General features: G+C 39.5%; 4 protein-coding genes across 4 annotated transcripts; 1 reads left to right on the top strand and 3 right to left on the bottom strand.

Annotated features, from left to right (window-relative positions):
• The first annotated feature begins 47,620 nt into the window (after positions 1–47,620).
• LOC145045205 ((R)-mandelonitrile lyase-like) lies at positions 47,621–49,785 on the top strand. The gene is made up of 3 exons (XM_078993550.1): positions 47,621–47,855; positions 47,933–49,442; positions 49,539–49,785. The coding sequence occupies exons 1-3, from the start codon at positions 47,765–47,767 to the stop codon at positions 49,588–49,590; spliced, it is 1,653 nt and encodes a 550-aa protein (XP_078849676.1). The 5' UTR covers positions 47,621–47,764; the 3' UTR covers positions 49,591–49,785.
• Positions 49,786–50,129: 344 nt separating this feature from the next.
• On the bottom strand, positions 50,130–51,523 carry LOC145045206 (uncharacterized). Its single transcript, XM_078993551.1, has 6 exons — positions 51,348–51,523; positions 51,226–51,252; positions 51,079–51,141; positions 50,551–50,629; positions 50,418–50,463; positions 50,130–50,319 (listed from the first exon to the last, which is right to left on the bottom strand). The coding sequence occupies exons 1-6, from the start codon at positions 51,384–51,386 to the stop codon at positions 50,310–50,312; spliced, it is 264 nt and encodes an 87-aa protein (XP_078849677.1). The 5' UTR covers positions 51,387–51,523; the 3' UTR covers positions 50,130–50,309.
• Positions 51,524–54,717: 3,194 nt separating this feature from the next.
• Positions 54,718–58,708, bottom strand: LOC145045201 (exocyst complex component EXO84B-like). Its single transcript, XM_078993545.1, has 6 exons — positions 58,245–58,708; positions 57,315–57,412; positions 55,691–57,239; positions 55,421–55,609; positions 55,190–55,326; positions 54,718–55,112 (listed from the first exon to the last, which is right to left on the bottom strand). The coding sequence occupies exons 1-6, from the start codon at positions 58,404–58,406 to the stop codon at positions 54,950–54,952; spliced, it is 2,298 nt and encodes a 765-aa protein (XP_078849671.1). The 5' UTR covers positions 58,407–58,708; the 3' UTR covers positions 54,718–54,949.
• Positions 58,709–58,979: 271 nt separating this feature from the next.
• Positions 58,980–60,374, bottom strand: LOC145045202 (ATP synthase epsilon chain). Its single transcript, XM_078993546.1, has 2 exons — positions 60,068–60,374; positions 58,980–59,216 (listed from the first exon to the last, which is right to left on the bottom strand). The coding sequence occupies exons 1-2, from the start codon at positions 60,249–60,251 to the stop codon at positions 59,188–59,190; spliced, it is 213 nt and encodes a 70-aa protein (XP_078849672.1). The 5' UTR covers positions 60,252–60,374; the 3' UTR covers positions 58,980–59,187.
• Between the last annotated feature and the right edge of the window lie 11,715 nt (positions 60,375–72,089).

The following is a 72,089-nucleotide window of genomic DNA, read 5'->3' as shown; positions in this document are numbered from 1 at the left end:
TTGTGTAAATTTAAGTGTACTACCTAACATATTTTAGACACACTCCTCATGATCATTACTTAGCATTCTAAGTTTAAGTCTACAAATTCCTATTTCTCTTAAACTAATGCTCTGATACCAACTATGACATCCCCAATTTCTCGGCCAGAAAAGACTGATTTGTTTATGCTTTGTTTTATAAATCAGAGTAATCGTTTAAAGAAAACGGTTGCGGAATTTGTTCCCAAAACAAGATATGATAAAAACTTATCAAAATATTTCTTAAAGAGAATGTATTTTAATTAAATAATAAAACCTCAGGATGTCATGTTCCGATACAGACACATATGCATAAACAGAACATACATTCATTTACTTTAGTCATTTACATCTCCTTTAATCTCTCAGTGCAAAGCAGCTTCGTATCGATACATGTGATACAATTAAACTGAGTGGGTCGGGCTTGGGAGCCTGGTGAGCATATAGGGTTTTCAACCCACAATATTATATCATACATATATATATATATATATATATATATATATATATATATATATATATATATTCAATCATCAAACAATCAACCCAATTACCCATCCCCGTTATCTTCTTTTAATCTTCCCTAAAGATATTATCCTAAGGGTCATCTCCTATATCATATTTACGGTTCATCTCCTTACATCTTATATCCTTATATGCTTGTTCCTAAGAACTTTTCCTAAGGATCGTCACCTACATTGCATAGACAATACTAATTCGGGGATCACTCCCTCAATATATGTCTAGTAAGGGTTAGGGTAGTTACAACATCGCTTGAACTCGTAATTCATCACCTACAGGTTATGAACCTACTGGTGTTTCCACGGGGTCATCTAGAATAGTCCGTGGTCTCCATCTATACTCTGGTAGATGACTACATCGCCAAATTGCCACATCGCCGGTCAAGGTTATGGTATCTCCTCTCATCTCACATTACCTATTTATCATCACCTATCTATCATCACCTATTTCTCATCACCTAATTATCATCACCTATTTCTCATCACCTAATTATCATCACCTATTTCTCATCACCTAATTATCATCACACATCATCTAATTCATCTACCCATGTTCTACCCAACATATTTGTAGATATAAAATACATATACATATTAACTCATTTAACACCTATATAAAACATCCATTCCAAACTCATCTCAAATAAACAACAATATATAAACACATAGCACGTATTTTATAGAAAATACTTAATATATATATATATATATATATATATATATATATATATATATATATATATATATATATATATGTTAGAAGAAAGTGATCACATACTCACCCAAAACATATACTTAATACATTCAAACAATACTTGTATTAAAATCGTGTTATGAAAGGGACTATACACTCACGCATGTAAACAACTTTATATTCTACACATAGCACGTATTTCATAGCAAATACTTAATATTTATGTGTTAGAAGAAAGTGACCACACACTCACTTGATCAGAAGATGATCGGACATCACTACGACTAGCAGAAGTAGTATTCTTCAGTAGATTTGGAAGATCTTCACAAAAACTGGGCTCCTCGCGGACAGAGCTTCGGCTCAGGAATAATGCTCTTTGGGATCTTCGGGACTTGCTTCGGGTCTCGGGATGATAACGGGTCTTTGTGGGTACTTCTTTGCACGTAAATCGATGCAATACAGGTGAGAGATGAGAGAATGAGCAACCAAACTCGGCTGGCCCTTCAAATCAATTTATAGGGCAAAACTGGCCCTTGCCACGCCGTGGCACCTTTTTCCATGTCGTGGACTTGGTCGTCACTACATGCGTCATCACAAGTTGCATCTAGGGGACTCCCGGAGGTGTCAGAAGACTGGCCACGTCGTGGTATCTGATAGTTTTGGGGTTTCGCGCCCCGAACTTCAGAAATTCATAACTTTCGCATACGAACTCCATTTTCGACGTTTTTTTATCGACGCGAAGGTGAGATTATGCTCTACAACTCTTGTTTAGACTCAATTGGCTAATTTTGAATTTATTTTTAATATATTATAATTATATTACTTATATATTATTTTTAGTAGGCCGGGACAGGAAAACTCCGTTATAAACTCATAACTCCTTCGTTTGACGTCCGTTTTCGTCCGTCTTTCCGTCGAGGACTACTATCGATGAGATATTTAATTCTAATTTATATTGTTTTGGATAAATATTACTCTAACGTAAATTCACTATTTACGTCGCGCCGTGTCATGTCGGTTCTGTCGCGAAACTTCGACAGGTCATAACTTCTTCGTTATAACTGGGATTTCGACGTTCTTTATATATTCGGAAACCTCAAAACATAAACTACGTATTAGTTAAGATTACTCCTTCTAAATAATCTTTCCTAAAAAAAGTCATTTTGGACGCTCATTGTCCTTAAATTGACTAGCCCAGATCTACGGGTGTTACAATCGGGTTGGAATGCCAACATACTATGGGTCCAATCATCGTCTGGATGGAATACCTTAAGCCCTCAACCATTGGGTTGGAATGCCCAGGCCTATTAGCTTACACACAAAGCAGTAAACCCTCAGCCACTGAACAAACATGTACACATAATACATATAAGCATACTATTAACCAGCCAGCAAACAAATAAATAGATCTTACAGATCACTAATCATTGCATCAGCCCATCTACCAGGATACCAATCTAACAGGTCACTATATCATAACATCATTCTATCTACCAGGATGCCGATATAATAGATCACTATAGTAGAACATCATTCTTTCTACCAGGATACTGATCTAACAGATCTCATCAGTAAAAACATGCATAATAAGATATCTAACCAAGGGCCACCATTGGTGCCTTCGACCCGCAAGTACAGTGAAAAAAATCACCTCACACTGTTGAATCACACTAAAATTCTCTGGCTGCTAGCTCACAAAAATCCCCCACTAACATAAAAAATAATCATCCAAATAATAATCGGATTATAGTCCTTGACCAATAATCCACACTTAGGGTAAATGGCCACTTTACCCTTTTCCTAGATAGGGTAAGATACAGGCCGAAATCTTGATCCAAAAGGCTCAACAATAATAATCACTCAAGGCCCATAATTAGCCCAATTTTCTAAATTGGGCCCAGCTCCTATTTGGGCCTTACTCCATGGTCTAACACTTCCTTTGGCCTAAAATACTAATAATCAGATGGACCAATAAAATCCCAAGCATCCATGCCCAAAAGGTGGCCAAAAGCTTGAAGCCTAAACTCAAAAACCCAACAAGCTGAGTACGCAGGGCGTACCCAGCTGTACGCTCAGCGTACTTTGCATGGACCAGAATTGCACCCTTTGACAACCTACCCCTAGCGTACGCCTTGGTACACCCAACGTATGTGGTGGCCATGCAAAAACTTGATTTAGGACTTATCCTGTTCAGTCCAATGTCCAACTTTCAGATCTAGGCCCATAGAGGTATTCTAAACCATAAAGTTTCCAACTTTATGGTCATGTATGTCTTAATAAGGCCCAACATCAAGATTCTAGCTTGTCTTAACCACTAAAGACCTCATGCACGCACCAAAAGAGCCAAAATAGCATTTTTTATGACTTCCAGCACCTTTTTTCTTCAGAAAGAACATATTATTTGGTCTTACAGTACTCATTAACACCAAGAAAAGGGACTAAGAACATATAGATTTCTCTCATGGAAAGATCTAAAAGAAAACAAGGCAAGATTGAGACTTTATACCTTAAGGAGCTTCTGAAGAAGGTAAGAATCCCATATCCACAAGTTGCTCCTTCACCAAGGATTCTCCAAGGATCTTCTTCTTCCTCTAACACACCAAAAAGTACACACTTGAGCTCAAAAAGGCACACTCAAAGATTAGGGTTTGCAAAAAGTTCCAAGGGAGTGGAGGTTGAAAGGTGGAAAGGAAATGAGCCAATATGATGCTTAAATACCCTTCAAATTCTAAAGTTTAGGGTTTCCTTCTGACGTGAGTACGTTCATCATACACACATGTATGCTTAGCATACACCTCCAGCTCATTTTACCAAAATGCCACTAAGGCTTCAAGGCAATGTTCTGGCACTTAGGGATTAAATTGACTTATAATTTAAACCTAGCGATGAATTTGAAAATACCTGAAATTCGGGGTGTTATAACTCTCCTCCACTTGAACTACACTTCATCCTCGGATTCTGTTGCAGAGAACAACTCTGGATAATGCTCTTGCATCTCAGCCTCTGGCTCCCAGGTCCACTCGGAGCCCCTTCGATGCTGCCACCGTACCTTTATCAAAGGTACTTCCTTGCTACACAAAACCTTTACCTTCCTCTCCAGAATAGCTATAGGCCTTTCGACATATTTTAGGCACTCAATAACCTGAATATCATCTAGGTACATCACTGCATCTTCATCCAATATGTACTTTTGCAACTGCGAAACATGAAAAATGTTGTGAATCTGACTAAGCTCCTCAGGAAGATCCAATATATAAGCCACCTTGCCAACCCTAGCAATAATCTGGAATGGCCCAATATATCGGGGACCTAAGTTCCCCCTATTCATGAAGTGAATCACACCTTTCCAAGGTGAGACTTTCAGTAACACCATATCGCCAACCTGTAATTCCAACTCAGATCGGCGCTGGTTGGCACAGCTCTTCTGCCAACTCTGAGCAGTCTACAATCTCTGTCTGATCTGTTGAATCATCTCCGTAATCTGAAGGACGACCTCAGTCTGCCCCATAACCATGTGGCCAACCTCACCCCAACAAACCGGGGTACGACATCTCCGCCCATACAAGAGCTCAAAAGGCGGAGCACCAATGTTGGAGTAAAAACTGTTATTATAGGAGAACTCTACCAGACGTAAGTATGAGTCCCAACTCCCACCAAAATAGATGACATAGGCACACAACATATCCTCAAGGGTCTGTATTATCCACTCACTCTGGCCGTCGGTTTGTGGATGATAAGTTGTGTTGAAGTGCAACCTCATGCCCAGTTCCTCATGGAACTTCTACCAAAAATGGGAGGTAAATCGAACATCATGGTCTGAAACAATTGAGACCGGAACCCCATAAAGAGCAACGATCTCACGATTATACACATCAGCCAACTTCTTGGCTGAAGAACTATCCCGAAACGCCATGAAGTGGTCACTCTTGGTCAATCGATCCACGATGACCCGAATAGCATCAAAATCTGTTGCCGTCTTCAGCAACTTGGTGATGAAGTCCATCAAAATCTACTCTCATTCCTAGATGGTAACCTCCAGAGGCTATATCTTGCCATGCAACCTCTGATGCTCAGCCTTGACCGTCCTATAGGTCATGCACCTCTCCACATACCAAGCGATCTCGCTTTTCATACACGAACACCAATAGCTCAATATCAAATCTCAATACATCTTGGTGGCCTCAGATGGATAGAAAACCGAGACTTATGAGCCTCCTCCAACATAATCTGTCTGATCCCACCAAACATAATAACCTATACCCAACCACAACGGATCAACAATCCACGACTATCTGGAACAAATTTGGTGATCTCACCCCTGATCCTATCTATCTTCCAGTTCTCTTCTCGGACACCCTCGGCCTGAGCCTCCATAATCAATCCCAAAACCAGAGAATCCACGGATATCCTCAAACAGGATACTCCATCTGAATACCCTACCGACTTTCGGCTCAAAGCAACTGCTACCATATTCGCTTTACCCGGATGGTAAAGGAACTCGCAGTCATAATCCTTGACTACGTCTAGCCACCAACATTGTCTCATGTTTAGGTTCGAAAGATCCATAATATGTCTCAAACTCTTGTGATCTGTGTAGATGGTATATCGGACCCCATAAAGATAATGCCTCCAAATCTTGAGGGCAAAACCCACAACCCCCAACTCAAGATCATGTGTGGGATATCTCATATCGTGTGGCTTTAGCTGCCGTGAAGCATAAGCTATCACTCGTCCTCTCTGCATGAGGACCACCCTCAAACCAGTGATGGATGCATCACAGAAAACCACAAAATCCTCGATTCCCTCGGGGAGGGTCAAAATCGGGGCCTCACATAGTCTCTTTCGAAGGGTCTCAAATTGTGTCTGCTGCTCAAGGCCTCATCGAAAATCCACCCCCTTACTTGTTAGACGAGTGAGGCATACTACAACCTTGGAGAAATCCTGAATGAATCATCGATAGTATTATGCCAATCCTAAGAAACTCTTGATATCTGAGGGAGATTTCGGAACCTCCCACTGCATCACAGTCTCGATCTTGGTCGGATCGACCAATATCCCATCCTAGTTAAATATGTGTCCAAGAAACTGAACCTCTCGTAACCAAAACTCACACTTCAAGAACTTAACATAAAGCCGTTCTCGCCTCAAAAACCCCAAAAGCTCGCGAAGATGCTCCTCATGTTTCTCCTTCGTCTTGGAATATACCAAGATATCATCAATAAATACAATAACTGAATGATCGAGCATCGGCCTACATACACGATTCATCAAATCCATAAATAATGCAGACGCATTGGTGAGCCCAAATGGCATCTCTACGAACTCGTAATGCCCATAACGATTCTGAAATGCAGTTTTTTCCATGTCCTCCTCTCTCACCCTGACCTTATGGTGCCCGAACCTCATATTTATCTTGGAGAACCAAGATGCACCCAGAAACTGATCAAAGATGTCATCAATCTATGGAACGGGATAATGGTTCTTCATCGTTAGCTTTTTCAACTCCCAGTAATCAATACACATTTGTTGTGAACCATCCTTCTTCTTGACGAACAAAATCGGCGCTCCCCAAGGAGAATTACTCGGTCTAATGAACTGCTTGCCTAGAAGCTCCTGCAACTGAGATGACAGATCCTGCATATCAGGCGGTGCCAAGCGATACAACGTCTTAGCAATCGGGATTACACCAGGCATAAGGTCAATCCTGAACTCGACTTGCCTCACTGGAGGCACGCCGGATAACTCCTCTGGAAATACATCATCAAACTCCCTGACAACCGATACCTTTGAAACTGAAACCCGATCCTCAACATGCGTATCCACCACATAAGCCAAATAACCCGCACACTCGTGCTGAATATACTATCAAGCTCTGACTGCAGAAAAAAAACCATGAACCTATCCTGGTGCCCTCTCCATAGATAACCAGTTCTCCTCCAATTGGGGTTCGAACTACTACGCGATGGCCCTCACAATCATTGATAACATTGAAATGGCACAACGAATCCATACCCACAATCATGCAATCATCCCCCATGGGGATAGGGATCAAATCGATCGAATAAGGCACCCTTGAAGATCTCCAGGATAGAACCCTGATATATTGATGATGCAGAAGCTCTGTGTTTGTTGGCGATAGAGACTCACAACGAACACTCTAACTCCCTAATGGGCATATCAAACTACCTACTTAATGATCGAGATACAAAATATCGAATCACACCCAAGTCAAACAACACTAGAGTAGGTAAGGAGTTCACTAGGAACACACCAGTCACAACATTTGGAGTTGCTCTGGCCTCATCGACAGTAAGCTGGAAAATGCGACCTCGAGTCCTAGGGGGTTCCGTCCATGCCCTGAATCCCATATGTGATCCTCAAAGTAGTCGACACCGGACCCTGCGTTGGCCTGGCAGCAAGAAAGAGACACTGGGCCTTTATATTGCCCACCTGATCACAATGATAAAAAAATTCTAACACCAGAAGCTGGAGTCTGCTGCCGACAGTCCCTCACAATGTGGCCCTACTTGCCACATTTGTGGCATCCCAAAGAAGATTGGCATGTTCCATCATGCACCTTACCGCATTTCCTACAAGTACAACCTCTCTGACTCCTCGACCAAGAATCAACGGCCCTAAGCCGCTTCGATGCAGGTTGCGACTGCTCTGGGGTCGATCTCAAATCCCTCATCTGCAAATCAATCTCAAGCTCATGCCTCCTGACGGCCTCCTCCATCTCCAACAATAAACCATAGCATTGAGTAGACACAAACTGTTTGATCTTTATCTTGAGAATGCTCAAGTAATGGGTCATCTGAGCCTGCTCAGATGCAGTAAACTCAGGGCAAAACATAGCCCTCTCCGTAAACATCTTAGTGATCTCTGTGACCTTCTCAAAACCCTACCTCAAATCCAGGTACTACTGGGCCAACCTCTCACGCTCCACCAGTGGCACATATCGAGATGGGAACATCTCATAGAACTGTTCCGAAGACACAAAAGCACTCTGCTCAGCAGAATAAGAACTAGTAGCAAGCCTCTACTAATCCTTCGCTCTTGTCCTCAGGAAATTCAGAGCGCACCTGACCTTCTGGTTAGATGCACACGAACAAGTGAAGAAACACCCCTTCACATCAGATAACCACCTCAAGGCGATGATCGGGTCTTGCACTCCGTCTAAAGTCGGGGGCTTCATATTGTCGAAGTCCTGATACTGAAAAGCCCGACCCGATCCAACCCCTACAGCCGCAACGATTGTAGTGGATATAGCAGCAGTAGCCTCGAATAGAGCATCATTGCACTTATCAAAGTACTCAACCATGGCATTCTTGATAGACCCAAACGTCTCAGGAAACTCTGCTCGGAAGCTAGCAATAACCTCCTCCTGTAGGATCTCCCTGATCCTGTTATCCAACGCAGCTGACTTACCCTGACAGCTAGCTCATGATCCTGAACTAGACCCTGCCTCAACTCAGCGCATAGTCACCATAATGAAAATAAACAAGGAGGATATCAAATAACACGATGGTTGTAAAAATTAGTCTAGGCGGTCGATTAATCGGTGCCTAGGTGCTAGGCAGACTCCAACTGCTTACGAATAGTTGTTATCGGGTAAGCTAGTCGGCCTTGGTCAATATCGGTCAAAGACGGTCCAAATAGGTCCAAATTAGATTAATTCATCCCAACTCGGACCTAACATCAGACCAAAATGACACTAACCCGCCAGCTCAAAGGATCCCCCTTACCCAAAAGATAGTTGGGTCGAGTTTTCTTAACCCACCAAGTACTTGGGTTTGAATTTTTGAAGGAACTAACTCTCCTTTTATAAGATATGTGTGCTTTCATCTATTGTCCCAACAGCGATGTGGGATGCAAATACAAAACTTTCTTCTTCACAACTCCATCGAACGCCCTTTAGACCACCCTTCTTCTTCACTGGAAACACGAAACATCCCTATGACTAGGCCGAGATGAAATTCGTCAGTTCAGAATCCAGGATTAGGTCGAGATGAAACTTCCCCAGAATCTATTGAACACTCACCTTGAAGACGATGATCATCGGCCATAGAAGTGTGATGGTTATTGAGATTTTGTTTAATCATTTATAGTCTAAATTTGATTTCGTTTACATGATTACATCTAATCATTTATTTTTATCTGTAGTTTTAGGCTTTATGGATGCATCGACGACCTGATTCCAACATTGTTTGCCTGTCAGCCTGTTTCATGATATCGTCGATGACCTAATTCACACTTTTTGTAGTCGTTCGACGACCCTCTGCCCCTCACCGCCCTATTGGAAGATGTATTGCCTCATAAGCAAATCTACACAGAGCCCTGTTAGAAAATTTGCTACGAGGGTAAGCCATCTCTTTCAGATTGTTTTTTCAATCTTAGTTTCATGTTTCTTAGTTCTACAATATCGACACATATTGGTTTTATGCACGTATGGTGGTTAAGATGATTAGGAAATCGCTTGATTTGTGTATGAAATCATCTGCCCACCAAGTGTTCGATCAATTGCCCGAGTGAATCTTGTACTCATAATTATCAAATAGTCTTGATTATCAAAGCAAGGTATTGGTATTCATGGGTTCTTGATTAAAACTTTAGCAATAAATATGTATTGGGTTTAACTGTTGTTGTTGGAATATATGTTACACATAACAATGGATTGGTTATGCATACAAACACTGATAGATAAACAAGTAATATGAATTGATTGGTGAAATCATGCCTCACAATAATGGATTATGCATTGCAGAACATAAGAAAGGATTGGTTATAAACTCATAATGAAAGTGTTAATGCTGATAAGGTGCAACAACATGCTCATAATGTAAAATCATGCCTCATAAGAATGGATTCTTCCTATTTTCATTTGATAACTTAGATCCAAATACGGTCGTTGGTTATTTAGATCATTAGATGTGATGTATTAAGGATCAAATGGGGTTTTTTTTTGTAATCATAGTTTGTTGTTATAGTGTTATCTTTATTATATTTTTAATAAGTTTTTTAATTGATATAATGTTATATTTATTAATGTTGTACTTAATGTTATATTCTTTGGATTAACGTTATATTTATTAATTTTTTAATAATTAATGGTCCTCGATTAATCCCCGCCTAGCCGATTAATCCCTTGACCTCAGTCCACCGCCGAGCTACCGTCGATCGATTTCTGTAACCTTGGATGACACACATATCATAACAGGGCAACCAATGCCCAACAAAGCCCTAGGGGTTGTGACTTCCTTGCTACACGTAAGGGTCCTTTGCTTTCAATAGTATGGGCCCATACTACCTTCCACACCTACCCATACTTTTCTTAGAGGATCATCACAACACCCTAACAATACTCACTAGAATAACGATAATTTCAATCCTCACTCCCTAGAAGAAAGGCTAAACATCTCAAAACTGGTTGGCTGACCCCACATAACTCATCCATGAAACTTCCACCAACCCTGCATCACTCGTGTACGTTAGCCATACATAACGTTGGTCTCTATAGAAATTCGAATATCTGGTCCTACCCCAATCCCTTCATCAAATAAAAACAGGAAATAAGGCCAAAACAAACATTCTCAGGCTATAAGATCTTCGTTATGCATGACCATGGTGCATACACTAAGCAACTATAGTAAAGATGTTAATTCCATTAAAAGAAAATCCCTAGGCTATCAGGCATCATATAATCAGGCAACTCTATCATCCAATTCCTGAAGATCTCTAGCCCATCACTAGCATGTTGTTCTAACAAATCACGATATCAAAAAGAATGTGGTATTTTGGGGTATATTTACTGACTCCGGTTGATCAACACCTTGCTTCATCCACGACCATTTTGAAAATTGTTTTGAAAATTTTTGTCCTTAAGTTGAGACTTGATTTACACAAGTGTTTCTCCAATTCAATCAAATCAAGGCTCTGATACCAACTTGTAACATCCATAAAATTTAATAAAAAATAAAACTTTTTAAAAGCAACCAAAAACCATAATTTTTTACATTGTACTTTCAAAACAAGTTTAACATCGTAGTTTTTCTCAAAAAAAAAAAACACAACATGAGGAGGTGCACGATCAAGCCTTTATCTTCCCACGATCATCTGAGGTACCTGAAACATAACCAAAAATATAAACCCATAGCTTATTATGTTCGCCCAAAGTACCAACACAATAAATTACACATATACAATAACAACATACTATTGGTCCAATCAGCCATCGGGTTGAAATACCCCATGCCCTTAACCATCAGGGTGGAATGCCAACATACTATGGGCCCAATCAACCATTAGGTTGGAATACCACATGCCTCTAAACCATCGGGTTGGAATGCCAACATACTATGGGTCCAATCATCCTTGGGATGGAATACCCTAAGCCCTCAACCATTGGGTTGGAATGCCCAAGCCTATTGGCTTACACACAAAGCAGTGAAGCCTCAGCCACCGACCAAACATGTGCACATAATACAGATAAGCATACTATTAACCAGCCAGCAAACAAATAAATAGATCTTACAGATCACTAAGCATAGCATCATGCCATCTACCAGGATACCGATCTAACATGTCACTATATCATAACATCATTCTATCTACCAGGATGCCGATATAATAGATCACTATAGCATAACATCATCCTTTCTACCAAGATACTGATCTAACAGATCTCATCAGTAAAAAACATGCATAATAGGATATCAAACCAAGGGCCGGCATTGGTGCCTTCGACCCAAAAGTACAGTGAGGAAAAACTCACCTTACACTGTTGAATCACACTGAAAGTCTCCGACTGCTAACTCACAAAAATCCCTGCACTAACACAACAAAATAATCATCCAATTAATAATCGGATTGAAATCCTTGACCAATAATCCACACTTAGGGTAAATGGCCACATTACCTTTTTCCAAGATGGGCTAAGACCCAGGCCCAAATCTTGATCCACAAGGCCCAACAATAAATAATCACTCAAGGCCCATAATTAGCCCAAATTTTCAAATTAGGCCCAATTCCTATTTGGGCATTAATCCAAGGTCCAACACTTCTCTAGGCCCAAAATACTCATAATCATATGGACCAATAAGGGCCCAAGCATCCAATCCCAAAAGGTGGCCCAAAACTTGAAAACCCAACAGGTTGCGTACACGGGGGGCACCCAGCTGTACACTCAGCGTACTCTACAAGGACCGGAATCGTGCCATTTAACCACCTACATGCAGAGTATGCCTTGGTACACCCAACATATGCAGTGGCCATGCAAAAACTTGATTAAGGACTTATCCCATTCAGTCTAACGTCCAACTTTCAGATCTAGGCCCATAGAGTTGTTCCAAACCATAAAGTTTCCAACTTTATGGTCATGCATGTCTTAATAAGGCCCAACATCATGATTTTAGCTTGTCTAAACCACTAAAGACCTCATGCATGCACTAAAAGAGCCAAGATACAATTTTTATGACTCATAGCACCTCATTTCTTCAGAAAGGACGGATCATTTGGTCTTAGAGTACCACATACTCATTAACACCAAGAAAAGGGACTAAGAACACATAGATTTCTCTCATGGCAAGATCTAAAAGAAAACAAGGCAAAATTGAAGCTTTATGTTACAACCCATTATTTCAAGTCAATGTAATTAAAACTTATTGTTTTAGGGGGGGGGGGGGGGGATACAACTAAAACACAATAACTCTTGTGTTAATATCTAAATGATCTCAAATATTGTCAATCGTTGTCGTTACTATATATATATATATATATATATATATATATATATATATATATATAGTAACGACAACGATTGACAATATATGAGATCATTTAGATATTAACATATATATATATATATATATATATATATATATATATATATATATAGTAACGACAACGATTGACAATATATGAGATCATTTAGATATTAACACAAGAGTTATTGTGTTTTAGTTGTATCCCCCCCCCCCTAAAACAATAAGTTTTAATTACATTGACTTGAAATAATGGGTTGTAACATAAAGCTTCAATTTTGCCTTGTTTTCTTTTAGATCTTGCCATGAGAGATTCAACAGAATTGGTGGGGGTATAGTTTATGGAACTTACATATCATTTTACCGAGTTCGAGATACAATATGTAAAACAAACATATAAACTATAATAGGTATTGTTTATGGATCATATGCACTATTTTACCAAGTTCAGAATACAATACGAAAAACAAACATATAAACTATAATAGATATAGTTTATGAAATAGACATACAATTATTCATTACAAAGTGACTTTTCATTATTCTACACGTAACCCACAATATAGCTTTGTGAGACATACTTCACATACTAATACAAGTACCAACAAAAGCCCTTAAATTATAACCAGAGTCTCCTGGAGGGAGAGCATGACACTTGTGTATAGATCTATACGGGACTGATGATCCCACACCTAAACTGTTAGCTATAGTTAGGCCGACAGGCCTGGGGTAACAAATGTCGTACCGATTTCGATGCCTGAAGAACGTCGTGTTCATGCAATCTTAGGACATCAAGCATGGTTATAATAACTTACAATTTCGTATTGAAAATACGTTTAGTGTATGAATACGTAAATAACTTCACATAGTTTTATTTAACAATAAAACTTCAATATAATATTTTAAAAAACAGATGGTGGATCCAGGTACATATACTCACAGAGTTGATACAAGTACAACTACAATATACTATTTTCCAATACAGAGAAACTTACATTTCTGGAAATATTCATTTTATGGTTTTATGAAAATTAAAACTATATTATACTATTTCAAAGTACAAAAACTTTTACACGTTCTGGTCTTAGGGTATTAAGACTACAACACATTTACAACAAAAAAATATAGGAATTTCTGGAAGAACACACTTACATTTTCAAGAAAAAAAAGATAGATTTCAATTGCAAACATGCTTATGACCTCACCAACTTAATTGTTGACACTCTTTTCAAAATCACTTGTATTCTTAGGGAATCAGTAGACAGGTACCCACATAGGTTTTGAGAAGATGGAGCTTCATAGAGTCATATCTTTTGGTTTTTGCTATACATTTTGGTGTCAAGTATACATTGATTTGAACACAGATGTAAAAACTATACATCATCAATTGTTGTGATACTATACATGACATCCTCCGTCCCGAACGTTTCCGCCGTTCCGGTTTGGGGGTGTGACAAATTGATATCAGAGCATCGTTTATAGTGAACTAAGTATATCAAACCATACAAAGATATACAACTATAAATACAATGGGGCTGAAACGCTCTAACTAAAACTATACTTTAAAAATACAAGTATTTTATTAAAATATACGAACATGCATACACACTGGAAATAGTATCACAGTAAGAACTAAATAAAAGTATTTAGATAAGTTGGATGTTGTGATTAAGCCTGGACATTTATGAAATCATATATGGGATAAATATAGCCTGATCAACTATATATATTTGAGATATGACCAACATGTATTTAGGAATGATTGTGGTGTTGCACCAAGTCTAAAACTTACCAACTACTACATACAAGAGGAACTCTAGAACCAAACATGAATTTAAAATACTATAGGAGTATTTTATGGCACTATAAAATTAGAACAACAACGTTCAAGCCTTGATAGTTATATAAACTGATAGTCGAGAAAGGCCTTATTACCATAATCAATCATGTGAAAACAAAGAACCCTTACTGGTAGATCTATAATTCCTAAGTGTAAACATAAGAGTTATATATAATTAAGATTTTATAGACTTAGAATTTCTGATTTCGCTTTACTTTCTGTTCCTTGTTTGGTTATGGAATTAGAGTAGGATCATTTATTTGAAGGTCTATTTGGTCTTGGTTATATATAATTTGTATACACTATGTGATTATAGGGGGGACCTGGTATGAGTCACACTATACAAATTCACTAAAAGTGTTGTTATAAATTTCATAAATTGAAATTGTGACTGTTTACTTATTAGTAGACTTCTATTTGTAATTCGCTTAATAGAACACTTTAACAGTCAGGATAAGATGCGTTTAGAACTAAGATATATCTTGTTTAATATCACTTGACTCATAACTACTATAGAGGACTTATCATGACTTCCTCGTTAAATCTTATAGATAAAGATGCTGCCACGTAAATCAAACAGGCGTTTCAATAACAATACACCACCGCCACCACCTCCAAAGTATGATCTTGTTGTTTTCCAAGAAGTAGTAACAGTCGTCGTGGCAGCCGCCATGACGCAAATCAACACAAGTGGTGCTAGTGGGGCGGGTAGTGGTGCCAATAATTCTAACCATGGAGAAAGTCATGGACACCCAAGGGAGTGTTCTTATAAAGACTTCAAGAACGCCAAACCCGAATCCTTTGATGGCACTAGAGGTGTCATTGCTTTAACACACTGGTTCGAGAAGACAGAATCGGTGTTTGAAATATATGCATGCCCTAGAACTAGCAAGTTTAAATCTACGACATGCATGTTTATGGACAAATCCCTCTCTTGGTGGAACGGCTATGTCAAGTCGTTATCCCTCCTAGTAGCCAATGCCATGATTTGGGAAGGCTTAAAGGTCCTAATGCTAGCAGAATACTGCCCGAGGGGCGAAGTGCAAAAGCTTGAACAAGAACTCTAGGGTCTAACAATGAAGGACTCCGACATTGCTGCTTATACTGCCAGATTTAGTGACCTGGATATTCTATGTCCTGGGATGGTCACCACGGAAAGTAAGAAAGTGGAAAGGTATATATGGGGGTTATCTCCTTAGATCCAAGGAAATGTGATAGCTTCAAACCCACTTCCTTTCGATAGTACCAAGGGTCTGGCACAAACACTCTTGGATCATGGAGTTTGTCAAGGCTTCGTGACAGCCATCCCGGAGCAACCCAAAGAAGGTGGTAGCAAAAAGAAATTTTGGAACAAAAGAAAGGTTCAATCGTCGCAAGAGCCCTCAAAGAAATAACAAATTATACTGATCCATGTTGCTACTGTTCCTGATGTTGTTCATGCCACTCCAACACCTCCTAGTCGATATGCTAGAAACCTTCCAAAGTGTACCAGGTGCAACTTCCATCACACGGGAGTTTGCTGAGAAATGCACTGTAAAAACTGCAACAGGAAGGGGAACATCGCTCGTTTCTGTAAGGCGTCGGCATAACCCATCTCCCAAGTTCTCGGTGTGGGAGTAAGTCAGGCTTTTTATGGGTGTGGTGAAATAGGACATGTCAAGAGAGATTCTCCTAAGGCAAAGAATGTTGGAAGTGTAGGAAGGGTATTGGTAATTGGTCATGAAGAAGCGATAACAGACCCAATTGTGGTTACCGGTAAACTTCTGCTCAAAAATTCTTGCGCATGCGTTCTTTTTGATAGTGGTGCGGAGAAAAGCTTCGTGAGCCATAAATTTAAACATCTACTTAAAAAAATCCTCAATTACTAAAAGACACATTCACCGTATAAATGGCAAACGGAAAGACAGAGAGCGCTAACGAGATATACATAAGATGTACCCTCACTATAAACGACTTTTCTTTTCAAATAGACCTTATGTCGGTTTCAATAAAAAGCTTAGACATCATCATCGGCAAGGATTGGTTAAGTCCTCACTGTGCTAATATTCTATGCTACTAAAAGGCCATTCGCCTTAATCTGCCAAGTGGCGAAACCCTCATCATGTACGGTGACAAACCCGGTACAAACCTTCACATCATATCTTGTGTCAAAGCCTAAAAATATCTACGCAAGGAGTACCATGTATTCTTAGTACATGTAGTGAATGAGAAGCAATAAATAAAAGACATCAAGAGCATTCCTGATGTTTGTAACTTTCCCGACGTCTTTCCCGAGGATCTCCCAGGAGTTCCTCCTATTGGGTTTTAAGCACTATAACACTCCTATGGTGCACATGAAACCCTAGATGCTTTAGATCTATGTTTTCTCTAATTATACATGCATTTTCATTTTTCCAAAGAATACATCCTAACTAGCATACAATAGAAGATATGCAATATAAAACTCATAGTTTGATGAATACCTCTTATGTAGTTTGAAGTTCTTGGCCTTGAAGGCTTTAGCACCACAAGTGTGATGCCTCTAATGTGTCACAAACACCAAATGCAAGAGGAGACTTGAGAGAATAAGCTAGTTAGCACAAAATCAATCATCACTCTCTTAGAATGCATGGGGCAAATGATTTTGGCTCTAGGGGGTTCCTTTTATATTGTTACATTGGCTAGGGTTACATCCATGCAAACCCTAATGCACCATGACCTTTCATATTACTTAGGCTCCATGGGTTAAACCTCCATGGACTATCATATTGGTTTAGCTCATCCTAATTAACCATGGATCATTGGCCCACACTATAAGAATCATTGATTTACTTAATCAGTCCCCGTATATATAATTAGTCTCTTTTGATCACTAAATTAATTCCAAATTAATTCTTGATCAATACTAATTAAATAATATCATTTATCAATTAATTTATTATAATTATAATATATTAGTAAATCACAAATATCCTTATTCTCAAAAGTCCATCCTATCAAATTGCACTGGTGAAGGCAACCCAAAAGGACCATGCTACTATCGGGTCAAGTACATCCCAGTTATAGTTATGGGCTTAGACACCTAATCAACAGTCTCCAACTTGGATAAGTCTAATAACTATAACTGCTAATGCAACTTCAGAATCCGACTTACCAATCGTAGCTTTCAAAAGCCGTTGTCAAACTCTGAGCTAGTCACCGATGCGTCCTTTAGATAAGAGATAATATATTTGTCTGATCTTCAAGATATCATGCAAACAAATACATGGAACATAGTCATACTTATTGTCCTGTAGTTTGTTTCCCGATTTCCGATTTGTTTGACATAGAACATAACGGAGCACATCAATTTAGTTCTGACCGGTCCCGACACGTAAGTTCAAACAAATCATCTAGTGTCACAGGTTATCACTTTTAATCCTCTTAGGATAAAAGGAACAGATAAACTTCGACATTATATGCTTGTACTAACTACTCGTTAAATCATGAACAATGACACATTTTATAACATCAATTTACTGATGCATTTTCATATCATCAATGCACAACCAACTCGTAGTCAACATCTCATATATCTTAGTTTGAAGATTATATGATATTATCATCTCTCAATCACTCATGATAAATTCCATGAAGTGATTCATGTGAGCGTGGGTTTAATCCAATACTCAAATCTTATTTCAGGAGCACTCATGAATGGTGTAGCAAACTTTTGCTATTTCTAACACCTTAGACAATCTACAAGACAACTCATGATAGTCTAGCCTCATAACCTACTTCCAAAGTATGATCGACAGTGGATAGTTTGAATAATCATATTATTCTAGAAGTCAAAGCATGCAAAATAGAAACAATAGTAAATAATTGACACAAGAAAGTGACTTTACTTATAAATAAAACACCATTTATTTAATCATCAATTGTCAATTACAATTTAGCAATTACAAGTTTCTAAATATTTATCTAATCACTAAAACTAATATCATCTGTTAGCCCAATGCCCCCATGCATTCTGCAAGTTCCTAACCCTACTTAGTCCCTTCATAAGGGGATCTGTTGGGTTGTCCTCTAAGGATATCCTCTTCACACGAGGTTTCCTTCTTCTACTTGATGTCTTATGAAGTGATACTTTCTGTCGATATGTATGGATCTACCATGATCTCTGGGTTCCTTGTTAAGGCAACCCCCCATCATATCGCATAAAACTTCCATGGGCTCCTTTATGGATGGAACAACTCCAAGGTCTCCGATGAAGTTTTTCAACCATATCGCGTCTTTTGATGCTTCACTCACGGCTGTGTACTCTGATTCGCTCGTTGAATTAGCTATAGTTTCTTGCTTGGAACTCTTCCATGTTACTGCTCCTCCATTTAGGGTAAGCACCCAGCCCGACTGAGAGCACAAATTATCTCTATCGATCTAAAAACTAGTGTCATAATACCCTGTCACTCTTAAGTTATCACTCCCATCGATGGTAAGAACCCAGTCCTTAGTCCTCTTCAGGTACTTACGAATGTTCTTTACTACAGTCTAGTGAGCTTTACCAGGATTCCCTTGATATCTACTGATCATGCTTAAAGCAAAGGCCACATCAGGGAGAGTACAAGTCATAGCATACATGATCGAGCCAACCGCAGAAGCATATCGTACTCGACTAATTTCTACTATCTCAGCCTCTGTACTCGGACTCTGAGTCTTACTCAGTTTGGTATTGCTTTGGATAGGTAATTCACCTTTGTTCGAGTTCTCCATACTAAAAAGTTTCAACACCTTGTCCAAGTAGGTACTTTGACTAAGTTATATTAGTCTTTAACTCCTGTTTCTCAATATCCTTATCCCTAGGATATAGGCAGATTCTCCAAGGTCCCTCATAGCGAAACACTTCCCAAGACAGGACTTAATTTCCCGCAAGGTTAGGATGTCGTTTCCTATGAGAAGTATCTCATCCACATACAACACCAGAAAGCTAACTATACTCCCACTAGCTTTGACATATATGCAGGACTCATCCTTCCTTCACAAAAATCCAAACTATTTGACTTTCTCATCGAAACAAAGATTCCATCTGCGAGATGCCTGTTTCAATCCATAAACAGATTTATCAAGCTTACACACTCTATTAGGGTACTTTAAATTTGCAAAACCCTCTAGCTGACACATGTAAATATCTTCAGTCAACTTTCCATTAAGGAAAGTGGTTTTGACATCCATTTGCCATATTTCATAGTCATGAAATGTAGCTATGGCAAGCATAACCCTTATAGATTTAATCTTCACTACTAATGATAAGGTCTTATCATAGTCAACTCCCTGAGTTTGAGTAAAACCCTTCACAACCATTCGCGCCTTATATATGTGTACTTTCCCATCCATGTCGGTCTTCTTCTTGAAGATCCATTTGCACCCGACTGTCTTATGACCCGGTACATTGTCAACCAAGTTCCAAAATTGATTGTCATACATGGACTGAATCTCGTTGTCCATTGCCTCTTTCCATTTAGCAGACTCGGGGTCTACCATTGCTTCCTTGTAGTCGTTAGGTTCATCCAGATTTATCAATGTACTAGCATTGATAAATGTATCACCTTCAGTTGTTATATGAAAACCATATAGCACAGGTGGAACACTTACTCTACTAGAACGCCTCAGAGGTACGAACTCGTCAATTGGTTCAATCGAAGTTTCCTTATCGGGTTGAGTGCTAGTATTTGAGGATCCTTCATCACTTAACTCTTGAAGCTCTTCAAGGTCAATTTGACTCCCACTATCCTCTTGGCATATATGTTCTTGCTTTAGAAAAACCCCTCTCCTCGCAATGAAGACAACATTGTCACTCGGTCTACAGAAGAGATGTCCAAAGGATTTTTGTGGGTAGCCGATAAAAATACATCGCTCACTACGAGGTTTGAGGTTTTCGTGAGTCTCGTGTCTCACGAAATCCTCGCAACCCCAAACCCTGATGTGATCTAACAAGGGAACCTTCCTTGTCCACATCTCTTGAGGTATTTTGGAAACCTTCTTAGTAGTGATTGGATTAAGGATATGAGCGGCAGTCTCTAAGGCATACCCCGAGAATGAGATGGGTAATGAAGCTCGACCCATCATGGAACAAACCATGTCCAACAAGATTCAATTGCGCCTCTCGGCCACACCATTCAACTGCGGTGTCCTAGGTGGTGTCAACTGTGAACCAATTCTACATTCTGCAAGATAGTCTAGGAACTCGATACTAAGATACTCTCTTCCTCGATCAGATCGCAACATCTTTATCTTCATGCCCAAATGATTCTCCACTTCCTGCTTAAAATCTTTGAACTTTTCAAAGGTAGATATAGCCATATCTGTTGTAATCATCAGTAAAAGTCACATAGAGGTGGTTTGCATACTTTGTGGTGGTCCTAAAGGGTCTACACACATCGGTGTATATGAGGTCCAGTAGACCTTCACCCTTTCACAAGTACCAGTGAAGGGTTGCTTGGTCATCTTTCCAAGCAAACAAGACTCGCAAGTGTCATCCGATTTCAAGTCGAATGACTCCAAGACTCCACTCTTTTGGAGTTGGGATATGCGCTTCTTGGTGACATGTCCAAGACGACAATGTCACAACATTGCCTTATCCAAAACATTGGACAAATCAATATTCAACACATTATTTCCTAGGTTATCTACAACCATCACAGTTTCATATATATATCATTACAAGGTAATTCTACAAAACAAAAAATACCGTTATAATAAGAATTTATACTACCAATTTCATTATTTAAAGAAAAGGTAAAACCTTGTTTATACAAACTATGAAAGGAAATAATATTTCTTTCCATTTCAGATGAGTAACAATAATTATTCAATTCTAATTCTAACCTACTACTAAGCAATAAAGAATAAAATCCAATCTTGGTAACAGGGGACATTTTCCTATTTCCCATGATTAAGTTTAACTTCCCGTGCTCCACATCCCTACTTCCTTTTAGTCCCTGCACATCAGAAAAAATGTGAAATCCACAACCTGTATCAAGGACCCAAGAATTACCATGTAGTGAGTTATTAGAAAGAATAGTGTAAATACCTGTGAAGGTGGGATTTATCTTCCCATCCTTAATGGCCTACAAGTATTTGGGGAAGCTCCGTTTCCAGTGCCCTTTTTCATGACAATGGAAGCACTCTGCATCCTTCGGATTGGTTGAGGGATTAGCAGAATTAACTTTGGTCCCACTTGAAGAGAATCCATCAAGAGACTTTCCCTTGCAGCTCTTAGAAGGAGCCTTCCTCATTTTCCCTTTCCAATGTCCTATTGCCAAAACAGGGGTAGTAGTAGTAGGAGTAGGTACAATCAACTTGCCTTCCAAGTTGCTTTCTGCAGTTCTTAGAAGGCCTTGAAGCTTGCTATGAGTGACCTCCTCCTTGTTCATATGATAGGTCATGCGGAACTGATCATAACAAGAAGGTAAAGAGTGTCGAACGATATCTATGGCCAACTCTTCATCAAAATTGACATTCAATTTAAGCAAGTGATCCACATATCTATGCATCTTTTGCAAGTGGGCCGTGATGGACTCTCCATCCTTCATTTTGGTTGTGATCATAGACGCAATGATCTCATACCTTTACTGCCAAGAAATTTGAAGGTACCATTTCATCAAATCTTGGTGCATTTCGAAGGTCCAAAAGTCCTCATAGGACTTTTGTAGCTCATCAGTCATGGTAGCAATCATAATGCACGACACCTTTGTCACGTCCCTCTCATGAACCCTATATTCCTCGATTTGTTCGGGAGTAGCAGTTTGTTCATCAATCGCCTTGAGCTCTTTATCGGGGACATATTTTTTGTCCTTGTAGAGAAGGGCCATATGAATGTTTCTTATCCAATCATTAAAGTTTGACCCATCGAAGATAGTTCTCCCAACCAAGTTCATGAGGGTGAACGAGCTAGAAGGGTTAGAGCCTGAAGCATTATTTGTGATAGACATCTGTAAAGAAAGAAAAAAAAAGGTTTAGATTAGATGAGAATCCTTAATATAACACCCAAATGAAATATTAAGGCTATGACCCAACACAATATTTTACAATTCGGAATAAGGATGTCGTAATCCAATTGCAAAATATTTGAAGGTAGATAAATGACAATTTACCCATTTCCACCATGAAAAACGAAATTTATTATTAAGTTTTAATTCGATTGAAATTCCTAGATTCCTTTTAGATTCATTGAACTTTTCAATGGCATGTTTAAATCATGATTGTGCCCTTCAAGTTAGTGACTGAGATGTCGAGGATCACAAACAAGGTGTGAATAACCATGCAAATATGCTTGGTACTCTTAATGTTACAAATCACCTAATCAATGTGTCGGCTAACCACACACGCTCCATTGATGTGACAACACTAAATTTTTCCAAATCAATGTAACACTCAAAAGTCAAATACAACGAACTATTTGGAATCAACGGAATTAACCTCAAAAATGAAGTGTTCAAAAATCTAAATTTGGGATGCATCAAATGTTAGATATCATGCCAAGGTTTCCAAAACAATAAAGAACATTCAAAACCGAGTTAAAATGAAAAGATTATGACCACTCAAATATTCACGACATACCCGGTAAAACATTATTAAATGTAAAAAGTGAAATTCCAATAAAATGCATTTTATCCTTAGGTATCTGAACAAAAGTCGTACATTACGTTAAACCATGAACGTACATAAAAAGATCGCCCAAATTGGACCTCGTATGAAGAAGTTACGAATTTTCTAAGTTTCGTAACAGTAGTAGCGAGCTAAAAACTTGAATTGAAGATCGAACGATTTTTAGTCGACGCAACCTAAACAAGAGTTGAAGGTCTCTACAATAGTAGTACAATGGTAAAAAGACAGACGAAAACGGACATCGGATATAGAAGTTATGGATTTTTAACGAAATTATCGTGTCCCGGTCTATTAAATAAAATCTAATTAAAAATGAATTCAAAATTAGCCGACGAAGTCTAAACGAAAGTTGTAGAGTATTTTCTCACCTTCGTGTGGATATAAAGAACGTCAAAAACGGAGCTCGTATGCAAAAGTTACGCATTTTGAAGTTTTCCGCACACACTTCGAAGCTTATCCGAAGGAGTACGCCCAACGTACTCGGAAACTAGGCTCCGGATCGTCCACGTCGACCAAACGCTTCGTTCGAGGATGCGGTAAGCAGTGATGCAAGCAAATGCCCAGCGTAACCTCGGAGTACGCCCAACGTATGAGGTACGCCCCGCGTAAGTCCAAAGTACGCCCAACGTACGAGGGCAGTGGTCCTCACCTATAAATAGGATGCGGGACTTCCGACTTTCTTTGCCCATTTCTCTCTTCTCTCTCACTTTTACTTCCCGTTTAGCATTCCGAGACAACCCCGACGCCCCGGTTTCAAACCTCAGCCCCGAAAAAGGTCTGAAGCCCTGAGATTCCCGAAAATCTCACCACTTTCCGGTCGAGGTGCTGCCCGAGAAAATCTCGTTTTCTTCAAATCACGCACTTTCTCCGGTGAGTTCATACCCCTACTTTTCACGTATTTTCATGTTTTAGGGGGGGGGGATACAAGTACAATACAAGAAAATGTATCGTTTTATATAGATTTAAATACAACTTCTATATTATTATTATTCGATATCAACACTTTACTTTACGTAAAAAGTTAGTATTTCACTGAGTTATTATCACCAAATGGAACACACTTTTGGAAAAACTATATTGGGTATAGTTTGCGAGTTATTCATTCATTCTTACGTAAACATCTTGAAAAACGAAATACTTTCATCTGAAGTGAAATAAAGACTTTCTTTTCGTAAATCTATTTATACTAAGTGTTGTGAGATTATTCAACTTCAACGTACTCTCAAGTATGCATTTTAAGTCCTGTATTATAAACCATAAGCTCTTGGAGAGAGAACGTGATACTTGTGTATAGATCTATATGGGATTGACAATCCCGCACCTAAACTGTTAGCTACAGTTAGACCGGCAGGTCTGGGTGACAAATGTCATAACACTACAACACCTGAAGAATGTTGTTACAGGCAGTCTGTGTCAATAGCATGGTTATTAGACTCACACGGAAGTATAAAAATAAGCTTGATTTACAAGACCCCTGAATGCATTCAGTATTTACATTATTTTGAGTATTAATTCACCTTTATCATTTAGGTACGAAAGATACTAACGCCCTCAAACTTTTGGGACTTTTTCAAACTATATAAGGAAAATATTGGATTTTCTAGAAACTACGTTCATCTATTTTCTTCTCAAAATACATACTTTTTCAGTACGAAAACACTTATGAACTCACCAACTTTATTGTTGACACTTTTTCGAAACTACTTGTATTTCTCAAGGAATCAGTAATACAGGTAACTACCAGCTTTTGAAGAAGGAACGCTAAGACGTCTATTATCAAACATTTTAAATCATCATATTTGTAATATTCTTTTGAAAACATGTATTACGCAACAATGTACGTTTTTGCTATATATATGATGGTTGTGTTACTTTCTTTACGATATTCAATTGTTATGGTACTACGTAAAGTCACCCACCCCCGAATGTTTCCGCCATTCTGGTTTGGGGGTGTGACAATTGATCTATGATTAACACCAAGCTACCCTTTGTCACCCTTACCAGTCCAAGATTAGTGTGTCGGTTAACCACACACGCTCCACTAACGACTCAGCAAGGTGCAAAGTGCAATTTCATGGAATAGCACCATTTTCACATTTTTCCTAAAGTAACTAAGATTGAGAATTTAATAAAAGTTTAGTTACTTTATAATTATCATTATACTTTTAACGATAATTAATGGCATATCCTACCCGTTCGGCTAACAACCCTCCACCAGTCAACGAAGTAGTAGGTGAGAGTGGACACCCATTAAACCACCATTTTATAGGCACTAACCTTATACCCCCCCCCCCCTTATAGACCGACTTCGTGAATGAGGCCTACTAACTGTAAGATTGAATTGTCTTATACATATATATAATTAAACTTATAATATTATAATAGTATAAGGGTTGAATTTTAAACTTTTAAATAAAAAGGTTTAGAATTAAATCTTTCATTAGTGAGACTTTACAAATTCCAAAACTAGAGGGCAAGTTTTGTAACTCTTCAAAACTTTTGGTTTCCATAACTTATGAAAACTTATGAGTTCTAATGTTCATGAATGAGACTCTTCATATAACTTGAGGACAAATTACAAAACTCATTTCAAGAACCATTTTAGATCAATTTTAACTAATCAATATTATCATATAATATACCATTGATCTAATCTAACTCACATAGCAAGGCAATTCATATCAAATAATAAAAATAATAACTTTATTAACTTAAAATTCGACAATTTTCCTTTAATTAGATAAGGATCATCATTACCAGATCAGAAAATACATTTTTTTATGATTACTAAACAGTTTGTGATAATGATCTTAGTCTAATTTTGGCCAAAAACTCGAAATTCTGCAACCTGAAGCCCCTACTCGATGAGTACATGAACTGGACTCGTCAAGTTGCCCTTTACTAAGTAGACTCGTCGAGTCGGTCAGTGGACTCGGCGAATTCCTTAGTCAGAGACTAGAAAATCGACTTTTTCAGCTTTGAAAAATTACCAAGCATCAAATATAACAGAAAATAATCCTAGGCTATGATACCACTGTTGGGTTTTTGCAACATCCCAAATTTTTCAAGACCAAAAATTTCATTTTTTATATAACAATTTAGAAAATCGCTTATGAGAAAATATCATCAAGTCAAGTCATTTCATCAAAACCATAGTCGCATGTCTCAAAGTCATATGATGAAAACAATAACAACATCAGAGTACAATCCCAAGAATGTCATGGTGCGGAAATTTTTTGTGTGATGTGCAACTACCGCATCAGCTCCTTCCCCTTCGCAGAAGAGATACCTGAAACAAAACTGAAAACTGTAAGCACGAAGCTTAGTGAGTTCCCCCATCATACCACATACCACATAAGCCCTATCCCTCGGTATCTTTCAATCAGTATCTAGCTAGCATGACTGGGAGCTAGGCTCCCCTTCAGTATCTTTCAATCGGTAGCCGGGAGCTAACCTCCCCTTTCAGTATCTTACAACTGGTAACCAGGAGCTAACCTCCCCTTTGGTATCTTACAACCGGTAATCGGGAGTTAACATCTCCTTCGGTATCTTTCAACCGTTAACTTGGGACAATTTCACCCCCTACCACTACCACATAATAACATATCATGAACATATAGCTAGGCATACATGGGTGTTGTCTCCCTCTTCGGTATCTCTCTACCGGTAACTGGGGACTATTTCGCCCCTACTACTACTAACACATTTAGCATCCTAGCACATAATCATAAAATATAGCAACATACCACATAATTATCATAAAGACAACCATCTCTACTATAATCTCTTACTAGTGGGTCAGCATTGGTTCCTTAGACCTACTTCTACTGGAAGGTAACTCACCTCAGTGTCGTGAAGTGTCCGAACGGTCCTCGCTACCAGGGTCAACTCCGGTCAAATTCAAAGTCAAGGTCAACACCTTGGGCAAAGTCAACTATTCGTCAAAGTCAACATCTGGTTGAGTCGACCCGCTGAGTTGGTCCACCAACTCGTTGAGTTCCATAACTCAAAGATTCGCAACTTTGCGATCTGAATCATCGAGTTGCCCTCCAACTCGTCGAGTTTATCCTTATGGCAGAATCGGGACTTTCCATTTGAACTCGTCGAGTCCTTCCTTGGACTCGTCGAGTTCATCTTCATGTTGGTTGGGACATTGCCTTGAACTTGTCGAGTTCATCCTTGAACTCATCGAGTCCTTTGATCTTCAACTCCATAATCACGTTCATCTTGTAGAGTCCCCTCCTAGACTCAACCATATTCCTCAAGAACAGAAAATGTTGGGGAACCAATACCTGACTCGCCAAGTCCTATGAGTAACTCGGCGAGTCCCCCAAGGTCCATGTCCTTACACTCAGCTTCATTTGATCTCATTACATTCAAAGTGTGGATCTGACCTCCTAGGGTCGATTTAACATGTAAACTCACGAATTTTACATCCATGTATGGGTCTTGAAGCCTAAAAGGTCCAAAAAAGTCTACAAGATGCATAGGGATCTTATGGAAATAAATTTGGCACCTTTATGCAATGAGAACCCTCCTAGGTTCAAGATTTGAAGTCATCACTCTATATTACGTTCTAAACCCGAAGGTGACTTAGAAATGCCCTAAAAATGACAAGATTCAAGCCCTAAAGAGGATCTAACAAATGAGAAGTCAAGGTTGAAGCTTTTTACCTTGAATGAGCTGGAAATGAAGCAAAACCTTTGGATCTACTTGCTTCTTCTGTAACCCCCAATCTTCCACTTCTTTCTTCAAGCTTCAAACAACCAAAAACACACAAAATTGGCTCAAGGACACTCCAAATGCTTTAGGGTTTCGACTTAGGGCTTTCCTGGACTGTGAGAGATGATGGAGGCTGAAATGGGACAAGTTAAGGTGTTTAAATAGGGTGTAAATCCCAAATATTCTAGTTTCATCGAGGTAGTCCTACTCGTCGAGTCGAGCTCCTGACTTGTCGAGTAGGTTACTTAAAACTCGCATCCAGAATCCAGTCTACTCGACGAGTTGCGCCTCCAACTCATCGAATCCCAGCGTAAAACATGCAATCACTTAATTTTGAAATATGTACCAGGAACCGGGTGTTATAGTTTTAAGCACTATAACACTCATATGGTGCACATGCAACCCTATATGCTTTGGATCTATGTTTTCTCTAACTATACATGCATTTTCATTTTTCCAAATCATACATCCTAACTAGCATACAATAGAGGATATGCAATATAAAACTCATAGTTTGATGAATACCTCTTATGTAGTTTGAAGTTCTTGGCCTTGAAAGCTTTAGCACCTCAAGTGTGATGCCTCTAATGTGTCACAAACACCAAATGCCAGAGGAGACTTGAGAGAATAAGCTGGTTAGCAAAAAATCAATTATCATTCTATTAGAATAAATGGGGCAACCGATTTTGGCTCTAGGGGGTTCCTTTTATAGTGTTACATAGGTTAGGGTTACATCCATGCAAACCCTAATGCACCATGACCTTTCATATTACTTAGGCTCCATGGGTTAAACCTCCATGGCCTATCCATGGACTATCATATTGGTTTAGCCTATCCTAATTAAGCATGGATCATTGGCACACACTATAAGAACCATTGATTTACTTAATCAGTCCCCATATATTTAATTAGTCTCTTTTGATCACTAAATTAATTCTTGATCAATACTAATTAAATAATATCATTTATCAATTAATATATTATACTTATAATATATTAATAAATCACAAATAGCCTTATTCTCAAAAGTCCATCCTATCAAATTGCACTGGTGAAGGCAACCCTAAAGGACCATGGTACTATCGAATCAAGTACATCCCAGTAATAGTTATGGGCTTAGACACCTAATCCAACACCTCCTAAACGCCAAGTCAAGTTTCGAATCGACTTAATTCCCAGAGCTACCCCTTGTAGCCAAATCCCCATATCATCTAGCACCAGCAGAGATGCAAGAATTATCTAGCCAACTAAACGAACTTCTCAACAAAGGATTCATCAGACCGAGTTTCTCACCTTGGGGAGCACCGATCCTGTTTGTGAAGAAGAATGATGGATCTTTTTGCATGTGCATAGATTACCTCGAACTAAACAAGCTCAAAGATTGACTTGAGATCGGGGTATCACCAACTACGACTTTAGGAGAATGATGTTCTCAAGACAGCATTCCGAACTCGTTATGGTCACTACGAATTTGTATTGATGCCCTTCGGACTGACAAATGCACCCGCAGTGTTCATGAACTTAATGAATTGGGTGTGTCGTCCTTTCCTAGACTAATTTGTACTAGTATTCATAGATGATATACTTATCTACTCACGAAGCAAGGAAGAATATAGTCAGCACCTGAGAAAAGTTCTAGAAAAATTAAGGGTGGGGAAACTATATGTGAAGTTCTCAAAGTGTGAGTTTTGGATTCGGAAAGTAGACTTCCGTGGACACATGGCCAGTGAAGAAGGAATACACGTGGACCCCTCCAAAATTAAGGCAATCGATAACTGGTCAGCACCAAGAACACCAATAGAAATCCGTTAATTCTTAGGCCTTGTTGTCTACTACCACAGGTTCATACAGAACTTCTCCAGAATCGCTAAGCCACTTACTACCCTGACTCAGAAGGGTGTAATCTTCAGTTGGGGAGAGAAACAAGACTATGTGTTCCAAAAAGTGAAGCAAGACTTGTGCAGTGCCCCTATCTTGTCTCTTCCAGAAGGGACAGAAGATTTCGTAGTATACTGTGATGCATCCAATCAAGGGCTAGGTTGTGTACTTATGCAGCGAGGAAAGGTTATTGCCTATGCCTCGAGACAGCTAAAGACACACAAAGGCAACTACATAACTCATGAGCTTGAGTTAAGATCAGTAGTGTTTGCTATGAATATCTGGAGGCATTACCTTTACGGTATAAAGTGCACCATCTTCACCAACCACAAAAGTCTTCAGCTGATATTCAACCAGAAGGAACTTAATATGAGACAACGACGATGGGTGGAGCTACTCAACGACTATGAATGTTAAATTCATTATCATCCCGGCAAAGCCAATGTAGTAGCTGATGCATTTGACACATGTCTACATAGACAAGGAGGCTTAGCAGGAAGCCTTGAAACCTGATAATGTGGCAGGTGAAGCCTTACGAGGAATGGAGAAGAACTTAGAAATCAAGGGTGATAGAGTTCGTTATCTCATGAACCGGATCAGGACACCAAAGTTCGGTGGGTACAGAGACATTTTCATGAACAAAGCACACAAGACTCGATATTCCATTCATCCAGGTTCAGATAAGATGCATCTAGATCTCAAGAAGCTTTATTGGTGGCCGAACATGAAAGAAGAGATTGCTACCTATTTGGGCAAGTGCCTGACTTGCGCCAAAGTCAAGGTAGAATACCAGAAGCCCTTAGGTTTACTACAACAACCAAAAATACCTAAGTCAAAGTGGGAGCGGATTACAATGGATATCATAACCAAGTTTCCCAAGACCACGGTTGGTCATGACACCATTTGGGTAATCTTCGAAAGATTAACCAAGTCTGCACTTCCTACCAATAAAGGAAACAAACAAGATGGAGAAACTGGCTAGAATTAACATAATAAAAATAGTAAGACTGCATGGTGTGCCAATATCTATTATCTCTGCTAGAGAGAGTAGATTCACCTCAAGGTTCTGTGTGACATCCCCAATTTTCACGGCCAGAAAAGACCGATTTGTTTATGTTTTGTTTTAAAATCAGAGTAATCATTTAAAGGAAACTATTGCAGAACATTGTTCCCAAAACAAAATATGATAAGAATTTATCAAAGCATTTCTTAAAGAAATGTATTTTTATTATATAACAAAATCTCGGGATGTCATGTTCTGATACAAACCAAAAGCATAAACAGGACAAAATAGACCTTACAACAGTTATTTATAACTACTGGTCTATAATCCAAAATCTCTCGTCTTGTCAACCTACTTATGCTCTTGTGCCACTACCTGTAATTCAATGGAAACTGAGTGGGTCAGGCTTGGGAAACTGGTGAGCATATAGGGATTTCAACCCACAATATTATATCATACATATATTTTATAATTCACAAACTCAACAATTTTACCATATATAAGCAACTCTTACCCCACCCCGTCGATCCCCACGGTGACACGATCGATACTCTCATATCTAAAATTTACCTCCTTACCTAATCCATACTCATGGACCCAAAACTAACCTCTCTACCTAATCCATACTCCCATATTAATAACAAATAATTATGTCTGAATCCAAACCTACCAAAGTTTTTCTCGTTTATCGACAATATCGTTTTTGAGACCCCTCTCGCAATACATGTCAATGGGTTTTTAGAGTACACTAATGAGAATTAAGTTCACAACACCTACAAGTTGCGAGCCTGCTAGTGTTCCACTGGACTGTCTAGAATAGTTTTTGGTTGTTATCCCTACTCTTTTGAATGACGGGGCCATCGTGTGGGTAAAGGTTTTACCCATTTTTCACATGTCACCCTCATCTTATGATCTATAGCACCTTTTGTCTCATCATCCAACTCATCCTTTATCACACACCAACTATCTCATCTACGCATGTTCTACCCAACATATTTGTAGATATAAAATACATATACAGTTTAACTCATTTATGATGGGTTTTGAGCATTCTAACACTTCCTAAGTGTACATGCAACCCTAATAACCTTGGATCTATGTTTGTCTAATTATCATGCAAAGTTGAATTCCAAGGTTATATTCCTATCTAGCATACATGGGGAACAATTTTAACTTAAAGTATAGATAGAATAACTTACCTTGTTGTTGTTTGTGTTCCTTGAAACCTTGTGAGCCTAGCACCCCAAGTGTGATGCCTCAAATGCTTCACACAACACCAAATGCTCTTGGAAGAACTTATGAGAGAACACACACTTCTCAAAAATCGGCCAAGCCCTCTTGTTTCTTAGTGTAGCCGATTTTAGGTGGAGAACATGTTTCTTATATAGTGTTGACACATCTAGGGTTAAACCCTAATGTGTCATGAATCTTCATTTCCATGACCCATGGGTTTGTAACTCCCATGGAGCATCCTATGGGTGGAACCCAACTTGATAATCCATGGAGCCTCTTAGCCCACTATACAAGATATGGATGATTTACATAATCAACCTATATATTTAATTAGTTATCTTTTGATCACATAATTAATTCTAAATTAATTCTTGATCAAACTAATCAAATAATATTATTAATATATTAGAACTTATAATATATTAATAATCTCCAAGTGTTATTTCTCTCATTTAGTCTATCCAATTGCACGGTGCCATGCAACCCAAATGGACCATGCCGGGTCGGGTCAAGTACATACCAGAAATATTAATGGACTTAGACACCTTATCCAACAGTCTCCCACTTGGATAAGTCTAATAACTATTACTGCAAGTATGACTTCAGGAACCGATCGGCAATCGTAGCTCTTTACAAGGTTTCTCGGAACTGAGAAGATGATGGTATGCCATTTAAGATAAGTGATCAAATAATCCTCTGTTCTAGATATCAGTCGGACAAATACACGGAACAATGTCTTACTTATTGTCCAATAGTTTGTTTCCCGATTTTCGATTTGTTCGACAAAGAACTTAATTGAACACATCAACTTAGTTCTGACCGGGCCCGGTACATAGGTCAAAACAAAATCATCGAGGGGCCCAGATATCAGCTTCTAATCCAAGAAGGAACAGATAAACTTCGACTCATATGTTTGTTCTACCACTCATTGAATTACACACAAGAGCACGATTTATAACATCGAGTTACCAATGCGTTTTTCGTACAATCAATGCATAACCAACTTGTAAGTAACAAATCATATCTCTAGGTTTGAAGACTTATACGATATTACCATCTCACGATCACTCGAGATAGAATTCCATGAAGTGATTCCAGTGAGCGTGGGTTGAGTCCAATGCTCAGAACTTTTAAGCACTCATGATTGTTGTAGCCTTGTCCAAGACCTCTACAACCAAACATGACAGTCTTGATTCATATCTACTTCCGACATATGACCGACTGTGGAGGTTTGAATAATATGTTATACCAAACAAAAATTATTCTGGAAGTCAAAACATGCAAAAGAAATATAGTAAACGATCGACAAGAGATAGCAACACTTTACTCATAAATAAAACACTTTTATTCATCATCAGATGTCAATTACACTTTACAAATTTCGAGGTTATCTAACTACTAAATCTAATATCATCCTTCAGCCCTATGCTCCGAGCATGCTGGAGATGCTTAACCCGAGTCAGTCCCTTCGTGAGGGGATCTGCCGGATTCTCATCTGATGATACCCTCTTTGCCACGAGGAGTCCTTCTTCGATCCGATGTCTGATGAAATGGTATTTTCTGTCGATGTGTCTGGATCTCCCATGATCCCTTGGTTCCTTGGCTAAGGCAACAGCACTTTCACTATCACAGAAAATTTCCATTGGCTCTTTAATAGTTGGTACAACTCCAAGGTCTCCAATGAAGTTCCTCAGCCATAACGCCTCCTTTGCCGCCTCGCTAGCTGCAATATACTCTGATTCACAAGTAGAATCTGCCACTGTCTCTTGCTTGGAACTCTTCCAAGAAATTGCTCCTCCATTTAGGGTAAAGACCCAGCCCGACTGAGAGCGGAAATTATCCCTATCAGTTTGGAAGCTAGCATCACTATACCCTACAACTCTCAAGTCATCACTCCCACCGAGGGTAAGGACCCAGTCCTTAGTCCTTCGTAGGTACTTGAGAATATTCTTTACCGCAGTCCAGTGTGCCTTGCCAGGGTTCCCCTGAAACCTGCTAACCATGCTCAGGGCAAAAGCTACATCAGGTCGAGTACACGTCATAGCATACATGATTGATCCTACAGCCAAAGCATAAGGTACTCGACTAATTTGTGCTATCTCAGCCTCAGTGCTAGGGCTTTGTGTCTTACTCAGTTTGGCGTTACTCTGGATTGGCAACTCTCCTTTCTTGGAGTCTTGCATGCTGAATCTCTTCAGCACCTTATCCAAGTAGGTACTTTGACTAAGTCCAATTAGTCTTTTACTCCGATCTCTCAAGATCCTTATCCCCAAAATATAGGCAGCTTCACCAAAGTCCTTCATAGCGAAACACTTTCCAAGCCAGGACTTTACTTCCTGCAGGGTTGGAATGTCGTTTCCTATGAGTAGTATGTCATCCACATACAATACCAAAAAAGCTAACTATACTCCCACTAGCCTTGACATACACACAAGATTCATCTTCACTCCTAGAAAAGCCAAATTCCTTGACCTTTTCATCAAAGCAAAGATTCCATCTGCGAGGTGCTTGCTTTAATCCATAAATGGACTTCTCAAGCTTACACACTCTATTAGGGTACTCGTTGCTGACAAAACCCTCTGGCTGACTCATGTAAACATCTTCAGCCAACTTTCCATTAAGGAAAACGGTTTTGACATCCATTTGCCAAATTTCATAGTCATGAAATGCGGCTATGGCTAACAGAACCCGAATAGACTTAATCTTGGCTACCGGAGAAAAGGTCTCATCATAATCCACTCCAGGAATTTGATAGAAGCCCTTTGCAACCAGTCTAGCCTTATAAGTGTGTACTTTACCATCCATGTCGGTCTTCTTCTTGAAGACCCATTTGCACCCTACAGTCTTTTGACCTGGTACATTCTCAACCAAGTTCCAAACTTGATTGTCATACATGGATTGTATCTCGCTATCCATAGCCTCTTTCCATTTAGCAGACTCGGGGCCTGCCATGGCTTCCTCGTAGCTGTTAGGGTCATCTTGACTTACTAGTGTCCCATCACTAATAAGTGTCTCACCTTCTGCAGTAATATGGAATCCATAGTAATGCTCAGGTGCACTCCTAACTCTCGTGGAACGCCTCAGAGGTACAGATTCGTCAATTGGCTCAACAGGAGTTTCCTCCTCAAGTTGAGGGCTAGAGTTTGAAGTTCCATCACCACTTGACTCTTGAATTTCTTCAAGATCAATTTGCCTCCCACTGTCTCCTTGGCTTATAAACTCTCTTTCTCGAAAGACTCCTCTTCTTGCTACAAAGACCACATTGTCACTAGGTCTGTAGAAGAGGTAACCAAAGGATTGTTGTGGGTAGCCGATGAAAATACACCTCTCGCTTCGGGGTTCGAGCTTATCATGAGTCTCGCGTCTCACGAAAGCCTCGCAACCCCAAATCTTGATGTGGTCTAGTTTAGGTACTTTACCAGTCCACATCTCGTGAGGAGTTTTGGCAACTTTCTTTGTAGGGACTAGATTAAGGATATGGGCGGCAGTCTCTAAGGCATACCCCCATAATGATATTGGTAGCGATGCTCGACTCATCATGGAACAAACCATGTCCAACAAGGTTCGATTACGCCTCTCAGCCACACCATTCAACTGTGGTGTCCTGGGAGGTGTCAATTGTGAGACAATCCCACATTCCCTTAGATAGTCGAGGAACTCTGAACTAAGATACTCACCACCCCGATCGGATCGAAGCATCTTAATGTTCCTGCCCAATTGATTCTCGACTTCCTGTTTAAATTCCTTAAACTTCTCGAAAGTCTCTGACTTATGCTTGATTAAGTAGACATATCCATATCTACTGTAATCATTAGTAAAAGTCAAATAATAACGATTAGCATCCCTTGTGGCATGTTTGAATGGTCCACACACATCCGTGTGTATAAGGTCCAACAAACCTTCACCCCTTTCACACGAGCCTGTGAAGGGTGACTTTGTCATTTTTCCAAGTAAGCATGATTGGCAACTATCATTTGACTTTAGGTCAAACGACTCCAAGACTCCATCTTTTTGGAGTTGGCCTATGCGTTTCTTGCTTATATGTCCAAGACGACAATGCCATAATGATGCTTTATCCAAGTTATTATTAGTAGTAGAATCAATACACAAAACATCATTTCCTAAGTTATCTACAACAGACACAGCTTCATACACACCATCACAAGGTAATGCTTTAAAATAAAGAACATTATTAAAGAAAGCATCAATAGAACCAACTTCATTATTAAACGAAAAGGTAAACCCTTGTTTGTACAAAGCATGAAAGGAAATAATATTTCTTGACATTCCTGGTGAGTAACAACACTTATTCAAATCTAAACTAAACCCACTACTTAGCGATAAAGTATAAACTCCAATCTTGGTGACAGGTGAATCTTTCATGTTCCCCATGATCAAGTTTATTCTTCCTTGTTCCACATCCTCACTTCTTCTTAGTCCCTGCAAGTCACAACAAATATGAATACCACAACCGGTATCAAGGACCCAAGATTTCGAATGGGGTGAGTTATTAGAAATGATAGTGTAAATACCTGCATGGTTGGGTTTGACTTTCCCATCCTTCACATCCTGCTGGTACTTTGGGCAGTTTCGCTTCCAATGAGCTTTTTCATGGCAATAGAAGCATTCAGCCTCTTTTGGGTCAGAAGAAGGAGTAATGAAACCTTTCTTGGTTCCACTTGAAGAAGAGCCATCAAGGGTCCGAGCCTTGGTACCCTTCGAAGATCTCTTTCTTTTCCTCCCTCGACTTTTCCCGATTGCCAAAACCGGAGTTGAGTTTGGAGTAGGAGTGATAGCAACCGACTTCCCCTTAAGACCTGTTTCTGCAGTCTTGAGAAGTCCCTGAAGTTTGCTGAGGGTGACCTCTTCCTTGTTCATGTGATATGTCATGCGGAATTGATCATAGCACGATGGTAAGGAGTGCAAAATGATATCTATTGCAAGCTCCTCAGGGAAGTTCACATTAAGCTTCAGCAAACGATCCACATACCTTTGCATTTTCTGCATGTGGCTCGTGACGGAATCTCCGTCCTTCATCATGGTTGTTATCATGGAGCAGATGATTTCGTACCTCTCTTGTCGTGCACTTTGATGGTATCTTTCCATCAAATCTTGGTGCATTTCATAAGGGTAGAAATCCTCATAGGACTTTTGGAGTTCTGCTGTCATTGTGGCCAACATGATGCAAGCCACCTTGGTTGCATCTCTTTCATGAGTATGAAAGTCAGCGGTCTCCTGGGGAGTTGCAGTGGACTCATCAATTTCCTTAAGCTCCTTGTCAAGGACATATTCTTTGTCCTCGTAGCGAGTAATCATCCTGATGTTTCTGATCCATTCATTGAAGTTGGATCCATCAAAGGTGACTTTCCCACACAGACTCATAAGAGTAAAGGAGCCATTAGGATTCGAGCCAGAAGCATTATTTGAAGACATCTGAAAGAGGAGAACAAGTTTAGTATAGATTTAAGAGAGTCCTTAATAAAACACCCAAATGTAATATTAAGGCTAGGATCCAATCACAATATAATATAACTTAGAAGAGGTATGTCGTAATCTAAGCTATACCATATTTTAAAGGTAGGTGAATGACGATTCACCAATTTCCACCACGAAAACCGAAATATTAGACATTAGGTTTTATTGGTTTTTTTAGAAATTCCTAGATTCTTTGAGATTCAATGAACTTTTCAAAGGCATGTTTCAATCTCGAGTGTGCCCTCCAAGTTTTGTGACTGGGATACCGAGGATCACAAAACGAGGTGTGAAGTAACCATGCAAATCATTTGGTACCCTTAAAGTTTATCACTCAATCGATGTGCCGGTAAACCACACACGCTCCACCGATACTATAATAAACCTTAAGTCACCCTTTACCTACCTTGTTAAGTCCAAGTTAGTGTGCCGGTTAACCACACACGCTCCACCAACGACTTAGACAAAGTGTAAAGTGTAATTTCATGGATTAGCACCTTATTCACATTTTCCTAAAGTAACTAAGATTGGGAATTTAATAAAACACTTAGTTACTTTATTATATTCATCATACTTTGAATGAGAATTTATAAGTCCTTGTCTTACCCGTTCGGCTAACGACCCTCCACCAGTCAAGCAAGCGGTGGGTGAGAGTAGACACCCATTAAGTCACCATTTTATAGGCAACAACCTTATACCCACCTTATAGACCGGCTTCGTGAATGAGGCGTACTAGCGGTAAGACGACTTTATTCTTATACATACATATATATATATATATATATATATATATATATATATATATATATATATATATATATATATATATAATTATTAAATCATCATAATATAAGTATAAGGGTTGAATTTTAACTTTTAAAATTCTAGGGGTTGGAACTAAAGTTTTAACTTAACTTTATTTGTTCCAAAACTTGAGGGCAAGTTTTGTAACTTTCAAAACTTTTCATTTCTTGTAACTTATGAGTTTAATAGAGCAATAAAATGAAGACTCTTCATTTTTCTAACTCTTGTGTTTGTTTTAATGGTTTTAATTCAAGTGTGACTCTTGGTTTTCCATAACTTGAGGACAAGTTATGGACTCCATTAAAACACATTATGATCAAGAATTAATCTACCACATAGGTTACAAATAATTCCTATGATCATCTAAAACATCATAAGAACAAGAACATGAATATGAACACAATCAAAAATTACATTTAAGACTTTGTAATTTTGATAACTAGTTGCTGTGAATGAATTAGAAAGAACATTACACCATCAAAACAAGTTTTCAAGTACCAAAACAGTTTAGGGTTATGTTTCTAGTCCATTTCCAGCAACTAAAATCGAAATTCTGCAATCAGTCGATCCTACTCGCCGAGTGCATGAATTTACTCGCCGAGTTGGTTGAAGATACACGTGAACTCGCCGAGCCCCCCTATAGACTCGACGAGTCCACTCGTAGACAGCAAGATTTTCGACTTTTTTTTTCAACTTTTAAGCACAAATAAAAAGCAAACAAGCCTAGGCTCTGATACCACTGATGGGTTTTGAGCATTCTAACACTTCCTAAGTGTACATGCAACCCTAATAACCTTGGATCTATGTTTGTCTAATTATCATGCAAAGTTGAATTCCAAAGTTATATTCCTATCTAGCATACATGGGGAACAATTTTAACTTAAAGTATAGATAGAATAACTTACCTTGTTGTTGTTTGTGTTCCTTGAAACCTTGTGAGCCTAGCACCCCAAGTGTGATGCCTCAAATGCTTCACACAACACCAAATGCTCTTGGAAGAACTTATGAGAGAACACACACTTCTCAAAAATCGGCCAAGCCCTCTTGTTTCTTAGTGTAGCCGATTTTAGGTGGAGAACATGTTTCTTATATAGTGTTGACACATCTAGGGTTAAACCCTAATGTGTCATGAATCTTCATTTCCATGACCCATGGGTTTGTAACTCCCATGGAGCATCCTATGGGTGGAACCCAACTTGATAATCCATGGAGCCTCTTAGCCCACTATACAAGATATGGATGATTTACATAATCAACCCATATATTTAATTAGTTATCTTTTGATCACATAATTAATTCTAAATTAATTCTTGATCAAACTAATCAAATAATATTATTAATATATTAGAACTTATAATATATTAATAATCTCCAAGTGTTATTTCTCTCATTTAGTCTATCCAATTGCACGGTGCCATGCAACCCAAATGGACCATGCCGGGTCGGGTCAAGTACATACCAGAAATAGTTATGGACTTAGACACCTTATCCAACAATTTAAAACCTATATAAAACATTCATCCAACTCATCTTTTATCACACACCAACTATCTCATATACCCATGTTCTACCCAATATATTTTGTAGATATAAAATACATATACAGTTTAACTCATTTAAAACCTATATAAAACATTCATCAGTAAACAAGCAACATATAAACACATAGCATGTGTTTCATAGCAAATACTTCATATCTATACGGTAGAAGAAAGTAACTACACACTCACCCGTTAAGATGGTTGTCGGACAACACTATGGCTCTTTCAGTAGAAGTTCTTCTATGAAACCGTGATAACCTCACACATTGGGCTTCTCGTGGGTAGAGCTTCAGCTTGAAACTATTTTCTCCTCGGGATCTTTGGGGCTTCGGGACTCGCTTTGGGTGTTTGGATGATACTGGGGCTTCGGGGGTATAACTTGCACGTAAAACGAGGTAATATGGGTGAGAGGAAAGAAATTGAGCAAAAAAACCTGGTGGCCTCGCTTTCTATTTATAGGAGGCTGAAATGTTATGCTCACATCATGAGCCAATAATGCTCACATCAATAGCTTGATGTCATTACGTTCGTCATCAGGCCACTTTCTCTGGAAGACGTCCATCACCTGCTCACGTCGTGAACATTGTGCTGACGCCGTGAGCTCTAACACATTCCTCGAAGTTTGCGTTCCAAACTTCAGAAATTCATATCTCTCGCATACGAGCTTCGTACTCAACGTTCTTTATATGCATGTATAGGTGATATTATGCTCTACAACTCTTGTTTAGACTCCGTCAGCTAATTTTGAATTTAACTTTTATTATATTATTTTTAGTAGGCCGGGACAGGAAAACTCCGTTAGGAATTCACAACACCTTTATCTGACGTCCTTTGTCGTCTGTCTTTTTACCGTTGCGTTACTATCGATGATATCTTAGATTCTTGTTTAGATTGTTTTGGATATAAATCACTCGATCTCATATTTGAACTTTGGGTTGCATACCGCTAAGTCGAAACTTCAAAAATAATAACTTCCTCATACGAAGTCATATTTAGACATTCTTTTCATGCACGCTCTCTGTTTAACGTATTCTATGACTTTCATTTAGATCACTAAGACTAAATATCGCTCTATCATAAATTCACTATTTACATCCTACAACGTCGTGTCGAATCCTTCGCGAAACTTCGAAAGGTCATAACTTATTGTTATAACTAGGATTTTAGTGTTCTTTATATGTACGGAAACCTTGTGACATATACTACAACTTGGTTAAGATTATTTATTCTAAACACTCTTCTATCAAAAAGTCATTTTTAGACACTTATTGCCTCTTATTTGACTAGCCCTAATCTACGGGTGTTACATTCTAGCAGTCACTACAAAAATCTATGGGAACTAGGCTAGACATGAGTACAGCTTACCACCTACAAACTAATAGGAAGAGTGAGAGAACCATTCAAACCTTGGAAGACATGCTGAGAGCTTGTGTGATCGACATTGGTAAAACATGGGATACATATTTGCCACTTGTCGAGTTCTCATACAATAAAAGCTATCACACTAGCATCAAGGTTTACCCATTCGAAGCCCTCTATGGCTGTAAGTGCAGATCCCTTCTGTGTTGGGCTGAAGTGGGTGATACGCAACTAGCCAAGAATCAAGTTCCCGATAGCACTTTAACCAGTTCTGAGATCATTCAAGAAACAACAGAAAAGATCATCCAAATCTGAGAACGGCTGAAAGCTTCTAGAGACAGACAAAAGAGTTATGCGAACAAACGACGAAAACTCTCGGAGTTCCAGTTTGGTGAACGTGTCCTGTTAAAGGTCTCACCCTATAAATGAATGATAAGTTTCGGTAAACGTGGAAAACTACATCCAAGGTACATCGAACCATTCGAGAATCTTGCTAGAACTGGCCCGGTGGCTTACAAACTCAAACTACCGCATGAACTCAGTAACATACATCCCACTTTTCACATATCTAAACTAAAGAAGTGTCTATCTGAGGAGACTCTTGTATCCCACTCAACGAAATCGAGTTAAACGAGATTCAACACTTCATACAAGAACCAGCGGAGGTCATGGACAGGGAAATCAAGAGAACATAACAAAGTCGTATACCAATAGTGAAGGCTCACCGGAATGCCAAGCGGGGACCTGAATTCACTTGGGAACGGGAAGATCAGATGAAACAAAAGTACGCACACCTTTTCCTTAGTTCATGAGTACCACTTTAGAAATGATTTCGGGATGACATTCCCTCTAACTCGGGGGAGATAATTTAACAACCCGTTATTTCAAGTCACTGTAAGTCAAACGTGTTCAAATAAAAGTCTAAACTTCAACCGTGTACAACTGAATTCACATCCTAACAATGATACAATAAGAAAATTGAATGCCATAAGGGCATGTTTATATAAGTATTGTATGAGCATACTTTGAAAACCATACTTATATAAGTTATATATACTTATATATTGAAAACCATGCATACATATGTTTATATGGGTTAGTACATTTATATATACTAAATACCATGTTGAAATAGAATAATGAGTCAACATAAGGCAAAAGGCCAAGTTAAAATTAAAATTAAACACCTTAAATATGAGATTTCGATTTTGGGAATCTAAGATCAAAGGTGTCTTTGGCTTTAAGCATCTTGGACCACATAAGGTTTTCGGTTTTGAGCATCTTGGAACAAGTTGTGTTTTCGGTTTTGATTCCTCCACTAAGACCGAAATCACTCAATTGTGGGACAACCAAGATTTTTTCGGTCATACTAGGACCGAAATCAACATCCTAGTGGCTGAAATCCACCTTAAATATCTAGATATTTTACTTTATTTAAGTTCACGAAGTGATAAGATACATATTCCAACGTAAACATCCCATCATATTTTATCCATATATATATATATATATATATATATATATATATATATATATATATATATGTCAACCGAAATCATACTTCATTTCATACCATTTCCCTATGAAAACTCTTCAGTTCTCACTCAAAATTCATAAGCCAACCTTCATATCTTCAAGCAGTTCCCCAGAAAACCTTCAAATCTTCAAACCTTCATAAGAACATCCTTAACCATTTCCCAGGAAAACAAATACTTTCAAGTTTGATTTATAGAAAACTTTGTAAGTAATTCTTACCTAAATCAATATTTAACATATTTACTATTATTTCAACTAATTATACACATATTATTATGTGTTAAATACTATTAGGATTACAATTATACACGTCTTCTAACCCGAGGATTATCGCAATCAAGTCATAACCAACCAAGAACACACACTTGAGTGAGTTCATACCCCTACGCTTTCATGATTTTTTTTATTGTTTTAGGAGGGGATTACAAGTAAAACACAAGAACTCTTGTGTTAATATTTAAATGATTTAAAATATTGTCAATCGTTGTCGTTACTAAAAACATATATATATATATATATATATATATATATATATATATATATATATATTATAATTAAGATTCAACAGGCTTAAAATTGGTGATTTTGCTTTATTTCTTGTTCCTTGTTTGGTTGTGGGCTTAGGATAGAATCATTTATTCGACTGCCATTTTAATTGTAATTATATAAGTATTATATACATACATACATACATATATATATATATATATATATATATATACATATATATATATATATACACACACTACAATAGATATAGTTTATGAAATACACATACAATTATTCATTACAAAGTGACTTTTTATTCGACACGTAACCGACAATATAGCTTTGTGAGACATACTTCACGTACTTATCCCAGTACCAACAAAACCCTGAAATTATAACCACAGTCTCCTGGAGGGAGAGCGTGACACTTGTGTATAGATCTATACGGAACTAACGATCCCACACCTAAACTGTTAGCTATAGTTAGGCCGACAGGCCTGGGGTAACAAATTTCATACCGATTCCAACGCCTGAAGAACGTCGTGTTCAGGCCATCATAGGTCATCAAGCATGGTTAGAATAACTCACAATTTGGTATTGAACAATACGATTAGTGTACAAATACGTAAACAACTTCACATAGTTTTATTTAATAATAAAACTACAATATAGTATTTTACAAAATAGTTGGTGGATCCAAGTACATACACTCACAGAGTTCATACAAGTACAACTACAATATACTATTTTCCAATACAGGGAAACTTACATTTATGGAAATATTCGTTTTATGGTTTTATGCAAATTAAAATTATATTATACTATTTCAGAGTACAAAAACTTTTACACGTTCTGGTCTTAGGGTATTAAGACTACAATACATTTACAACAAAAAATATAGGATTTTCTGGAAAAACACACTTACATTTTCAAAGAACGAATGATAGATTTCAATTACAACATGCTTATGAACTCACCAACTTAATTGTTGATACTCTTTTCAAAACCACTTGTATTCTCAAGGAATCAGTAGACAGGTACCCACACAGGTTTTGAGAAGACGGAGCTTCATAGAGTCATATACTTTGGTTTTTGCTATACATTATGGTGTCAAGTATACGTTGATTTGAACACAAGATGTAAAAACTATACATTATCAATATCATGGTTGTTGTACTTTGATTACTATTATGCAATTGTTGTGATGCTATACATGACGTCCTCCACCCCCGAACGTTTCCGTCATTCCGGTTTGGAGGTGTGACACTTTATACCTTCTGGAGCTTCTCAAGAATGTAAGAATCCCAGATTCACAAGTTGCTCCTTCACCAAGGTTATTCTAAGGATCTTCTTATTCCTCTAACACACCAATAACGCACCAAAAAGCACATAATTGAAAAAACATCCCATGGGAGTGGAGACTGAAAGGTGGAAAGGAAATGAGCCAATATGATGCTTAAATACCCCTCAAACCCTAAAATTTAGGGTTTCCTTTTGACGTGAGTATGCCTAGTGTATGTGAGTGTACTCCCAGCGTACTAGGGCGTGCCCTAGTGCGCTCAGTGTACACACATGTACGCTTAGCGAAATCCTCCAACTCATTTTACCAAAATGCCACTAGGGCTTCAAGGCAAGTTCTTGCACTTAGGGATTAAATTGACTTATAATTTAGACCAAGAGATGAATTTGAAAATACTTGAAATCTAGGGTGTTACAACTCACCCCCACTTGAACTAGACTTCATCCTCGAATTCTGTTGTAGAGAACAACTCTGGATAATGCTCCTGCATATCAGCCTTCAACTCTCAGGTCCACTCGGAGCCCCTCCGATGCTACCATCATACCTTTACCAAAGATACTTCCTTGCTACGCAAAACCTTTACCTTCCTCTCCAGAATAGCTACGGGCCTCTTGACATAATTTAGGCGCTCATCAACCAAAATATCATCCAGGGACACCATTGCATCCTCATCTAATATGCACTTTCGTAGCTGCGAAACATGGAAAGTGTTGTGAATCTGACTGGGCTCCTTAGGAAGATCTAATTTGTATGCCACCTTGCCAACCCTAGCAATAATCCAGAATGGCCCAATATATCGAGGACCCAATTTCCCCCTATTCCTAAAGCGAATCACACCTTTCTAAGTTGAGACTTTCAGTAACACCATATGGCCGACCAGAAATTCCAACTCGGATCGACGCCGGTCGGCATAACTCTTCTGCCGACTCTGAGTAGTCTGCAATCTCTGCCTGATCTGCTGAATCATCTCCGTAGTCTGAAGGACCACCTCAGTCTGCCCCATTACCCTATGGCCAACCTCGCCCCATCAAACCAGGATACGACATCTTCACCTATACAAGAGCTCAGAAGGCGGAACACCAATGCTGGAGTGAAAACTGTTATTGTAGGAGAACTCTGTCAGAGGTAAGTAGGAGTCCCAGCTTCCATCAAAATTGATGACATATGCCCACAACATATCCTCAAGGGTCTGTATCATCCACTCACTCTTAAAGAAGGGTATGGAATAAAAACTAGGCTAGTTTTTAGAAGATTTCTTCTCTTCTTTCTCCTCCCAATTTCGAGAGCACCTAGTGCTCTCTTCCCCCTCCATCTCTTTTAATTTAGTGCATGTTTTAGATGATTGAGTTGTTTCTCTGTTTAAGATTTATTTGGTAAGGCTTAAAAACTACTTATATACAAGCTAAGACTAGCATGTTTTAGTGGTTTACTCCTACTTGGTGGATACCTCTAGAGAGTTTCTCCTTTGGAACTTCATGCATCATTTCATCAGCTTCCATCTCCCACGAGAATCAAAGACTCCAAATCTTGTAATCTTTTTCTTTCTATAGTTGATTTAATCTTTTCATGATTGCAATATAAATTCTTAAGGCTTAAAAACTACTTATATACAAGTGAAGACTAACATGTTTTAGTGGTTTACTCCTGCTTGGTGGATACCTCTAGCGAGTTTCTCCTTTGGAACTTCATGCATCATTTCATCAGCTTCCATCTCCCACGAGAATCAAAGACTCCAAATCTTGTAATCTTTTTCTTTCTATAATTGATTTAATCTTTTCATGATTGCAAAATGATCGTTGGTGGGTTAAAATGGTTTTAAGTTTATTCAAATCTTAAAGCATATAGCTTTGAGAATAAAACCCAACATACATAACATAGGAGATTACTTTTTCAATAAACACAATACCATGGGATATACCCATGACACAATAACATAAAAAAGTTATATCACTTCATCGCCACATAAACACCACTTCACAATCACTTACCCTAGGAAATGTTCATCACTCTACCATCCCAAAATACGTCTAACTTTTAATACAAAATTATATATATATATATATATATATATATATATATATATATATATATATATATATATATATATATATATATATATATAGCAACATCATAACACATAAGGGAGTTGTGTTTACGTGCTATAACACATGTTACCTGGGCATTAGCCTAAGGTTGATAGACACATGTTACCTGAGTATTAGCCTAAGGTTGATAGGTATAGGTCATAATCATCTAGGCATTAGCCTAAGGTTGATAGGTATGAGTTATAGTCACCTAGCCATTAGCCTAAGGCTAGTGGGTATGGGTCATATTCTTCACAGAATTTTGTCACGCTATGTCATCTCCATATAATTTCATATTTGTTAGGAAATACCCACCGCACTACTTTAATTTCCGCTCTGCCTTTCCAGGAACCACGATGTTCTTGACCTATACCGAGCAGTTTGAGAGAGAGAGAGAGAGAGAGAGTGAGAGAGAGAGTGAGTGTGTGTGTGTGTATTGAAGCATCACAAGGTGTTCTTCAAACAATTAAATATTGTGAAGGGATTTTTTTCTAACGAGTAGGTTGAATTATATTTTAGTTACAACAAAACTAATGGTATGTGGTAAATTTCATGGTTTTTACTGAAGTTACGATTTTAGGAGACGTTTATATTGATGAATAATTTGAGAAATAAATAAATAAGAATATGTTAATTAATCTTATACCTTATCTTATGAGATTTATTAGGGACTATATAATAAAGACTAGTGTTATTAAGATGATACATTTGTATTGTAATTACAAAATGAGCGATGCAGACGTATCCTAAACTCTAACAGAATTTCCCACCAGAAACTTACAAGAAATATTTTCAATTTCTTTTTTCCACAAACACAGTTCCTGAAATTTGTAGAACCTGCACTGCTCTGTTATTCTCCATTCTGTGCATTTCGTCTCCACCAAGAATGGCGTCAATCATCCCCAAATGCTTCTCATTCATCATCGTCATCATCAACATGATGCTCTTTTCTCTAATTTCATCAACGCTATCTCAGAGTAAATCACCGCCATTTTATTCTTTGTTTAGATGCTTCTTCAATTACTCATATCATTTGTTTTGTGATTATTACCAGGTCCGACATACATGGCGTTCGTCGTTAACGCAACAGCTCTTCCGCCGGAGGACTCCTTTGACTACATAGTAGTCGGCGGTGGCACAGCAGGTTGCCCATTGGCAGCGACGTTATCAGTCAATCACCGTGTCTTGCTTCTTGAAAGAGGCGGTGTTCCGCACAGCAACCCTACCATCATGAGACAAGAGGGTTTCATCCCCACTCTCCGGCAAGTCGACCCATTCCACTCCGCCGCCCAAGCATTCACTTCCGAGGAAGGCGTTCCCAATGCTCGTGGCCGGATTCTTGGCGGCAGCAGCGCCATTAACGCCGGATTTTATAGTCGAGCAGACGATGAATTTTATGATCGATCGGGAATCAATTGGGATCCGCTTTTGCTCGAGCGTTCTTATCAATGGGTTGAGAAATCCATCGTGTTTGAACCCCAGCTACAGTCGTGGCAAACTGCCCTTCGTGATGGATTATTGGAAATCGGTGTTCAACCTTATAACGGATTTACGTTAAAACACTCTCTTGGAACCAAGATCGGTGGTTCTACCTTCAACAGCTCCGGCCATAGACACAGCGCCGCTGATCTTCTGAATCTCGCTAGAGAAACAAATATCAAGATCGCCGTCTATGCAAGCGTTGAGAGGATCTTATTCGCTGCTTCAGATTCTCCTGAGTCCAAGGAGAGCGCCATCGGCGTTGTGATTCGTGATAGTGCTGGCTATTTTCACCATGCACTGCTAAGGGAGAAAGGAGAGGTCATTCTCTCCGCCGGGGCCATTGGTAGCCCCCACCTGCTTCTCTTGAGTGGCATCGGACCACGCTCGTACCTTTCTTCTTGGGGGATTCCGGTGGTAAATCATTCTCCGTTTGTAGGGGAGTTTCTGTATGATAATCCACGAAACGGAATATCGTTTGTGTCACCTAAGCTACTGGAGCATTCTCTCATACAGGTGGTGGGCATTACTGATTCCGGTGCTTATCTCGAAGCATCATCCAACGTCCTTCCTTTTCCTTCTCCTGTACACTCTATCTTCATGCGATCTTCATCTTCTCCGTTGTATTTTAGTGTCGCCAGCATCATGGAGAAGACCATCGGCCCTCTATCTGCCGGATCACTTCGTTTGGCGTCCACAGAAATCAGAGTTAACCCAAACGTACGTTTTAACTACTTCAGCAACCCGGTGGATTTGCAGAGATGTGTAAACGGAACGCGTAAGGTTGGTGAGTTGCTTAGAAGCCAGGCGATGTCTAGTTACAGGTTCCTGGGATGGTCCGGTGCAGAGTTTAGATTCATGGGTCTGCCATTGCCGGCAAACCAAACAAGCGATGAGGAGATGAGTGATTTTTGCCGGCGGACTGTGAGCACAATATGGCACTACCATGGCGGATGCGTGGTGGGGAGGGTGGTGGATCCAAATTTGAAGGTCATCGGTGTTGATTCTCTTCGAGTAATTGATGGTTCCGTTTTCTCAATTTCACCTGGCACCAACCCACAGGCTACTGTTTTAATGCTTGGAAGGTAAGTTTTTTTTAGCTTGTGTTGTGTTTGATTCAAGTCCTGAGTTTGAGTTAGAGTTTGACTGACACCACCATTGTTGATTTGTAATTGTTGCAGGCATATGGGTTTGAAGATTTTGATAGAAAGAATGCAAAAGGCAAACACTTAGATCTTGATTTCCTTGTTATGTTAATATTACACATTTACACCCTTGTTTGTTGTATTCATTCATTCATGGCTTCTGTTACTGATGATAGATATTCAAAATTTCATGTTGGAAATGACACTGATAACACAAAATTTTATATCATGTAATTAGAATTGTGGCGTGTGAGTTAATAAAGCCACTATGGTCTGATGCTAATTGTTATTTGTGAATTCTTGTTCTGAGTAAGTTGATGCTTGTAATGTCGTTTTATTTTGTGGGTATGAAATAATAATAGGTGGTTACAATTTTACTACAAGTTTAAACAGAAATTAATGGAAAATATATAGGGCAAATTTGGGGGAAATAACATCATATTTAATGAATAAACTATATTTTAACTTACTCATGAAAATGTATATAATTTGCAGCTGATTTAGTCTACATGTACGATGCTATTATGAGTCAAACTTACACTATGTCAGTATATAAGGCAAAAATCAAAATACAATGCTATTTCCCACAATCTGTGCAGATTTTTTGTGGTTTGTCAAGTAAAGAAATTTATGCAAAACGATAGATCAGCTTAGATACCATATAAAATGCAACATTACAGTTCATAAAGCTCAGTTACATGAAAATAAAAATCTAACAAGATCCCGGATCAATTCACACACCATTCCCTTCATCAAAACAATGCCTAACATAACTTGCAAATCCTACCCTGATGCAAATGCTCCTCATCACTTTCCCCTGAACACAATGAAAAGAAATGGATTTTAATCACATTGTAATATTGGAAACTAAAAATGGATAAAAATTCACACAAACAGAGAGAACAAGTGACATACGAATTCATCATCAGGGTAATGTTGTCCCCTTTTAGTAGAATCCTTCCTACACATATCCAAAAGTTAAAATTTAGAATAGAAATAATGATGGGAAGTTAATCTAGAGAAAGATGAAAATATAACATTGACAAACCTAGTGGCTTTCTGGTCTTCTTCTTAATGCTGACTTCCTCAGCCTCATCAAGAACCAAATTCATGTACTCATCAAACCCCTACATCAAACAAATAAACACATAACTTTTCAAGGGGATAATATGCATCATGTTGTTCTGTTGAAAGAGAAAAAGGCACGCTTTGATTCCTGATTTACCATTTATGGATATCCATTATCAAAATAGAAAAGGAAAACAAAGGCATATTTTGATTCTTGATGTTATGGGTAGTACTTATCGATCTGTTGTAAATTTAACATCCATTTTATTCTACTTACAAAGCTAAATGTAGTTAACAAATCCCCTAGAAGGTTTCGTATGTCCATATAAATTTTGAAGAAAGCAAGCCTTTGACATCATATTTAAAGTCTGTAAGGTCAAGAGGGTATCGTTTACTACCAGTCAAACCCTAAAACCCAAACCATAGATATCATTGGCTACTCGGGTCGCTCAAATTCTACGGGACACAGGTCTTAAGGACTAGAAAGAAAGCTCATGGAAAAACATACGATTATGCGGCCTTCAATCCTCAAGTCCTTCTGCTCAAATAGCCATATCTGAATACGAGCTTTCTGTTTCGCAAACAAAACATAAAGTAAGGAAATCATCCAGCAACGTGTAAGAAAATCGAAAGGAAAAAGCTTGCAGGAACTTACACTCTGGAGGAACCTAAAGATCAGATTCTGAAGCAAAGGAGTAAAGAAAAAGATTGAAATTGCATTAGTAATTAACCGATGAAAGAATTAGGATAAGTTGTTGAGGGATGAGAAATACATACGATCGGTTGGGTCATGATCCTCTGGACTTTGGTGGCCATGGCTGCTGTTGTTGTGGATGTCCTCTCCTTTGATTGATAACGCAGTCGCAGAGAAAACCCTAAAGATCTCTTACGGGAGAGGAGACTGAAGTGAGCCTTTGTTTCTGGTCAACATTTACAGTTTCCCCCGCTCCTTTTATTCTTCTTTTAGTTCGTCTTTCAATTATTCTTGAATAAGTTACACGAATAGTCCTTGTGTTTTGCGTGTTTGGTCCTTCTTATATGGCTTTGCTACGATTTTGGTCCCTGACAAACTTCAAAAGACTTTATACCCTTATTGGATTTTTTAAATATTTATTTAATTAATTTAATTGTTATACATTATTTAAATCATGTGGTGGCACCACCCACCATTCAGATGACCCTCCTTATCTCCCTTTACTCAACACACATTTCATACAACTCACATAAAATTATGAAACATGTCACCATGCTTGCATCGATTAATGTATCTCGTATTGATGCGACATCCTATAAGTGACTATATACGTTGAAATCTTCTTTTCTTCATAATATCTATTTTGGAGAGTATCGGACCTCATATATATCTTACATGGTATCATTGTTAGCGTCTAGCATCCTGTGGTGGTTTAACACATTTATGTATCTATACACATTGAGCCTCTATCACTCTCTGATGTACCTTACATTAGTGCGACATAATCCAATAAATGGCTAAATATGTTGGTGTCCCCTCTTTCCATAAGAGATATTTTGGTAAAAAATTCTTAAACTCCACATATACCTTATAGTCTCCGACAACGACTTGACCAAAATATATAATTGTCCCACTCTCACCAGCTTGGTCTCGAGCTTTATAGTAAGGGAAGTGATATTTCCAATTAAGAAATTTATTCATCTACATAAAATGTATGGTTTACTGATTTGTACGATAGCTACAATGATATTGTATTTTATATGGATGGATCAATTTTTATTGGAAAGGGAACTTCCCTAACGAGGTTTTTCGGGCCAGCTTTCGCGTACCGACTAATCCCCCGCTACAAACATAAAGCTTTGCCTCATGCCCTGGAGTCACTACAGGCGAACCTCCATGGCCACAAGAGCTGAGTGGTGTTAGGATTTGAACATGGGTCAATAGGTTATGGATAGATCAATTTATTAAGTGGAAATATCATAGTAAATTAGAAATAACAAATGGGGGTTTCAAACAATCAATAATTAATAAAAATTAATAACAAAACAAGATTATGTACCCCAAAATAAAGATTCATGATGGTTATCTTGCTTCATAATAGAATTTATGATTTCAAACAATACTGACTATGTAATAAACTGGGGTTTAAAACATGCAATGAATATGTAATAAATTTGAAGCAACAAAAAGGTGGTTGTATAATTGAACTTGCGATTTCCATGATTCCCCACACAAAAACCCAACTCCAGATTTAAAACCCACTTTTATTGCAGTAATGATGATAGACAAGAGGAGCATATACCAGAAAGGATTGAATGGGAAAATGGTTGAGGGGATGTGTTTTCGTGTGACCAAAGATTTGCATCGAAGGGTGGAGGGTTATGGGGGTAAGAAGGGATATGTAGGATAGGGATGTCCATGTTAAATTAGATAAAAGGTGGGCGGGGATGGGTTTATCGGTGATCCTCGTCAAGATTGTAGTGGTGGTGGTAGGAAGGTTGTGGCGTTTTAGAGTTGTCGGTGTCTCGTTGATAGAATGGAGGAAGGAGTCAGATGTGTCATCAGGCTTCATTGGAGAGAGAGAGAGAGAGAGAGAGGGGTAATAAAGATCGCCAAAAGCTATAGGAAAACCATATAAATCTACACCCAAGTTTACATTGCAAAAGTAATAACTAGATAATGGTTCTCCTTCATACTAATTCCAAATTTACATGCTTATAGATGTCCTAAAAAACGTATCAAAGAGGTTATACCCTCTATATCTTCACACTGAATCCTTAGGATACATGTCACAATAATAATAAATACATAAAACAAAAGGGAAAATAACCCTGAAGGTTAACCAACTGTTGGTTTTGTTCACATTTGGTCACTTTCTTTTTTTTGTATACAGTATACCATCTAATTTGTTGTTTGTGTTCATCATAACCCTTTTAATCGGCTGTCACATGTGATAACCAGCGAACACAAACAACAAGTTAGATGGTATATTGTGTACAAAAAAAATAAAAATATATATATAAATAAAATCAACAGTTGGTTACCCTCCTAAATCATTTTCCTTAATATTAACCTTCCATTTCCTCCTAGACTAGGTTCGAATCCGTCCACCTCTACTTCATTATCTTTCTATTAATAGTTATTGTTATGTCGTCACCCTTTCTCAAACTTTTGTTTTTATAGTTTACACCTAAATTTTAACTTTTTTACAAATTTGGTAAGAGAAAACATTTTAATTATTACCCATTTTTTAAGTTATAACTTTGGTCCATTTTAATGGATTTTATAGATGTGATAAAAATATGTTTATAACTTTTCCTTGACTTCTTTTAAAAAAATCTTTTTATAAAAGTAAGTCTTTTTGAAACAAAAATTACAATTTCTTTTAATTTTTCTTCAAATCTAAATTAGACAAATTATTTTACATATTCTTTTATATGTTTTGTTTATAAAGATTTTATATACTTCTTTTTATAGATTTTAAACATTTTTTTTCTTCTTTACGAATTAAAACCCTAATTCTACTAAAAAAATTAACATACAATTTGTGAGAGTGTTATTTTTAATTTTTGTCATCTAACATAAACATTTTTTACATTGACTAGAAAAAGAACGATGTCGTTAATTTCTGTTGAGAAAATGATTCGAAAGGATAACCAACTGTTGGTTTTATTGATATTTGGTCCATTTCCTTTTTTTATGCAATATATCATTTAACTTGTTTGTGTTCCATCATAACCTTTTTGACCGGCTATCATATTTTTTATTCAGTTAAAAGGGTTATAATGAACACAAATAGCAATTTAGATGGTCTATTGTGTAAGTAAAATAAAATAAAAAAACAAACAAACAAACAAAAACAAATATAAAGAAAATCAACAGTTGGTTACCCTCCTAATTTAATAACAAACAACACCTAATTGTCTGCAAAATAATGTTAATTTTATATAATCCTCTATAACCTACCCTTTAAAAAAAAAAAAAAAAAAAAAAAAAAAAAAGGAAGGATCTATTTAGTTCGTCGATACCAAATATTGTTTGGTGCATCTTTATTATAGTATTTGTCATTGTCATACCTTTTCCCATACTAAACAGAATTAAAACAATCCACACCAAAAATATATATATAATTGCCTTTATCCACCCACGCTTGTGAAAGAATACCAAAAAAAATTGCACTCAAAAGTTATAAAAAATAAAGAAAGGAAAGAAATTTACATGCTCAAATGCTAATGCTCCCTCTACCGGAGAAACATAAAGAAAGAATTCCTAAACTTGTAATGCCCATATCTAACACAATGATATTATATGAAACGGAAAGAAAAGAAAAGAAAAGAAAAGCAGGAAAAATGAAAATATTCTACAGAAGAAATGTTGGTGAGAATGAGATATACAAACAAAACAATCAAGAACTCCCATGAGATCTGATGGAGGATATGGATTGTGCTGAAACAGACGCAGTTGGACTGCTTAGATCTCTTTCCCCATTCGCTATTCTTGGCTTCCCGCTCAACCTATCTATTGCGTCTTGACTTATCTCTCCAAACCACTCATCCTCAGGAAGCACACTGCCAACAAAAAGAATCCTACCATTATTACTCATGTAATCATAAATATTTTGATAATTTGTATTTGTAACACTCACGCATATGGATCCACTCCCGTTGCAGCAAAGGCTGCAAGTGCTTTAGATATGATTTCATTCACCACTCGGTTTAAATTCCGCGATAAGTAACGCCCTTGCGCAGCAAACGACAGCACAAACTTCATATCCAGATAAAACTGCAAATTTCCATCGCATAAACAAACAATTATTCTCACAAACACCCGTTTTTTAGTCTTTTGTCCATATCATATCATATCACTTGTAATGTACCTGTTGAAGACCAAGAGGACCTAAAGGCCTTGGTCCTTCCTCAATATCGTCCCAAAAAGTTTGGTCTTCTGAAAGCCACAAAATCACAGTCTCCGTAAGCCTCATCAACAACATTGTCGAAAAACGTTCCCTTCCAACAAACATTTCTGCTGCTATTCCAGACATCCTGTAAAGTTTCGCATAAAGTTCCTGAACAACACCAATAAACCAACACTTAGCAATTCTGATTTATATATTACAATTAATAATTGATTTATATAATCCAAGTACCTGAAAAACAGGAGAAGGGAACCATTCGATTTCCTCAACATTTCCATCCATATGTATGTACATATCAGCAGTAAGATGACTATCACCCTCTTCAGTGAAAATAAGGTCTAACGCATGTTGCCTGCAGAAACTATCCTTCAATCTATCTACAATACCCGCAAGCCGTCTCTTCCATTCCCTTTGCTCCGTGTTCCGATTTTGCCCTGAAGGGCGTCTACGAGGGTCATCTTTGTAAATATTTTGACCTTGTGGGGTAAGTTTCATGGCTGCACGAGGCAACAATTCATCAGCTAACAAAGATGCATTCGCAAGCAACGCCATTTGTTGGGCTTCAGTCTCTGCCATCCGGACAATTTTACCCCCAGACCCTTCGTAGCTTCCTTCTTCTTCCATGGACCCCGGGAGTGCTCTTATCAACATGCTCACATAAGAATTAAACACCTGAAACAAACCCTCCAACATTTTACCTCCTAACTGCATGCTCAAAAGTGGGCCCACGTCCTCGAAGAAATCCTGAACCATCACATTGAACCTTTGAGCACTGCTCGAGAGCTTATGGTGATGAGATGTTACGGATGTTGTGGACCTTCCGGAAAGACGTGTGACAGCTGGCGAATTCGAAAGATCCCAATCATCCGCTGCAGCTAAAGCAGCTGTACTCTCTTCGATTCGTTTTAGATTCGCATCGAGTGCTTGTTCGACACTCGGTCTAAAAAGTTTTAAAAGAACAGGACAAAGTGCTAACCCACGAGCTTCAAGCAAAGTACAATGTCCTAAAGCTATCTGTACACATTCAGCAGCAGCCCTAAGTCCACCAGCAGCAGCAGATGAAGCTAACGCGTGTCGTTTCACAAGAACAGCAAAGTCCTCAACTTGTTTTGTAGCCCACATCACAAGCTCAGAGATATACGCGGGTTCTTTACCAAAAATAGCATTTGAATCCGTTGCTGTTTGTGCAATAACAGAAAAAACTAACTGTGAAATGGCAGCTGTGTAGGCCCCACCATATGAAGTGCTTGAAGGGCGAAGGTTCTGCATGTTGGATTGAAGTCTTTGGTAATGTGCTTGAAGGAGTAGAGTATGGGCGTGGGGCCCATCTCCTAGTTTCTTAAGGGCGCTGATGGCTGCACGAAGCTCACTGCCACGTGTTGTGGGTTGAGAGGCGGCTTCTGAAAGCTGATTGGCTAATCTTTGTCTGCATTCTGTTATGGCAGTTTGGAGGGAGGCTAAAACAACGGGACTTAGTGAATTGTTTCCTTTTGCTTCTGAAGCTATGCGATCGCCTTCATCTAGGGTGGATAGAGCTTCTTCTACTCTTCTTTCAGCTAATAAAACATCCAGAATATCGGGAAATTCGATTAACCAATTTTCTAAGTCTGAAGGGTCTCTGTCTAGATCGGGAGATAAACCGGAACCTTCCGGAAGAGTGACGGATAAAGAATCGACATGGACCCCATCAGCTAGACCATGGATTATGGTGGCTTGAGTGGATAGTAAGTTTCTTATGGACAGTAGTTCGCCTTCTAAATCTGATATCTCTTTTGATGTGCTGAAATTTTTTAAATTTATACCAATATTAGTTACCATTTTGGATTAAGATTATGAAGTGAAAGAGAGGACCCACCGTATGAATGCAGTATAATTAGCGTATACACTCCTTCGCATTTCCTCTGCAGAAGCTTTCTTTAAATCCAAAAGATATGAGCATAATTGTCTTATCTCCTGTGAATGAGGTACATGTGAGTTATATTGAAGCAATATATCAATAGAATGGAAGATGATTATTGTATGGAATTGAATAATTACTATTAATAGCTGAACAGCGAAAAGAAGCAGACAAATCGAACTTTTTTTTTTGGAAATAGTTACGATCTTGACAAGATATTACGATTCTTGGTATAGCATATATGCATCACTTTAACACAGATTACATATATGACTTGTTTAAAACGGTAATTATCTGAAGTAGGTATTGTAAAGAGCCATGTCAAACAAACACAGACACAAGAAACACATAAATACCTTTTATATTCAAATTTATGCTGCAACATATTTCGAATTGATATACAGGGTGTAACAACTTTAACTCGCTAGAACTAGAAGGGGTGGATCCAAGTATCATATGGACCTAGTATTGATACATTTGATGGTGAAATGAACATTAGTTAGAACTAGAGGGATGGATTCAAGTAAATCATATACACCTAGTATTGACACATTTGATGGTGAAATGAATGATCCTATAATGATGATCCCACCCGACCAGCTGTCATTACATGGATGAAGTCCCGGTTGATCATAAGCAGCTCTATCCTCACAGCAAATAAAGCCAATGCTCAATAGCACAACAGTAGCTAGAAATAAAGATTCACAAATGCGACTATGAAGTATAGATGAATTGTTATACAGACTATAATTATCTAGATAGTTTGAACTTGAAGATAAAATATTCAGGCTACGTTATAACAATGGACAGAATACCTACAATTTCTCACAAAATTGTCCTAAAATTAGAATTGTAAGACCGCGCATGAAGCATTTGGGCGATACTGACCTTCTCGTTCAAGGAATTACACTTGGAGTTGACAAAGCCATCGGCGTCGAATTTATCGGACTTGAAAATGTTGAGATTTTCCTCGAGCTTGGGGCCGGTTTCCTTGGAGTTAGCTTTTACAGGGGCGCCTCCTCTTGACCGAGATGACAGCTTTGAAGACATGTCGCTGAGTAAAAGAAGATCGAAGGAACGAGAATCTAGGGCTGGAATCAGATAGGTGTAAAGAAGACGATTATAAGAGACGGAAGTGGTTTGTTGAATGAATCAAAAGCTCAGATCTGAATTTGTGATGATTGTATGAGGGTAAAGAACTGGCATCGAAGAGACAATTATGGAATGATGATGGATCAAGGATCAAAGCGGTGGCTGGCTACGCCGGATATCCACCTCAGAGAGAGAGAGAGAGAGAGGGAGAGAGAGAAAATTAGTTGGTTTAAAGACTTTAGACGATGTATCTGCAAATTATTGCTGGGTTTGATTCATTTTATTTTATTTTTTATTTTATTTTAGACTTTTTTCTTTCTTTTCTTGAGAGACTGTTCGTTAGTACGATTTTTATTTTTTATTTTTCCAGTATTGCTTTGCTTCGAAGGATAATTTTTCTATATTTACGTTTTATTTGAATTTTTGAAGCTTTTTAATTATTATTTTTATTTTGATTTTGGTCAAATGAGTTGGTATTCAGAATCCAACCAATATTTGGCGTCAGTGAGTTGTTAAATAATACATATTCCATACCAAAGAAAACCTCACATTTCATCTAAATGCAATTTGCTTGTAATTTTACATGGGAAAAAATAACACACAGAATCCATTCAAAAATCACTACAAAATTTATTATTGCCAACATTTTTCAAGAAACAAGGCCTCAATTTTCAACAAGCATGGCCTTGATCAACTTCAGTAAAAAACTAAAAATTGCAAAATGTAACATCTTCCTGCCTCATTCATCAGGAGAATCTGACCGAATAGCTGTTCAATAGACAAAAACAAAGAGTCAGAAAAATCTATTCAAAGATATAAACAAACGATCTTACATTAACATCAAAAAAATCAAAGCATAAAATCCCATAATAATTGGATAAACATTTGGGATTAAGATGATACATGGACAAACAAAGAGAATAATGCTAAATCTAAAAGAGATGTTATGAAAATTAATCGCCAAATATATTAAGATATTTATGTGAAAGGGAACAACCATGGAAAATATAATGTATGTGGACTCTTAAATGTACATTTGCTATTACAAGGTTGTTTCTAACCATGTATGTGATTAAGGATTAGCATGTGTGTTTTAAGATGGTTTCAACTCGGAGAATAACACCAAAAATCCTAATGCTCAGTTTGAATATATGAAATCTGAAGAGACAAATCTGCCAATTACCAAAATACTAAATATAGGTACCAAAACATGGCTTATTGAGTTCAGGAAACCAGATTATTACAATCCCAAACATAGCCTCCAAATTGACATAACAGCTATGGAACTTTTCACAATCGACATGGAAAAACTCATTTCTTTTTCTCCTGATTCTTATAGGAAAGAGAGAATAATGAAGACCACGACATAATGGGGAAGATACAATAAGTTTATCATCTGTTGACATTAGCATAATGGCAGGTTCCAATTGGCGTAACGAATCATACAGTTATCATCACAGAAAGAAATAAATTGCCTAGACATAAAATTCCATCACGAATGAAGGTTAACACAAGCAGAATATAATCAACAATAATCGCACCGTGGAAGAAACCCTAGATCTAGGAGACTTAGAAATCGAAATAATTGGGAAAAACTTAAAATGAGGATAGGAAATTACTAGGTTTCTCAGGTTTGCCATCGGCCCATTTGGTGATGGAGAAATGGACCTTCTCCCGACTGATAGCTTCGGACTTGTAAGGTTCCTTGAGACAGTTCCTCACAAGGCTGGCACATATGTTCGAGTACGATATATACGTCATCCCGGCAGATCTCCAAAACGGCACAGCAGCGGTTGAAGCCATGACAATCCTTCTTTCTTTTTCTGTAGATGTGTTTGTATATGTATATTGGCCTAAAGGTCGTCTGCTCGATCTCTCCCAATATTCCGATAAATTGAACGGGGATGATTACATCGAAATTTTGAGGACAAACCCCGGAGTTTACAGGGAGGCTGCTTTTCAACCCTTAATAATGTTCCACAGGATAACAAACCCTTCGACTTTTTCTCAACGGGTTAATGATCTAGAAATATAACGAATTTTAGTCTTTATCCACATGTAGGTAACCATGTTTTTTCGTACACATTTTGACCATTGAACTTGTTTGACTTGTTCAAAATAAGTTATATGATTGGTAATTAGCAGTAATATTACCATATTATGAACAAGTCAAACAAGTTTACTAGTCAAATGTGTATAGAAAAAACATGGTTACTTAAATATAGACAAAAATCAAAGTTCATTACCATTTTGGTAATATTGGATTCTTTATGCTAAGTGCAATACGTGATATGGAATCGGGATACCAGGTCTTTGTGTCTAAGGAGATAATCAGGTCATGGGCCAACCCAGTTTAGGCCCAACTAGTTAAGGGTTAGGTTGTATACGCTTAAGGGGCTAGATTGTGTGCGCTTTAGAGATATGGCAACATATCCTAGCCCATGACTAGTTGGCCTATAATTGGGTTGGTCCAAGCCTAACCTAATTGTCCATTGACCTATATCTATAAACATAACACATCCTCCTTGAGGAGGATATCCCATTCTTAAACGTAAGCCTCCACTTTGTACATAAACTCTTCCCACCAAGATGGTTCTCCGTCCAGGAGAAACTATCTCCTCATACACATCGATGTAACTTGATTGTCGGAGCCTGATCCTTGGGTATAGTCCTTGAGACAACTCTAACAAACACTTAATAATCAAGCCAAGAATATGCTAACGACGCCTACTCTAGATTTGACACAAAGGCTCGATAGCCTGATTCCATGTCACATCAGTGGGTATTATGATTACTTGCACTTAGCATAAAGAGCACAATATTACCAAAATGGGTAAGGAACTTTAGGTTTTGTCCATATTTAGGTAATCATGTTTTTTTCGTACACATTTGACCAGTAAACTTGTAACGACCCAATTTTTACGTCCGAAAATTTCATTTTAAAATATTACTTTAGAAAACATTAATAAATAAAAACATTGTTTGATCACACCATGTCACACCCCCAAACCAAGGATGGCGGAAACGTCCGAGGGTGGAGGACTTCATGTATAGTATCATAACCACAATTTCAATAGTAATTTAAGCAAACACAACCAACATATATATAATTGAAAAAGTTACATCACTTGTATGAATTACATGTTTCAAAATCAATTACAATATGTTGTCAAAATATGAAAAGTTTGACGTCTTAACGTCCCATCCTCAAAAGCACTTGATTACCTGTTTAGTGTTTTCCTGAGAATACGAGTTGTTTGAAAAGTGTCAACACAAAGGTTGGTGAGTTCATAAGCTTTTATTAATAAACTTAGTAGAAGTCTATCATATGTAAATGTCGCGTTTGTGTCAGAAAGATCCGATATTTTCCTTGAAATCCGAAAAATGTAGCCTTATAACCAAAGACTAAAAATGTATAAGAGATCATCATTTCTTAGTAGAAACGTCGTGAGTTTAAAATGATGTGGAAAGTAAATTTCTTTATCAATCTAAAACCTACTTCGGTTTTATGAAACCCCGTAAACTTTATGAATTGTTATCTCCCTAGGTGAGTCGCTATAATCATACTGTGACTATGTGAACCTGCCACAACGTTTCTCAGGCATCGCGAAAATGAAATGACATTTGTCACCCGTAGACCTGCAGGTCCCACTGTAGCTAGCAGCAAGGTGTGGGGTGTCAAACCCAATATAGATCTATATACAAGTATCACGTTCTCCCTCAAGGAGATTCTGATTATAACTACCAGGAATTATATCCCGCACTCGGACGTACGGGGAGAGAGAGAGAGAGTCTCACAATATAGGTTAACAAGTTTACGTGAAATGTGTGTGAATATACATATTTCTGGTATGAATGTACCCTTTTTGTATGAGTGCGTTGAGTGATGTATCATAAACTATACCTATTATAGTTTATCTAAAATGTATGTAATATGTATGAATTCTTTTATGCAAATGTATTAGTGTTATGAATTTATCAAACTATACTTTTTATAGTTAAATAATACGTGTTCTAAAAGGAATGAATAATATTTAATATGGATGACTTAGTTTCAGTTCATAATGATAAACTAACAAGGAAACACATTCAAATACTAAAACTTATGATTATACACTTTGCTCAACATAATACAAAGTGTTATGATATTTACATGCTGTTGGCAAAATTTAGCAATTCTGCCCTGTTTTGGAAAAATCATAGAAAAATCATATGAAGTCGAAAACTAGATCCGTAAATTCTGAGAGTTCACAAAATATGTCTAGTTTGCTCATAATTTTTATCACAATTTATAATGACCTATAACTTGGGTGAAAAAGTCCATAATCACAAACTGGTCCGGATTGTTGTTTGAAATGATAGGCAGTTTTGTAAAAATCACCATAAATTGTAGAAAAATCGTATGGAGATGTGCAAGTAGCCATTTTAAAGCTAGAAACTTGAACTATTTGCACCTTGTACAGTTTTGAAAAAAAAAATGTTTAAGATGCCCAAAACAGTCCGTGAATGGAGTTGAACTTTTCTGATGAAGGCTGTTAGAAAATTTTAGTTATGTTCTTAGTGTTTTAACTTGTATCCCCCCCCTGAAAACTTGAGAAAACATGAAAATGTAAGGGTATGAACTCACCTTAAGTGATTTCAGTAGGTAAGTGTTGAAGAAGATAAGTGTTCAACCCAAGAACACTTGAAGATTCGAAGATCTAACACAATTATGAGAGAGTTTGTGTAAGATATCCATGATTTGAGTGGAAATAATTGAGATAATCATAAAGAGAATGGATTATGCTTACCAAATGTGGAGGAAAAACTCAAGATCAGCCCTTGAATCTCGAATTTCTAGAAAGAGAAAGTGAGAGAGGAAAGAGTTTGATCTTCTTGTGAAATGAGAGCAAATGAGAGAAGTGAGGAGAGAGGATGAATATTCAGCCCTCAAAAACGTGGGAAAGAGGGATAATTGAGTGGAAAAGACATTGATGTGACCTAGGTAAGGTGGGGGGTGTGGCTGGTCATAGAGTGGGTGTGGGAATGGTTGCTTGTGTTAGAAGGTAAAGCAAAGTCAACACTCCACCTCTTTGTACTTTTCCCACTTGCTTTCATTATTTAAATAAATATTTTTATGAAAATATGATTAAATTGTGAATATTTAGGGTTTATTATGTTAAAATATGATTTTGGGTGAAATTCCCACGTTAAAATAATTAAAAACGGGCCTTAAACGCAAAACTACGCGAAAACCGGGAGAAAATGAGTTCCCAGCGAGACCTCTCGGTCCTAGGCCGAGGTTCGGTCCCTAGGCCGAGACCCGGTCCACGCTGAGGACTGTAGCCGGAAGCGAACAGAGGGAAACGAAAGGGGCAAGTCAGACGCGAGAGCGAGGGGCGAGGGTTCGGTCCGAAGGGTCATTGGGGTTCGGTTCGGGATAAGAGGCGAGAATGTCAGAACCGAACGTACTGTAGTGAACAGTACCTTCGGTTCGTTTGGTGAACAGTACTTTCGGTTCGGCTCAGGAGGGTTCGGTTCGGCTCAAGAGGTTTCGGTTCGGCTCAAGAGGTTTCGGTTCGGCTCAGGAGGTTTCGGTCGGGTGAACAGTACCTTCGGTTCGGGTGAACAGTACCTTCGGTTCCTCCTTTTCTTGGGTTCGGTTCCTCCTGGCTCGGGTTCGGTCCTCTCACTTTCGGTCGGGTGAACAGTAGTTTCGGTTCCTAAGGACCTTCGCCTCTCATAAGAGGGTTTTGGTTCCTAAGGTCCATTTTTCTCGTTTTTATCCCGTTTTAAGCCGTTTTTGACCCGGTTAAGGGTCGGAATGGCCCGAATGATTCTAAAAAGTTATTGGAAGCTTTTGAGAGAGATTTGGGAGAGATTTCACATACTTGGAGAGATTTGGGAGAGATTTGACATTCTTGGAGAGATTTCTCATACAAAGAGATATTTGCGAGAGTTTTCACATACTTAGAGGGATTTGGGAGAGATTTGACATTCTTGGAGAGATTTCTAATACAGAGAGATATTTGAGAGAGATTTCGCATACTTAGAGGGATTTGGGAGAGGTTTGACATAGAGAGAGATAGTGTGGAAACGATTGAGAGAGATTTCATGTGGGATAGTTGTGAGTATCCGGTATCGAAATGTATGGTTCGTGAACCCTGTTAAGCCTTGTTTAAGGATCTTACACACTCCCAATGAGCATGCAACATTGTTTTATCGTTCTAGTTCATTGATTAGAACTAGGGTTTAGGAAATTTTTAACACAAGACTTTTCTCAAGTGATGTTTTCCCATTAATATAGCAAGTTACACTGTATGAACATAACACAAACCCTAATACACAAGGTTTAATAGAGTTGACCGGCTTGACTTGATGACTTGGCTTGACTCAAGATTGACGATTGTCACACACCATAACACATCGTAACCATGTTCTAAAAGGTCAAATCATACATCCCATCAAAATATCATAGTACAATCCCAGTAAATCTCGAAAATGCGGAAACCGAAGAGTGTGTGTATGACGTGCCGCTACCGCGCCGGCTCCTTCCCCTTCGATGCAGAGGTACCTGAAAACAAAAATGTAAACGTAAGCACAAAGCTTAGTGAGTTCCCCCAACGTACCACATACCATACAATCATATAACATACGCACTGCCAGGCTATTATGGGGTGCCTGACTACCCGGTACGGCCATTCTGGGGTGCCGACCTACCCATACGGCCATTTTGGGGTGCCGTCTTACCCGTGTCAAGCCATTCTGGGGTGCTGACTACCCATGTCAAGCCATTCTGGGGTGCTGACTACCCATCGGTCCTAACAACCGATCCTCGGGGACTGGTCCCCTTCCGCTACCTCTATCGCATAACATAATAGACCAACATACAAGCATACCATCACATACAGTCAGATAATTCTGGGGTGTCTGACTACCCAGCGGTCCTAACAACCGAACTCTACTACTATTGCATATAACGTATCATGATAGCATGCAACATAACAGGTGATAGCAAACCTAGATGATATCACAAAGACAATCATCTATCATACATCTCCTACTGGTGGGCCGGCCGTGTGGCCTTAGACCCACCACTACTGGAAGGTAACTCACCTCAAAGTAGCTGCTGAACTGATCGGGAACTAACTGACTGCTGCTGCTCCGGGAGTCCTCCGGCTACAATTCCCACAACATACTCAATCAAACACTGCTAACTGTCCTTTAGGTAAAATGACCATTTTACCCCCGGTCTAGCTCTAAGCCAAAGCTAGAGTCAACTTTCAGTTGACCCGACTCGCCGAGTGGATCTCCACTCGCCGAGTCCCTAGCAAACTATTGTCCTGGGTCCCTGGTTCTACTCGTCGAGTCGGGCTATGATTCGACGAGTTCACCTTCTAACTGTCATTCAACTCCTTCATCCTACTCGCCGAGTTGTATGAACAACTCGTCGAGTTCATCTTCATCCGAAGAACACTTTATGCTAAGACTCGCCGAGTGGTATGAACAACTCGCCGAGTCTGTTCTTGATCTATGAAGATTGCCTTGGACTCGCCGAGTCAGGGCATTGACTCGCCGAGTCCTAACATGGGTGAGTTCAACTCCCAACTCACCGAGTCACCCCCTGTGACTCACGGCTCAACTCGACACATCATGAAGGGACCAAATCGGTGACTCGCGACCAGACTCGCCGAGTCGTCGCCATGCATCCACCAAATACACAGATTTACTCGATTTCAGTCCATGCCATTCATAGATCTGGACTTCTAGGACCCAAATCACATGTAAAGTTTCCAACTTTACGTGTGGATATTCACTAATGTGGATTTTAGGGTGCAAAATGCCTCAAAAGGGTAGATCTAGGATGAACAAGCCACATGGGGCCATAAAGCTCACAGATCTGAGCTCCTGGAGCTCAATCTTGCCTAGATCTAAAGGTTAATCCACTTATTACGAAACATTAAGCACAAACAAGCTTGAAGAATTGCTCAAGGGTGTCCCAAATGAAATCCTAAGCATAGAAACAGGGGAAAAACGAGATATACCTCAAGGAAAATGTTGAAATAACACAAAGATGGCTGATCTCCTTCCCTTCTTCTTGATCTACTCCTCTTTCTCCTCAAAACCTTCAAGAACACTTCAATTTCTCAAGGAAACAAGGGAAAACGATGTTGGGGGAGTTCTGGGGGTGAATGGGGATGAGTTGGGGCGGAATGAAGGTTTAAATAGGGTGCAAACCCTTGAAACTTAGGGTTTCATCCAGCAGCGGTGACTCGCCGAGTCTAAGATATGGACTCGCCGAGTCGCCCACTTAAACGTGTCCTGAGTCTCGTCCCTACTCGGCGAGTCGGACCCTATGACTCGCCGAGTCCAAGGCTAAATTAGGGCAATGCTCAAATAAAATTCACATACCGGAAACCAGGTGCTACAAATCTCCCCCACTTATTTTAGACTTCGTCCTCGAAGTCTGCTGCCTGGTCCTGAAACAGCTCGGGGTAATGCTCCATCACCTCGTCCATCGGTTCCCAAGTCCATTCCGAACCCTTGCGGTGCTGCCATTGCACCTTTACTAGCTCTACCCTCTTGTTTCTCAACGTCTTGGTCTTTCTGTCAAGTATTGCGACTGGGCGCTCAATGTAATTCAAGCTGTCATCAACCTGAATATCCTCCAACGGTACTACTGCTGAATCGTCCACCAGGCACTTCCGCAGCTGCGAAACATGGAAGGTGCTGTGGATCTGACTGAGCTCGGCTGGCAGATCCAGCCTATACGCCACCTTGCCCACCCGGGCTGCAACCATGAACGGCCCGATGAATCTTGGGCCTAACTTGCCCCACTTCCTGAATCGAATGACACCTTTCCAAGGTGAGACTTTCAGGAGGACCATATCCCCGACTTGGAACTCCAAGTCGGATCGACGTCTATCGGCGTAGCTTTTCTGCCGACTCTGTGCAGTCTGAAGTCTGCTCCGAACCTGCTGGATCTTTTCGGTCGTCTCTAGCACCACCTCGGTGCTTCCCATGACTCTCTGGCCAACCTCCCCCTAACATATCGGGGTTCTGCACTTCCGCCCATACAACATCTCGAACGGGGGTCGGTCAATACTCGCGTGATAGCTGTTGTTGTAGGAGAACTCAGCCAAAGGAATATAGGTATCCCATCTACCACCGAAATCCAGTACATACGCCCGCAACATGTCCTCCAAAGTCTGGATAGTCCGCTCACTCTGACCATCTGTCTGCGGGTGAAAGGCGGTGCTGAAATGCAGACGAGTGCCCAACTCGTCATGAAATTTCTTCCAGAATCTGGAAGTAAAACGCACATCCCTGTCCGAGATTACCGATACTGGCACCCCATGCCGTGCCACAATCTCCCTGATATAGATGTTGGCCAATTTTTCGGCCAATATGCTCTCCTGAATTGGAATAAAGTGAGCACTCTTGGTCAATCTATCCACGATGACCCAAATCGAATCCACTCCCCGTGCGGTCCTGGGAAGCTTTGTGATAAAATTCATCGTGATATCTTCCCATTTCCACAGTGGAATGTCCAATGGCTGCATCTTGCCATGCGGTCTCTGATGTTCGGCCTTGACCTTCCTGCAGGTCAAACACCGCTCGACGTACCATGCCACATCTCGCTTCATGCAAGGCCACCAATAATCCGGACGAAGATCCCTATACATCTTCGTCGCCCCGGGATGAATAGAAAATCGGGACTTGTGCGCCTCCTCCATCAAAATCTGACGCACGCCACCGCGATACGGCACCCACACCCTACGGTGTAATGTCAAAAGTCCTCTGCCATCATAATCAAAGGAGGAAACCTGACCCACCACACGCTCGCTCTTCCGATGCTCCTCCTTGATAGCCTCCTGTTGAGCCTCCCGAATCTGCTCCAACAGGGGAGTCACCACAGTCATCCTCAAACAGACGTCCCTGATCGGCGCCGTCTTGCGGCTAAGCGCATCGGCCACCACATTGGCCTTCCCCGGGTGGTAAAGGATCTCGCAATCATAATCCTTCACCACGTCCAACCACCGCCGCTGCCTCATAATCAGATTCGGCTGGTTCATGAGGTACCTCAAACTCTTGTGGTCCGTGTAGATGGTACACCGAACCCCGTAGAGGTAATGCCGCCAAATCTTGAGGGCAAAGACCACCGCCCCCAACTCCAAATCGTGCGTTGGGTAATTTGCCTCGTGAGGCTTGAGCTGCCGCGAAGCGTAGGCAATGACATGCCCCCTCTGCATCAGAACTGCGCCCAACCATGAAATGGACGCATCGCAGTAAACCACAAAATCCTCTACGCCCTCAGGCAGGGCTAGGATCGGTGCCTCACACAATTTCTGTCTCAGCATCTCAAACGCAGCCTGCTGCTCGGGTCCCCACCGAAAGACCACGGCTTTCTTCGTCAGTCGTGTCAGGGGTACGGCTATCTTGGAGAAATCCTGGATAAATCTCCGATAGTAGCCCGCCAATCCCAGGAAGCTCCGAATCTCGGATGGAGACTTCGGGACCTCCCATCTCATCACGGCCTCGACCTTGGCCGGATCAACCAGAATCCCGTTCTGGTTGACGAGGTGTCCAAGAAATTGCACCTCGCGCAACCAAAACTCACACTTGGAGAACTTGGCATACAAGCTATCCCTCCTCAGGGTCTCCAATACCTCCCTCAGATGCCCCTCGTGTTCCTCCCGAGTCTTGGAATAGACCAAGATATCATCGATAAAGACTATCACAGACTGATCCAGCATCGGTCTACACACGCGGTTCATGAGGTCCATGAACGCGGCAGGAGCATTGGTGAGCCCAAACGGCATCACCACGAACTCGTAATGACCATAGCGCGTCCGAAACGCAGTCTTCTGCATATCCTCCTCCCTGACCCTCATCTGATGATACCCCGAACGCAAGTCAATCTTGGAGAACCAAGATGCTCCCTGAAGCTGGTCAAATAGGTCGTCAATCCTTGGAAGCGGGTATCGGTTCTTCACCGTTACCTTGTTCAGCTCCCGATAATCTATACACATCCGATGCGACCCGTCCTTCTTTCTTACGAACAGAATCGGGGCTCCCCAGGGTGAACTGCTCGGCCGAATAAATCCCTTGTCCAGCAGCTCCTGCAACTGCGTAGACAACTCCTGCATCTCGGGAGGAGCCAACCGATATGGTGCTTTGGCTATCGAGGCCGCACAGGGAATGAGGTCAATCCTGAACTCCACCTGTCGCTCCGGAGGTATCCCAGGTAGTTCCTCCGGAAAAACATCAGCAAAATCTCGAACCACCGGGACCTCGCTCACGGTCGCCTTACCCGCCTCTCGGGTATCCATCACATACGCGACATAACCCGTGCATCCCTGCTGAAGGTAGCGCCTAGCCCTCGCTGCTGAACATACAGTGGGTCCACACTGCGGCCGCTCTCCATGAATCACTAACTCTCCCCCGCTTGGGGTCCTGACTCGCACTAGCTGCTGAGCGCAATCTATCACTGCCCCATTAGGGCTCAACCAATCCATACCAATAATCACCTTGTTCCCACGCAAAGGAATGGGAACCAAGTCTACCAGGTAACGCTCCTCAAACAGTCGCAGAACACAATCTCGAAACACCATCGATGCTCGCACCGATCGATCGTCAGCAATCTCTACCTCTAACGGACAATCTAACTCGCCTGAAGTCTCATGAAACCTCTTGCTAAGAGCAAGAGAAACAAACGATCAGGATGCACCCGAGTCGAACAATACCTGAACCGGGATGCCGTTCACATGGAACAATCCTAATACACATGTATACATACGGAGCACATATCAATATCATAACAACGTAAAATAAAAGATAGAAGGAAGGAATCATACCCGTCACCACATCGGGCGCGGCACGTGCCTCCTCGGCAGTCAACTGAAATGCCCGACTCCTCACCACTGGAGCCTCTGCCTTGCCCTGACGGCCATCCGTGATCCGCAGGGTCGCTGGAGCTGGCGCCTTTACTGGCGCTGAAACTGTCAACATGGGGCAATTGGCCTTTTTGTGGCCCCTCTGGTTGCAGTGGAAACACAGCAACTCCGATGTCTGAATAACTGGCGCAGGAGCAGTGCAATCCCTGCTGATATGCCCAAACTTGCCACACTTGTAGCAGCCTGACGATCCCATCCTGCACGCCCCCTCGTGCGGCCTGCCGCACCTCCTGCAGCGGCTCGGTCCCGACTGGCCTTTCGGCCTCCCGTCTGATCCCTTGGGCTTCTTCCCCGAAGCCCCTGCTGCCTGACCGTCCTCAAGTTTCCGTTTCCGGATGTGCTCCAAATCTATCTCTCTCTCTCTAGCCCTGGCAATCATGGAGTCCAGGGTAGGGCAGGCCGAAAAGCTAACATGCTCCCGAATGTCAGCTCGTAGCATATCATGGTAACGAGTCCTCCTCATATCCTCGTCACCTGCATACTGGGGCACCAATAAAGCCCTCTCCCGAAACTTGGCGGTGATCTCCGCCACGGTCTCTGTCGTCTGTCTCATGTCTAGAAACTCCCTGGCCAGCTGTTGAAGCTCGACCGCTGGTGCAAACTCCGCCCTGAACCTAGCCACAAAGTCCGACCAGGTCATTGCCTCGATAGCCGAGGCTCCCAACGAGTCACCCACTGACTCCCACCAATCCCGGGCTCGGTCCCGTAAACACCCTGCTGCGTACCTCACCTTCGACCCCTCAGGGCAGAAGCTGGTCAACTGGGCGGACTCAATATCCGCAATCCATCGCCTGGCGACAATGGGGTCCTTCACCCCATGGAAATCCGGCGCACCACTGCCCCTGAAGTCCTTGAAGGACAGTGTGCGAGATCCCGACTGGCTAGAGGCCAAGTCGCTCCTGAATGCCCGTAGGCGATCCTCCATCAACTCCACGATCCCTTCCTTGATCGACCCAAAGATGATGGGGGTCGACTCAAGGATGCCCCTAGTGATCTCCGACGTGATGAACTCACGTAGCCTCTCATCAATCGGCTCGGTGCCTGATCCCGAACCTGACCCCTCTCCTGACCCGCCATCTGTCGGTCTCGGTCGAAGTACCACCATTCTGCAAAACATCATAATAATCATTAGTGGTACTGCTACTTTCTGAGGGATCTCAACTACTTGCAGGTTCCTTGGTCTCGTCTTGGCCTTCCTCGGCTCGGGTACGGATCCTATGCTTTCAGTAGTACGGGCCCATACTACCTTCCACATCTATCCGTACCTTCTCGAGGAATTCCTCGACTCCACCAGCTCCCCTTTACTACTGCTACTCTCTATTATTCTCATCCTAGGCTTGCCCTAGGGAAAACTCAAGTTCAACACAACTGGTCCTCAGCTGCTGTAGGTCTCCTCATAATGCCAGTTAGCCACCACCTAAACACCATCACATGTGATGAGGATTAGATAGTCCTTCAAGTAAAAGATCCGTCCCTACAATGGTTGGACTCAAACAAGAGCTGCGCAATAGGGCCAGTTCCAATACTTTGGGATTATTCAACCCTGATTACATGTGGTGTGACGTGTTTACCTAGTGGCTAACTCCCATTACTCAGAATCCCACCAAGCACGAAGCAAGCAGCATTCGGATAAGGAAAAAAAAACAGACTCAAGCCAAAACTATTCTTATAACAAGAAACGACACTTAACATAGGATGCTAAGCT

Source organism: Lactuca saligna, chromosome 5 (assembly GCF_052625555.1).
Source record: "Lactuca saligna cultivar CGN05327 chromosome 5, ASM5262555v1, whole genome shotgun sequence".
NCBI lineage: Eukaryota > Viridiplantae > Streptophyta > Magnoliopsida > Asterales > Asteraceae > Lactuca > Lactuca saligna.
This window is presented reverse-complemented; position numbering and strand designations above follow the sequence as displayed.

Excerpts from the sequence above, each read along its gene's own strand:
- LOC145045205 (XM_078993550.1), top strand. The coding sequence starts at position 47,765 with ATGGCGTCAATCATCCCCAAATGCTTCTCATTCATCATCGTCATCATC. Across the intron at positions 47,856-47,932 it reads TTCATCAACGCTATCTCAGA|GTCCGACATACATGGCGTTC; the intron begins GTAAATCACCGC and ends GATTATTACCAG. Across the intron at positions 49,443-49,538 it reads ACTGTTTTAATGCTTGGAAG|GCATATGGGTTTGAAGATTT; the intron begins GTAAGTTTTTTT and ends TAATTGTTGCAG.
- LOC145045206 (XM_078993551.1), bottom strand. The coding sequence starts at position 51,386 with ATGGCCACCAAAGTCCAGAGGATCATGACCCAACCGATC. Across the intron at positions 51,142-51,225 it reads TCTTTAGGTTCCTCCAGAGT|AAAGCTCGTATTCAGATATG; the intron begins GTAAGTTCCTGC and ends TTTGCGAAACAG. Across the intron at positions 50,464-50,550 it reads GAAGACCAGAAAGCCACTAG|GAAGGATTCTACTAAAAGGG; the intron begins GTTTGTCAATGT and ends GGATATGTGTAG.
- LOC145045201 (XM_078993545.1), bottom strand. The coding sequence starts at position 58,406 with ATGTCTTCAAAGCTGTCATCTCGGTCAAGAGGAGGCGCCCCTGTAAAA. Across the intron at positions 57,240-57,314 it reads AATTATACTGCATTCATACG|CACATCAAAAGAGATATCAG; the intron begins GTGGGTCCTCTC and ends AAAAAATTTCAG. Across the intron at positions 55,113-55,189 it reads ACGGGAGTGGATCCATATGC|TGTGCTTCCTGAGGATGAGT; the intron begins GTGAGTGTTACA and ends TTTTGTTGGCAG.
- LOC145045202 (XM_078993546.1), bottom strand. The coding sequence starts at position 60,251 with ATGGCTTCAACCGCTGCTGTGCCGTTTTGGAGATCTGCCGGGATGACG. Across the intron at positions 59,217-60,067 it reads TGGCAAACCTGAGAAACCTA|CTATTCGGTCAGATTCTCCT; the intron begins GTAATTTCCTAT and ends TCTATTGAACAG.